We start from the raw sequence: 72,089 nt of genomic DNA on the forward strand, positions 1-72,089 counted from the left end.
GGTTCTCTCTCAGAAAATGTGTATTGGAAGTGTAGGTATGTTCTGATGGCTCTCTCCATGAATGAAGAGCGGGTGGAGGGGTATATATAGCCTCCACACAAAATCTAACCGTTACACACAATTTACCAATCTCGGTGAGACCGAATTGAAAAACTCGGTCGGACCGATTTAGCAAACCTAGTGACCATTAGGGTTTTCGGTGGGACCGATGTGCTAGGGTTAGGGTAAATCCAAAACTCGGTTTGACCGATTACTCAAACTCGGTGGGACCGATTTGGGTAATAAGTGAAACAGAGAGTTTGCCAAGCAAACTCGGTGGTGCCGATTGCATATCTCGGTGGGACCGAAAATATTGCAATAGGAAACAGAGAGTTTGCAAGCCCATCTTGGTGAGACCGAGATCCCATCGGTGAGACCGAACTGATTAGGGTTTTGGCAGTGGCTATGACATCTGAACTCGGTGGCTCCGGATAGAAGGAATCAGTGGGGCCGAGTTTGACTTTTGGTTTAGGTCATATGTGGATGTGGGAAGGTAGTTGAGGGTTTTGGAGCATATCACTAAGCACTTTGAGCAAGCAAGCCATTAAGCAACACCTCATCCCTCCTTGATAGTATTGGCTTTTCCTATAGACTCAATGTGATCTTGGATCACTAAAATATAAAATGTAGAGTCTTGAGCTTTGAGCTTGAGCCAATCTTTTGTCCTTAGCATCTTGAAGGGGTTCCACATCCTTTAGTCCATGCCACTTAATTTGTTGAACTTGTCTGAAACATACTAGGTAAAAGTATTAGTCCAACAAGAGATATGGTGTCATTAATTATCAAAATCACCCAGGGAGCACTTGTGCTTTCAACCCCGCTAAAAAATGATATTTTAAACGTGGCTACTCGATCTGTGGCAATTGGCGAGCCACCGTGCTCCAAGTCGTTCACCTGTGGTCCCGACCATCAACTCCTACGGATCAAATTATCATGCGAGCTAACTATTCCTACAAAGGTGCTCCACCACGTACCCGGTACCCGCGAATGCAGCAATAGTGCACCTAGGGTTTTAGGGTTTATTTGTTAACGTCGCCTTTACGTAACACTCATGTGTGCGAGACAACGAGAGACCGACTGCGTGCATGCGCCTCTTCTCTTCGTATATGTACTCCACCGTTTGTCTGGTGTCCAAAAAATTATGATAACTACTAGCAATGTGCCAATGCGTTACCACACGATCAAAGTAGATTAATACATATTCACCGATTTGATAGAAAAAAAGTCTAGTTTTGAAATACGTATATCACTAAAAATACGTTATGTTTCACTCAAAATATATTCCTTTGGCGGTTTTGATGAGATGAGGGAGGAATGTTGTTGGTTTCAAGATTCAAGAAGTGGTATATGTCTAATTTCTACTCTTACTAGCAAGATGCCCGTGCGTTGCACGGAACATCAAGATCTTGTGGGAGAAAAGGATGAACGAGGGAAGGCCTTATCTGCAAATGTGGTGAACAGTGCGAGTAAATTGCCATATTTTCCTTCCTACCCGTCAGATATAAATCGGACGACCTACATTGCAGGATGGCAGGCCCACCATCATCACCAACTCTATTTTTTATCCCTACTATTATAAAAAGCATTGTCGGTGATGATCGTGTGCCTGCCATCCTGCAATATAGGCCGTTCGATCTATATTTGACGGATAGGAAGGAAACTATGGCAATTTTGCAAAAAGATACCCACACCCCTCTCCACATTTGCAAATAAGGCCTTCCCTCATTCATCCTTTTCCCCGACAAGATAAACTACTCATACAAATGCATCTTGATATTCCGTGCAACGCATGGGCATCTTGCTAGTTGTTGCAAAAAGCCCATGTGTGTGTGAGAGAGAGGGAGAGAGAGAGAGAGAGGGAGAGTGGAGGAGGACGGAGTGCATGTGTGACAAGGACACAAGGAGTGTGTGTGCGATAGGTATCAGCTTAAAATGAGGCGATAGTGTGTGTGTGCACGATCGAGAGGGCGTGTCTCAAGAAGGGAAGAAAAATCTACATAGATACAAGGAGCGGGAGAGAGACATGTATGCGATGGTGGAAGCACGAGTGTGCGGGTGTATAAACCTATCTAGAGGCTAGCTAGTCGATAAATGTTTGTGAGAGAAATATGAGTCAGGGTGCGAAAGCAAGAGTTTTGTGTGTGAGAGAGAGAGACGGTAGTCGGGAAGGGGAGTGGAAGCAGGAGTTGTGTGTGTGTCTGTGTGAGAGAGAGAGGAGACGGTAGTCGGGGTTGTCTGATCGGTAAACAAATGAATAATGTCAGCCTGGGATGGAGACGAAAAGGAGACCGCAACAAATGTTGTGTCTACAGGAGAGAGAGAGTAATTTTAGTGGTATGAGTCATATGTAGAGACATATAGGGTGTGTGAGAGAATCCCATAGAGAGAAAGACAAAGTGAAAGACGAGTGGAGACTGTGTGTGTGGCGGTGAAAAAGAAAGATTAGGTACCGAGTGATACCAGAGAACAGTAGAGACGTGAGAGATAATGAAAACCGTGTAATGTATAATGATAGGGAGAGTGTGACACTTCTCAAGGGAGATGTTGAGAGACCATGTTTGCGAGGATAGGAGAAACATGAAGTGAGCGTGCGGGTGAGCTGGAGAAAAGAGAGTGATATCTACCTGAAGGAGCATGCATGCGAGAGAGATGGGCGTGAAAGGAGTGAACAAAAAAGGGATTCAAATATTTGAATTCGAGATGATGATACATGTAATCCATACTCGAACCAAAATTGATCTATCAAACATGCATACTCATATGAATTCACGCACATCTATGTTATTTAACATGTAGATATTACTGATCCATACATTTTAGTAGAACATAATTTGGTTACAAAAATTCGAATACAACCTTAAGATTTCGAGATCGTTGTATTTGTAAATCATATTATACATATAAAGGTGCAGAATTCTTTGTTGTGCTTTTGAAAGTATATATAAAAAAATGATGTATATAGAATGTAATTCCAATTGAAAATGGATCCCGCCCGAAAAAAATAGAATACAAACGGGATTCGAATTGAGTTGGCATGGTAAACGTGCACTCTGCAAAATTTGAACGAAGCGGGGAAAGTCGCAGTAACCGCCCGAAACCAAAATCTGCGAGATGGAAATCACTACTGGCTATCCCTGCCACGCAAAGCCTATATGCTGGATTTCTATAGGTTTCGATAGGGGTAGGTTTGTAATTTCACCCAAACATGACGTAACCGCCTCTCACCCGGATTCATACACGGTGGACGCCAAAACACAGTGTGTCCTCGGCCGAAATCGACTCCCTCCCCGATTCATATTCATACACGGTGGGCGCCAAAAACAAACTCTCGTCGGCAAATATTCGGTGTATGCGAGATTACCGTCCTATCCCCAACCGACTAATGTTGCTGTGATGTAGTAGAAATTTGAAACATGGGCTAAGTTTGTAAATTTCCTCGCATTTGAGACAAGCGTGCCCTGAATACATGGTTCCCCCTTCCTCTCTACCTCCCTTTTCCCCATTCGTACTCCGTGGGTGCCAAAACACCCTCTCCACCCCACCCTCCTCCGTCCGCCCCCGTCCGCCACCCCATCCACCGCCGTCCTCCTCCACCATGCCGGAGCTGATACCCCGACGCCACCGTCCATTACAAGAGATCGACCTCTCTCATCCCACTACAAAAAATACACTTCCGTGATGATACGTGTTTGTCATAGTAGGTCGCGTTTTTTGTCATGCATGTACATCCATGACAAATTTATGAAAGAATCAAGATACTCATACCTTTGCTGTCGTAGAAGTGTTCCATGACATTACCAAAATTATCATCACGGATATGTCCACTTCCATGACGATAAATCGCGCGTCACAGAAGTGCTTTCGTCAAGGGTGACCGACACGTGGCATCCACCGTAACGGAACACCGTTAAGCTATCGGGTCGGGTTTTGGATCCGATAACCCATTAATAGCCCCGACCAATGGGAAATTTCCACATGTAAAATTCTTATTGGCCGGACGAAACACGTGTCAGCTTGTCAGTGGGTCAGATAGGCGCCTATGACATGTCGACACGTGCCACGGCCCAGCACTGACCCATTTAGCTTACAAAGCCGGCCCGTTTGACTTGGTCAAAAGTTAACGGGCTGGCCCATGAAAAGCCTGTTAATGGTCTCTTCGCAAATAGCCCATTTTACGGCCCATTAACTCATGGCCCGTTAGGCCCTAAAGGAAATCAGCCCAACAATGTCATGTGGGCCGTCGAATATAACACCAGCCCATTTCACTTTTGGCCCATGTATGGCCCACGACGTCTTTCGGCCCATATGAGGCCTTCGTATCTTTCGGCCCTTTACAGGCCCACGGTGACTCTAGCCCATAATGAATAGTGATTTTTTATACTCGTTAATGCCCGTGTTAGCTTTCGGCCTATTGACGGCCCATAGTTCTTGGGCTCCTTTTCGGCCCTTGATTACTTCTGGCCCGTTACTGACCTGTTCCCCTAATGGGCCAAATTTGGCCCATGGCAAGAGTCAGCCCGTTACTGCCATGTTCCCCTAATGGGCCAAATTCGGCCCATGGCAAGAGTCGACCCGTTACTGGCCTGTTACCCTAATGGGCCAAATTTAGCCCATGGCAAGAGTCGGCCCGTTTTTGGCCTGTTAACCCGTTGTGCAGTTTCCAACCCATCCTATATTCTGGCCCATTAACGACCCGTTATGCCTGTGACCGAATTAAGCCTTTGTTGTCCTACGGCCTGTTAATGGCCTATTATTGTGCTGGGCCGATACCAATTATGCCCTATTACGGCCCCTGTAGACCCATTTATCTGACGGCCCGAGGCCCACCGATTACAGGCCCATTTATCGACGGCCCGTAGGAGACCCATGGATCCTACGGCCCGTATATGGCCCATGGTAGTTGCGGCCACTAGCAAACCAAGGAAAAAGAAGACTAGGAAATAAATAAGGCCGAAACTAACGCTAGGCTATTAAGGCGATTACACAGATTACATCCACTCGGCATCAAAGATCGTCACCAGTGCAAATATAGGGAACACCCTACACTATACAAAAATGGCTTGTTGTTTTCTTCAGCCGATGGCTGCACGTTAAGAATAAATTTTGTATCGCACCAAAACAAATTACAACTATATAACAAAATGAAGGCTGGCATAAAACTTAACAGTCTAGCAGATAAATGCACCACCAGAAGTTCAGAAGCTCAGTTCATTTGACCTGACTGTTACGTTTTCCTGTTGTATTGTTCGATGGAGCACCATAACCCTCGCCTTCATTTCCCCTAGGCTCCTGAACAACATAGCAAATGTCTGATAGTCTGGTTTAAAAACCATGCATATCTTGACGACATTGAGCAATGTTTCTCCTTGTTTCACAAAGGGTCTCTTTTAGGGAATGGACTTGTGTCTGGAGCGCAGATACAACATTGCTTTGAGCTTGCATATCTTGATCATGAGGCAGTTTGGACGATATTGCCTTAACAACCAACCCAGTATTGCACAGGAACATGCTTTTGGCACTGTTAGTGGACATGTACTGACCCACTGCAGCAAGAGCTAACATTGCGGTTATAGTTGCCTCGCCACCTTCAGAAGGTGGCGGTTCCACCATTTTTTCCATAGCTCGCTGAAAAGTTGAGGTTTTACATTAGTAGTACCAGAACAGAAGATATTAAGGAGGTAGCAAAACCAAACAAAATAGCTTTGGTCTATATACAGAACTTATTCTGGTGAACCCATGTAAAATATTAGTTGTATTTTATTGCAAAGTACATAATAAAACCAGGTTCCAAACATATGACCATGTACCATCGCTAATGTATTGTCTATTTCTTCACATTGTATTGAGGGCTAAGGATAAAGAGACGAAGTTTATAATACGGTAAGCATAGTATGACATCATTCATATCACAAAACAATTGAGAACAGACAAACAGGCAATTGTAACGTTGTGTGGGCAAGTCCATCACGGAACTAGATTACGGGTCAAGATCAAAGGAACATCACTCCTCTCTTTTAAACATTGTAAGGTGCAATGATACGCTAAGACAATTGTGTATAAAATTGTAAAGAGTAATAGACATTGGCTGCAAACCATCCAGTTCAAGGCACAAGTCAGAGTAAGTAGTAGTTAAAAGGCATGAGGATTAAGGACTTACAATAGCGGCTTTGACTGGTGTAGTCGTGCCCTTCTTCTTGCTGGTGTGACAGTCCTTGAAGATTTCCACCGCATTTGGTTCAGGTACTTTTTGGTCCTTGCGGGCTTTCCTATGCATTTCGAACAAGTCAATATAGATCTGATAATATGGTACAGTGAAAAGAGTGAAACAGCAGCTAATTACAAGAGCCTCGCAGTGTGCAATATAGCTATGAGATCCTGTCGTCTGTTGGAATTTCACTTTCATACGGTTGGCCTTGTTCTTTGAACAGTTCACCTACAAGAAGATAGATTTGTGTGGCACATGCATAAATAGGACTTCAACATGTGATCGGATCACATATATATAATGTACCTGATACTTCGGATCAGACCAGTGTTTAACAAGGCCCCTCCAGTCTTCATTCGATATATTTTCCACTGGAGATGTTTGGGAAAGTTCATTGTTAGCCTTGCCTTCAAAGTGAGTTTTCCTCAAGTTATACCGATACTGTCGCAGAGCAGACTTGAAAACATGGGTGCAAGCTTGTCTGGTTGCATCATCTTGGCTATCCAACTTGAACCTCATCTGTTGAAAATTATGGGAGTCTCATTATCAGCAACCTAGAAAGTATGGGACAGAGCAAGACGATATTACTAATTTCCATACATAACCATACTTACAGATAAATGGTCGAGGAAGGTGTTGAACTGGGTTTCGTCTTTGTCATTCCTGTACAGAATCCATGTTGGGAGGATACGTACATGACACCTAACGGCAACCGCTGCCTCTGATACTAACTTGGATGACTCTGTAGCATCACGTGACCTTTTTAAACCTACCTCAAAACGGATCTCCATTCTTCCTCCTCTAGATTTAGTTAACCAATCAAGCATTATCCCTGATGTTTGTTTCCTCTTGCGCCTAGGTGCTAGTCCAACAACAAACATAGGAAGTGTGAGTGTACATCAAACTGTGAGACTACATATAAAGAAGCATGCAACTGTAACTTGACTCCAGCAACTACCTTCTTTCTGTTGAAGCTCACAAGGTTCATCTGATATTGCCAACTCGTCTTGTGTCAAGAGTGCTTGGGAAGTAGTGTCAGGTGGCAAGGGAGCTTGGGAACGTGCTGCTAGCTCAGTTGACGCACAAGTAAGTCATGTAGCTGGTAGTACTGTGGTAGGTGTTACAAGAACTAGGGCTGTCTCTGCTTGTTTGGTGGAAGCTATTTGTTTCTGTTTGGCTTTTTTTGCAACTCGTGTAGCATGGGATGCCGTGTATGTACAATTTTCCGCTGGACTTTGACCTTCTATTGCACCATCAGTACCAGCAGAATCTGCAGGATTCATCCGCTTCTCATTCCCTGCCATTCTGCGTTTCTTCCTCTTTCTCTGTGCCATGTTAAGTCAAGCCGACAAGAAAAACGAATAACAAATTAGTTCTTCAGAACAAATTGATGCGTGATGCAGACGAACTGAACTTTGATGTTAGACAACCACATGATAGGAGGATGTAATATGTATGAAAAACATGACGGAAGAGATAACCAGAACTATGATGTGTAAACTAAGAAGAAGACATTTCACCAAATTAGAAGCAATGCAATGGAAGGTAGACACCATATGAAAGATGCTACAAATATCGCTCTGCCAAGTTAACAGTGTCTCCTCATAAATGGCGTCTAAACAAATGTGAAGCAATACAAGAAATAAATCATATGCAAGACGCAAACAACATCACACTACCATGTTAGAGGTCTCTCGTCATTAGTGCCATTGCATATTCATAGCTTATGATGTGTAAACTAAGGAGAAGGCATTTCAACAAATTAGAAGCAATGAAAGCTAGACACCATATGAAAGATGCAACGAATATCACTCTACCAAGTTAAAATTGTCTCGTCATAAGTACCATTTCAACAAATTAGTAGTACAAGCTAGAAAAGAATGTGAGATGTAACCTATATCACACTCCGAAGTCAAACATGTCTTATGATAAGTGATTGTTGCAGGTTACACAACAGTAGTAATTTGATGTAAGAACATGGTGTGATAGACATATATTGTATGTTCTAGAAACAGGAACACGTGTCTTATTCAAGTATAATGTGTAAAGTAAGCAGATGGAATTCAACAAAATTAGAAGCAATACAAGCTAGACATCACACATAACATGCAACCACATATAACAGTGCCAAGTTAGAGGGAGCACCGGTGATGCTGCACTAGGGGAGACGTGCTCATCATAAACACAGCTTTGTTGAGTGTCTATGCATGTGTTGTCTTGGAAATCATCTTGGGGGTGTGGAGGAGTAGAAACTGTAGAGGCCCTCCGTTCGGAAGGAGCACCTTTATCCGCTGCCTTGCTAACTTCCTTCCGCTTTATTGATTTTGAATTGTCAAGTAAAACCGACAAGAAAAAGCAATAAAATTCTCTCTTCAGAACTCATTCATGCATGATACTGACAATCACTACTTTGATGTAAGGCAAACACATGATACCGGGATGGAATATGTACGAAAACAGGACGGCATGGCATGTTCACAACTGTTTGTGTAAACTAAGCAGAAACCATTCCAGCAAATAAGAAGCAATGCAATCTAGACACCACATGAAAGATGCAACCAATATGACTCTGCCAAGTTAAAAGCGTCCCATCATAAATGGAATTTTAACAAATTAGAAGCAGCGCATGCTATAAATCATATGAAATATGCAACTAATATCGCACTGCATATACTAAAGGTGTCTCATCATGTTGATTGATGCGGGATACGAAAAAACAATAGTTTTATGTAAGGACATGCTTAATAGACAGATGTACTATGTACTAAATACAGGAAGACATGTCACATTAACAGGTATAATGTATAAGCTAAGCAGACTAGCACATGCAGTTTAACCAGATTGAAAGAATTACAATCTAGACACCATATGCAACATGCAACCACATATCACGCTGCCAAGTTAGAGAAAGAACCTGCGATGCTAGTGTAGGGGAAATGCTGTAATCAACTACACAGCTATGTTCACTATCTTCATCTAGCATTTCTGTTTCTTGAGAATCATGTCGGGAGGCTGATGCTGCATTCTTTAAATGAGGAGTAGTCCCCTTGCCTGCCTGCCTCGTCATAAGTGATTGATGAGGGATACACAAGAACATTAGTTTGATGTAAGAACATGGTTAATACACAGATGTACTAGTATGTACCAAAAACAGAAAGGCATGTCATATTCAAAGGTATAATGTGTAAGCTAAGCAGATGCAATTTAACCAAATTGGAAGCAATACAAGCTAGACATCCGGCTGGAGTGGTGAGCATGATCATCTCGGACCTGAGAGCCTGGTGGGAGGCGGGCTGCTTCGCCACCACCGCAGCTTTTTAGTTGGCTTCCAGGTGATACATATCTTTGTTGGGCTTGTCACTGGCTCGGCCAGTGCCCTGACTAGCTATTTGTCTTCTGGTGCTCACGGGATGGTGGTTCATGTAAAAAAATATCTATCCTTATCTTACCGACTTTGGCCTTTCGAATACAAGCTAGACACCATATGGAACATGCAACCACATATGACACTGCGAAGTTAAAGCAAGCACCTGGGATGGTGGTTCATTGCGAGCGAGGTCATCAACTCCAGAGCTACATTTACCGTCTCCATCTGCTGACACTGGACCTATTATAAGGCTGAAACGTGTCTGGCCTATCCGCGTACGACGCTGGAGCGACTTCTCTCTTTTCTTTTTGGCTTCTCTCATGGCAGCAGAGTCTGAAATACCCTTGCATAAAAACACAATAGTGAGAGTAAGGGTGAAGTGTGTGCAGAACTAGTGCACTGTAAAAGTAGCAGATAGCAGGTGGCTGAAAAATAAATGACAGGAGACATATGATAGCTCTACAACATTGCATGGCAAACAAAATTAGAATGTACTCCGTATGATTTTGTAATATATGAGCATAGGAAATGCAGGTACTCCTCCAGCACACCACCACATGTGGTCATATCTAAGATAACAGTCGACTGAAAATAAATAGGTCAGTCGATTTTTTTAATGAACCGTCCGATCTATAAGGAACGGGCAGATGGCCTTCGTCTACCTCCCGCCAGTCACTGTTGACGATCTTTCTCAAACCGCCAGCGACCACCGGCCCAGACCCCTGCCTCCGCCGCCCCGCCCTCCCATCAACCTCACACCACCGCCGTGCTTGGCAGCGCCCCCAGACCATCCCTTTAATCCCGGCCAACCTCCAGATCGGGCGCCAGTAGCTCTAGGCCGCACATGCCCCTAAGATAAACACCAAGGCGTTGCTTTCCCGGTGTAATAGGCGTACTAGCGCCTGTTACGCCGGGGAATGCTTCCATTAATTGGGAATCAACTAGCCAGAAATTGAAATTCAGAGGGGCGACGGACCTCTAGCTAATGTGAAATAGTATATGAGGAGAAACCTTGTGCATCGCGAGTTACTAGGAACATCTAGTATCAAGAAGAAGCGGTCAACTAGTGTCTTCTGTGGGATGAATACCGTGCAAGCAGAGACGTAAGATTTGCACGAATAAGGGAAGAGGAGTACCTTTTTCGGTTGCCGGTGTGGTCACCTCCACATGTCGCGGCGATCTTCTTCTTTTTACCGGGGAAACCGATATTCTGGAGGGTGCAGGCTTGGACGAACCCATGGCTAAATTGTTGACTATGTTGCTGTGGCCATATGTCGGCGGAGGGGAAGCAGATCCGAGGCTGCGAAGGACGGCGTAGCAGGAACAGCTCTGGTGCGGTGGAGGGTGGTGAAGTTGGAGCGGCAGCGGTGAGGCGCAGGACAGCGTGGTTGAACTGGCTCGGGTACGGACGGCTCGGCCTCGGCTTCAACTACTAGCCATGGAGGGTGTTGCGGTTGAGGTTGCAATGGACGACGACGTCAGGGTATCGGCTCTGGTTTGATGGAGGAGGGCGGCGGTTGATGGGTGGCGGACGGAAGACGCCGGGGTTTCGCGCCTGGTGGAGAGGTAGTTTTGGCGCCCACGGAGTACAAATGGGGAATCGGACGGGTGGGGGGTACCATGTTTCAGTCTGGGACACGCTTGTTTTTGGCTTTTTTGAACAGAAGACGGGACGCGCTTGTTTGAAATTTGGGGAAAGTACAAACTTTGCCCCCCTCTTAAATTCCGGACCTACTGCGGGTCTGGGGTAGGATGGTAATCCCAGGTGTCCCAGATAGTGGGCGGGAGCGATTTCGGCCATGCGCATGTGTGCTTAGGCGGCCATTGTGTGTATGAATGTTTTTCAGATGCGGTTGCGTAGCGTCTAGATGAAGCTACAAACCTACCCCGGTTTAGACCTTTGGACGTCGGGCCAGTAGGTTTCACGGGTCGGAGTTATTAGAAAAGTAATTTCCTTGTACTACCAAACATTGGTCTCACGCGATTTCGGGCGAGTAGAGGCTCTTTTAGCGCTTCGTTCGAAATTTTGAAAAACAAGCATTCACGTTTAGAGTACTCTTGAACTATGAGGATTGACCTAAATAGACAACGTTATATTTGACCTTGTATGTTTGAAAACCTCATTAAATTATCCGCTTCTTTTTGAAACTTTAACACTTGAAAATCCTATAACTATGATTATTTTGGAATGGAGGAGCTAAATTTGAATCTATTTTGTACACGACTACATATGCTATTATGTACAAAATCAGAGCAAAGATTGGTGCCCCCATAATTTAGATATGGTTTACAAATGCCATGATATCAAATTCAAATAATTGAATGGACTTCATGTTGAATTCGATTTTTTTAAACCACCTTAAGTTGAATTCAAATGTATGCTAGTTCATAGGTAGCTATTTATAATGTCCATTGTGTAACTTTCGTATGTATAATGTGCTTTACACACACAACATGAACTATACTCACGTTTATATTCGATTGCTAAAGCGATGCATTGTCTGGAGTTCAGAATACTAACTATGTGGATCAATTGTGTCGAATAATAACATAGACATGCTCAAATTCGATAGAATCTAGATGTCTGATGGATCAATGACCGCTCCTTACACGAATTGCAAATATCATGATCCCATCCTAATATTTGGATACAATTTATATCTTTAATCAATGTGTAGAGCAGTCTTTTACGTGTAGTTTCACTCTCCATCGGTGATCTCTCACACATGCTCACACACTCTCTCCCGAGGTGTCTTTCTCGCACACACGCTCTAGATATAACCCTCCCTCCCTCTCGTAACCATTTACAACTGTTTCCACTAACCTTTATCACAAGCACTCTTCCTCTCGCAAACATACACACGCACAATCCTCATCGACCCTTTCTATATACATGGACCTGCCTACGTGTCTCGTGTACGCACATTATCTTTACGCCTATCTCTCACGCATTGTCTCACACCTCTCTTCCTAATCGACGAGTATGATTCTAGAAGAGCATTATGTAGGATGCCCCTTAAAGTTAGGTTGGATGGATAGTAATATCAGAGATAAAGGGGTTACCTTAGTACGACAACCTAGGGTTACAAATCCTAGCCGACTTTGTCAGTGGACACAGAGTCCTTCACAATTCTGCTATCTTTGTCTTGTACGACTAGTCATCCATGGGTCTTCCTAAATGCGTCACGGGCCGACCAATGTGGTGCAGGACGGAACCGAATGAAGGGCCTCACCTCGACCCACTGGACCTCACGCGGTGACACACCCTCTGACCCCACGTCTCATTATCTTCGCACACCCACACATACCAACACAAACACCACACACACAGAAAATTTCTCCTAGTGCCTCTATTCCCTCCCCCCTTGCATATACACACTCAAGGGAATGGAATCTCTTGTCGTGACGTCATATTCGTCTCTCTCTCTCTAGACCACTCTCATTTCTTGTGCTATTTCTCCCACGCCCCCCTGTCGGCCCCTCTATCCATGCCTCTCTCGAATACGTAATACACACACATACCTCTCTGGGCCCCGCCAAATGCATCAACTACACATTCACACATGTTACATCACATACCCCATTGATCTAAAAAGCCCTCTCTTCACGTTTATTTCTCATACAACATTCCTTTTGAATAAAGTGTGGCCAAAAAATTATTTTAGAGTTTCTACATATATACAACATTACACAGTTATATGGAGGTGTACGAACGCTAATTTGCATTGCATGGTGCCGACAATAATATTTATTCCGCACTGTGAATTTGTATATTTTTATACTATATACAAAGTTAGTCATAATAAAGAGAAGCGAAGAGCATCTCTCTCTCCATCGCATACCCCCCTGTATGCCCCTTTCACGTATGCACATAAAACTATCTCCAGGTCCTCTAAAAGTAAGCCCCCAGAAAATTCACGCATGTTTCATCTTTCTCTCGCGATATATGCAATGACGATCATTGTATTTGAAGCGAAAGCACGATATGTACATTGGACTTCAGAATCCACTCATTACGGTCACCATTTACGTTTAGTGGTTATTATACAGTCATGAGCTCAGCGTACAACTCTGTATTTGCTCATGACATGACTAGTTGACCAGTTAAATGCTCCACGTGGCACCTCTAGTGTTGCATCACATTATCTCACTACCATCGTGCCCACCTGTCGACTTGTATCTACTCTACATCTACACTCTTATAAAATACATAAAATACACTCTTATAAAAAAACAGAGTTGGTGATGATGGTGTGCCTGCCATCCTGCAATATAGGCCGTCCGATTTATATCTGACGGATAGGAAAGAAACTATGGCAATTTTGCAAAAAGGTACCCACACACCTCTCCACATTTGCAAATAAGGCCTTCCCTCGTTCATCCTTTTCACTCACAAGATAAACAAGTCATACAAATGCATCTTGATGTTAAGTGCAACGCACGGGCATCTTGCTAGTAAGAATGAAAACAAACAACAACAAAAATATTTGGACGGTGGTTCGAAGTCATGACGGCGGGCACAGCGGACAAGGTGGCCTTGTATTGGTATGCTTAGCCGTCTGTTTAACACACAGGAGCTGGTGTGGTGATTTTACACACACGCACGCATGCACACGAACTACATCCACGCAACACTCACACAAACACATGCACCCACGCACGCACGCAACACTCACACGTACACACGCAGCCACGCACGCACGCAACACTCACACGCACGCAACACTCACACGCACACACACACATGCATGCACACACCAGTACACCACACGACCAACACACACTCTCACGCTCAAGTGCTCAACCTACACGTGCATGCGCACACATCAGGCCCTGACAGACACATACACAACCAGGTGATTCCCGCGCACGGGTTGGAGCCTTGTCGCGCATGCATAAATTTGTGTTTATCTGACCTTTTGCCTATGCGAACTGACAGGTGGGACCCACAAGGAACGTGGTCAATTTAACTAGCCAACATGGCGCCACGCAGACTATTTGGCCGGTCAACAGAGTGCAATTCGATGCTGAACTGTGAGCAAGTAACCGTATAATCACCGCAAAACATACATAGTGACCGTAATCAGCTTATTTCGAAGTTCGGTGAACGTATTACGCTTTTCTCTCTGTAGGCCCTCCAAAACTACATCTCTACACGTTCTCGCATGTTACATCTAACAACTATGCAATACAGCACTACTACTACACTCTAACACAATAAATCATATGTGTTTTTAGTTTTACTAGATATCATATTGTTACTTATAATTATTAAGTTTGCATACATTAAAATTGCCGTTTAAATGTATGGCCAATATTATCTACCGCGCGGGAAAAATCCCGACCCTTTCCTGTTTAATCGGGTTTGTATCGATGGATCGTGTGAAACAACAAAACTATAGTACTATACAGTACAAGTGACAGTTCACTACGCCGTCGTGTCGTCTACTCCTCCGTCATAAGAGTGGAGCACTCGCTTTCATAAATCTTCTAGTCCCTTTCACCGACATGTGGGACATCAAGCTACCGGGTCCATGTGCCATACCGGAATATAGTGCAGAGCAGCCGGGGTGAAGCACCCCAGTCATGGCGCCGGCGTAGTAATGAGCAATGAGGCGTCAAATCACAAAGTTGCACCTTTCCCACAGTTAAGTTGGAGGGACGAAGCAACCATCATTTCACTCGTTGCTAAATCCGCTTCTCCCTCATCTTCTTCAACTTAACCACGTGTTTCTTCTGCCGCTGTTCTGCCTCATGTGGGACGCGGATCGGCTTGGTAAAGCACTGACACGTGGGACCGCAGTTAGCAAACCACCAGGACAACGTCCTCCGAAAATAAGAAGCCTAATCCTAGACTGACAAAGGGCTACATAGCTGCTCAAATAAGAAACCTCCCCCGCCATCTGCGTGGCAAAATCACCTCCTTTTTACTAATCTTGATTCTATAATTTTTTAGATCAATATAATTGAGATTTTTATATATAGCACACAGGAGCAAAACCAAGTGGTACGGTTAAGGGCATCCACAGTGTGTAGCCAAATGTGAAAATAGCTTTTGGCATCGTGGGAACCATTGTGGACAGTGTTGCCAAAGACAAAAGGATGGAAGCGAAGCTCCCTAATTGATTGATTGAAGGAATAGAAAAATGCAACGTATCTCCTCTTTCTCCCATGCTTGGACGCATGTAGTATAGTATAGAGCATAGAGTCTACTCCCCTGTCCCTTCTATCACAAATCACAAAGCAGTGAGGCGTCAAATCACAAAAGCACAGATGAAGCAACCATCATTTCACTCTTCGCTGACTCCGCTTCTGCATCGTCTTCTTCGAGAAACCATCTCACCGCACTAGTACTCCTAGTAGTACTCCCTCTAGTCCTTTTTTGTCTGCGCCTAAGAAAATTTCATTTTCCCTGCAATGCTCTACGCATTGGCATTTTTTCGCTGCTCTTTCCAACCGGGCCCTCCATCCCTTTCCACCGCATGCGTGCCTGCAGTAATCCCATCTCTCTTTCCCATGTGCTCCGCATATTCCCAAGGCAGAGAGAGCTGCTTGCATGCAGAAATAGGAGAGAGAGCGAGAGGCGCATGCGTGCAGAGAGATGGACAGGGGAGAGAGAGACGACATGCATGCATGCGGAAGTGAGAAGGTTGGTTTGCATGGCGCTGCATTAATCAAGCGATGAGGAGTGAGATGGTTAGCTCTTTGGTCTTTGGAGAAAAAATACGCATTAATTGACACATGAAATGAGGATTTGTATCGATTGAATCCCGCGAAGGAAAACCCCGCCTTTCTTTTTAACACTAGTACTCCTAGTACGTGCGTACTTGTCCTGTTTGGGTCTAGGCCTTGCATTGCCAAACTTCGCAACACATTTTTGCCAAGCTTGCCTAAAGTTTTCAAAATGAGAAGGAGGTACACTTGCGCACGGCTGTCGCGGTCGCACCACACCCTCACACGGTCGCTCCTGCACGCCGCGGTCGCACCGCACCCTCACACAGTCGCTCCTGCACGCCGCAAACCCAACCAAGGGAACGCACCCTCACTGACACGTGTTGTCGCATGTGAACAAACCAAACTCAGCCATCCTATCCCTGACACATAATTTTCGTTCATAGAGTATGTTTATTCAAGCGCATGTTGGGGAGTATCCATACGACCCGTGCGGTGGTCTGTTGGGGAAGAAGAAGAGGTGAGGAAGAAGGAAAGAAGGGTTAGGAGGCGTAGGATATTCATCCAACCACCTGAAATGGTATACTGACCCAAGTCAAGCGACTTGCATAACAAATATATGTTTTTACACAGCAAAAGATCCATAAAAACAACAACATAAAGAAAAACTATCACTGCTCGCGGAAAGAGACGGCCTCGTCGTCTTTGGCTGCCGGCGCGAACCAGCCATCGCTGCCGACATGTGTCTCCGCACCGTGGTTGTCCTCGGCCTCCAGCTACTCGTTCAAGCGCAGCGTGCAGGCGCTCTGCACGGACGAGAGCACAGCCCGGTTCAAGTCGAGGACGTCCGGTTCCGCCTGCAGGAGGGCCTCGATGGCAGCGGCATCCGCGCGTTCCGCGTCAAGTCGAGCCTCCGCCGCCCGGTTCAAGTCCAGGACGTCCGGTTCCGCCTGTAGGAGGGCGTCGATGAGAGCGGCATCCGCGCGCTCTGTGTCGAGTCGAGCCTCTGCCGCCCGTTTCAAGTCCAGGACGTCCGGTTCCGCCTGCAGGAGGGCCTCGATGGCAGCGGAATCCGCGCGCTCTGCCTCAAGTTGAGCCTTCGCCGCCCGGTTCACATCCACGACATCCGGTTCCACCTGCAGGAGAGCCTCGATGGCAGCGGCATGCGCGTGCTCCGCGTCGAGTTGAGCCTCTGCCCCCCGGTCCTCCTTTAGTATCGCCATGTTGAACCGCTGGTCCGCCTGCACCATGGGGGACTCGTACGCCGGCATGAAGTCGACGTCCATCGTCGCATACCCATCGGGGGCCTTCTGCGCCGCGACCTCCTCCATGAACATTGGATCGGCTTCCTCCTCCTCGTAGCTTGGCTCCAGAGAACTCGGGGATTGGCCTGCTGCAAAGCGAGCATGGGAACGGAGGTCTGTGGCGCCGACCGCCGCCGCGATTTCTGCGCGGCGCTCCGGCATCAGCATCTTGTAGTAAGTGATCTTGCGGCGCACCATGGCTTTCCGGCGAACTAGGGGACGCTTGATGTGGGCTAGGGGATCGAAAGGTGGAGGAATGGGCTGGAGATTTGGTGTGGTTTTAGGGCAGAGACTGGCGTAGGCCGAGCAGCGAAGGTTCTGGTGTGAATAGTGGTTCCGGTGACGACCGGTCAATCGGTTTTGACTGTACATCGCTCTTGTCGCGTTTGCGTTGCAGCCCGGCACGCTGGACCCTCCATGTCTCTCACCGAATAGAACGTGCTTCGTCTTGCGTTTTTGCTCGCTTGTGGGACCGCAGTTGAGAGCAAACCGACGTCCCTCCCCCTCCCCCGCCCACGTCATTTATTATATCACCACTCCCTCCGTTTTATGCGGAGTAAATAAAAACAGAGGGAGTATACTATGGATGAGGATCCCCTGACGTGGCCGAACCCATTGAGTAACTGACATGCGGGGCCTAGCAAGCATGGGGTCCGCCAGTAAGTGACCGAAAGGGAGGGTAAGGCAGGGATACCTACGTCAGAGGATCCACTTCCACTATACTAATTTGACCAAATGCTAGAGTAATAATATATGACATGCAACTTACACAAATGTTAGAGTAATAATATATGACATGCAACTTACACAAAGCATACAGGGTCTAATGCGTTTTTCGAGGCTAACTTTGACCAAATGTTAGAGTAATAATATATGGCATGCAAATTACACAAAGCATGCGGTCAAATTCGTATGTGAAAGGAGTTTCCAATGATATAATTTTCACATTATACATCTCATGTACTATTAATCTTGTCAATAGTCAAATTGGAAACCATCTCGAGTACGAATCTAGGAGTACGTACGAATCTAACAATATTGATTGGGCGTTGTTGAATGTTGATACCATCTAGAGATACTTTGACTACACATAAAACTTATATGTAAACTAGAAAGGATAGGAGGGAGTATATTGTACGTTCAAAAACGAAACGAACATTGAATACCCTTTATATATGATTTGCAGATGCTATGATCACCGGTTCAAAATTTTGAATCCGCCTTAGGTATCATGTGCCCCCACTCGTTCCCTCTCGATTTCATCTCGGGGTCCGGAGATCTATTGAAAGAGGACTAGGGTGGGTACATGTGAATGATACTCGGCGGAATGTTCAATGAGGCATGCCAGAGGATGGACTCGACTGGAGGGCGACATGATCGGTGGAGAAGAGGGTTGGAGAGGAATGAGAAATAAGCGATCGCCACATGATTATACTTGAACAACTCAAATAAACAATCAGTTGTCTCGCTTGGCCTACATAGTGAAAGGCCTAATGCGCAACGCGGAGCACTGACGCTCGGATATGGCCGGGAAAATAGGGAAACCGACATGTGGGGCACACCCGTCGGGACGATGTAGCGCCGACTAGTCCAATGGAGGAGCTGGCCCATGACCTCCTCGCCACCGACAACCATTCATGTGGGTCGTTGGGGCCAACAATGGGGCGCATCTCCAGCACCGCCTCTGGACACGGCGACCGCGGTGAGCGACACGCTCATATCGTAGCTAGACACGGTCGGTTTCAGTGTGTCGAGGGTGGCGTTAGTGCTGTGGCACGACCAACGGTATGTTTGGTTTGTGCCCAAGGTTGCCCCATCAAAGCATTGGGTAGCCAAAATTTTGGTCGAGGTATTGGTTGCCCATGATTTGGCCGACATTGGCAAGAAAAATGAACTAGAGTTGGCTAGAGTTCATTGGCATGCCAAAGAAATGGAAACCATCCAAACAAAGACCAATCTTTGGGTCATGACCAAAATTTTGGTTGAGGTATTGGTTGCCCATGATTTGGCCGACATTGGCAAGAAAAATGAACTAGAGTTGGCTAGAGTTCATTGGCATGCCAAAAAATGGCAACCATCCAAACAAAGACCAATCTTTGGGTCATGACCAAAATTTTGGTAAGGTGCACTTTGGCCACAATCCAAACACACCCCAACACCCGGCTCGTCGAGGATGCACGGGGCGCCATGACGCGTCCACGGAGTGGTGTAGCGCGGCCAACTGCATCCTCTGGACCTGAGACCATGCCGGGTCGTCTTGCTTTTTCAATGACATGTGGGGATCGCATGTGAGCAAAGGGCATCTCCAACGTTGCCACGACCGCAACTGACTACCCTGGCACACCAAAACTCTCGTCCCTCGCGCCGTCGCGCGGTGCGTTCCCAGCCGGTGCCAGCTGCCCGCATTCATGCCGTCCATTCGTATGTCGTTGTTAAGAGGCTCGGTGCCCGAGGAACCAACTCCGGCGACTTAATGATGCACCCGTACGCTTGGCCTCACCGGAATGCGCTACTTAAAGTGGAAACGCCCAGCTAACCTCCACACCATAGCGCATCGTCCTCCTACCTGGCACCACATCCGCCATGACCACAAGTGCGAACGCTCTGCGGGAGAGCTTGTCTTTGGGGATGAAGCTCAAGGTCGCCGCCCTCGCTCAAGTCGCCTCTTGCGATGCAATAGCGGCATAGCCGGACGCGGACGCAACCGCACAAGCGGTGGCCACGCTGGCGGCCAACGACGGGAGCACCATCAGCCACGCGTCCTACCTGTCGCCGTCCAACGTCCGGCACCGCCGAGGTTAGGGACTCTGAAGGAAATATGCCCTAGAGGCAATAATAAAGTTATTATTTATTTCCTTATATCATGATAAATGTTTATTATTCATGCTAGAATTGTATTAACCGGAAACATAATACATGTGTGAAGACATAGACAAACAGAGTGTCACTAGTATGCCTCTACTTGACTAGCTCGTTGATCAAAGATGGTTATGTTTCCTAGCCATTGACATGGGTTGTCATTTGATTAACGGGATCACATCATTAGGAGAATGATGTGATTGACTTGACCCATTCTGTTAGCTTAGCACTTGATTGTTTAGTTTGTTGCTATTCCTTTCTTCATGACTTATATATGTTCCTATGACTATGAGATTATGCAACTCCCGTTTACCGGAGGAACACTTTCTGTGCTACCAAACATCACAACGTAACTGGGTGATTATAAAGGTGCTCTACAGGTGTCTCCAATGGTACGTGTTGGGTTGGCATATTTCGAGATTAGGATTTGTCACTCCGATTGTCGGAGAGGTATCTCTGGGCCCTCTCGGTAATGCACATCACTTAAGCCTTGCAAGCATTGCAACTAATGAGTTAGTTGCGGTATGATGTATTACGGAACGAGTAAAGAGACTTGCCAGTAACGAGATTGAACAAGGTATTGAGATACCGACGATCGAATCTCGGGTAAGTAACATACTGATGACAAAGGGAACAACGTATGTTGTTATGCGGTTTGACCGATAAAGATCTTCGTAGAATATGTGGGAGCCAATATGAGCATCTAGGTTCCTCTATTGGTTATTGACCGGAGACGTGTCTCGGTCATGTCTACATAGTTCTCGAACCCGTAGGGTCCGCACGCTTAACGTTTCAATGATGGTTATATTATGAGTTTATGAGTTTTGATGTACCAAAGGTTGTTCGGAGTCACGGATGTGATCACGAACATGACGAGGAGTCTCGAAATGGTCGAGACATGAAAATTGATATATTGGAAGACTATATTCGGACACCGGGATGGTTCCGGGGGTTATCGGATATATACCGGAGTACCGGGGGGTTACCGGAACCCCCCGGGGGTTATTGGGCCTCATAGGCCCAAAGTGGTGCAAGAGGAGAGGCAGAAAGATGTGGCGCGCGGCCCCCCTTGCCCCAATCCGAATTGGGAAAGGGAAGGGGGCGCGGCCCCCCTTCTCCTTCTTTCTCTCCACCTCCTCCTTCCCCCTTCTCCTAGTTGGAATAGGAAAGGGGGGCAAAACCTACTTGGAGTAGGATTGCCCCCCTTGAGCGCGCCTCCTCCTCTTGGTCGGCCCCCTCCTCCTCCCCCCTTTATATACAGAGGAGGGGGCACCCCATAGACACAACAATTGATCTCTTGATCTCTTAGCCGTGTGCGGTGCCCCCCTCCACCATAATCCACCTCGATCATATGTAGCGGTGCTTAGGCGAAGCCCTGTGTCGGTAGAACATCATCATCGTCACCACGCCGTCGTGCTGACGGAACCCTCCCGTGAAACTCTGCTGGATCAGAGTTTGTGGGACGTCATCGAGCTGAACGTGTGTTGAACTCGGAGGTGCCGTGCGTTTGGTACTTGGATCGGTCGGATCGTGAAGACGTACGACTACATCAACCGCGTTGTGCTAATGCTTCCGCTTTCGGTCTATGAGGGTACGTAGACAACACTCTCCCCTCTCGTTGCTATGCATCACCATGATCTTGCGTTTGCGTAGGAATTTTTTTGAAATTACTACGTTCCCCAACAATGGCATCCGAGCCAGGTTTTATGCGTTGATGTTATATGCACGAGTAGAACACAAGTGAGTTGTGGGCGATATAAGTCACTCTGCTTACCAGCATGTCATACTTTGGTTCGGCGGTATTGTTGGATGAAGCGGCCCGGATCGACATTACGCGAGACTGGTTCTACCGACGTGCTTTGCACACAGGTGGCTGGCGGGTGTCAGTTTCTCCAACTTTAGTTGAACCAAGTGTGGCTACGCCCGGTCCTTACGAAGGTTAAAATAGCACCAACTTGACAAACTATCGTTGTGGTTTTGATGCGTAGGTAAGAATGGTTCTTGCTCAGCCCGTAGCAGCCATGTAAAACTTGCAACAACAAAGTAGAGGACGTCTAACTTGTTTTTGCAGGGCATGTTGTGATGTGATATGGTCAAGACATTATGCTAAATTTTATTGTATGAGATGATCATGTTTTGTAACCGAGTTATCGGAAACTGGCAGGAGCCATATGGTTGTCGCTTTATTGTATGCAATGCAATCGCCCTGTAATGCTTTACTTTATCACTAAGAAGTAGCGATAGTCGTAAAAGCATAAGATTGGCGAGATGACAACGATGCTACGATGGAGATCAAGGTGTCACGCCGGTGACGATGGTGATCATGACGGTACTTCGGAGATGGAGATCACAAGCACAAGATGATGATGGCCATATCATATCACTTATATTGATTGCATGTGATTTTTATCTTTTGTGCATCTTATCTTGCTTTGATTGACGGTAGCATTATAAGATGATCTCTCACTAAATTTCAAGATAAAAGTGTTCTCCCTGAGTATGCACCGTTGCCAAAGTTCGTCGTGCCCAGACACCACGTGATGATCGGGTGTGATAAGCTCTACGTCCATCTACAACGGGTGCAAGCCAGTTTTGCACACGCGGAATACTCAACTTAATCTTGACGAGCCTAGCATATGCAGATATGGCCTCAGAACACTGAGACCGAAAGGTCGAGCGTGAATCATATAGTAGATATGATCAACATAGTGATGTTCACCATTGAAAACTACTCCATTTCACGTGATGATCGGTTATGGTTTAGTTGATTTGGATCACGTGATCACTTGGAAGATTAGAGGGATGTCTTTCTAAGTGGGAGTTCTTAAGTAATATGATTAATTGAACTTAAATTTATCATGAACTTAGTACCTGATAGTATCTTGCTTGTCTATGTTGATTGTAGATAGATGGCCCATGCTGTTGTTCCATTGAATTTTAATGCGTTCCTTGAGAAAGAAAAGTTGAAAGATGATGGTAGCAATTACACGGACTGGGTCCGTAACTTGAGGATTATCCTCATTGCTGCATAGAAGAATTACGTCCCGGAAGCACCGCTAAGTGCCAAGCTTGCTGTAGGAGCAACACCAGATGTTATGAACGTCTGGCGGAGCAAAGCTGATGACTACTCTATAGTTTAGTGTGCCATGCTTTACGGCTTAGAACCGGGTTTTCAACAATGTTTTGAACGTCATGGAGCATCTGAGATGTTCCAGGAGTTAAAGTTAATGTTTCAAGCAAATGCCCGGATTGAGAGATATGAAGTCTCCAATAAGTGCTATAGCTGCAAGATGGAGGAGAATAGTTCTGTCAGTGAACATATACTCAAAATGTCTGGGTGTCATAATCACTTGACTCAGCTGGGAGTTAATCGTCCTGTTGATAGTGTCATTGACAGAGTTCTTCAATCACTACCACCAAGCTACAAAAGCTTCGTGATGAACTATAATATGCAAGGGATGAATAAGACTATTCCCGAGCTCTTCGCGATGCTAAAGGCTGCGGAGGTAGAAATCAAGAAGGAGCATCAAGTGTTGATGGTCAATAAGACCACTAATTTCAAGAAAAAGGGCAAAGGGAAGAAGAAGGGGAACTTCAAGAAGAACGGTAAGCAAGTTGCTGCTCAGGAGAAGAAACCCAAGTCTGGACCTAAGCCTAAAACTAAGTGCTTCTACTGCAAGCAGACTGGTCACTGGAAGCGGAACTGCCCCAAGTATTTGGCGGATAAGAAGGATGGCAAGGTGAACAAAGGTATATGTGATATACATGTTATTGATGTGTACCTTACTAGAGCTCGCAGTAGCACCTGGGTATTTGATACTGATTCTGTTGCTAATATTTGCAACTCCAAACAGGGACTACGGATTAAGCGAACACTGGCAAAGGACGAGGTGACGATGCGCGTGGGAAATGGTTCCAAAGTCGATGTGATCGCGATCGGCACGCTACCTCTACATCTACCTTTGGGATTAGTATTAGATCTAAATAATTGTTATTTGGTGCCAGCGTTGAGCATGCACATTATATCTGGATCTTGTTTGATGCGAGACGGTTTTTCATTTAAATCGGAGAATAATGGTTGTTCTATTTATATGAGTAATATCTTTTATGGTCATGCACCCTTGAAGAGTGGTCTATTTTTGATGAATCTCAATAGTAGTGATACACATATTCATAATGTTGAAGCCAAAAGATGCAGAGTTGATAAAATAGTGCAACTTATTTGTGGCACTGCCGTTTAGGTCATATCGGTGTAAAGCGCATGAAGAAACTCCATACTGATGGACTCTTGGAACTACTTGATTATGAATCACTTGTTACTTGCGAACCGTGCCTCATGAGCAAGATGACTAAAATGCTGTTCTCCAGTACTATGGAGAGAGCAACAAATTTGTTGGAAATCATACATACAGATGTATGTGGTCCGATGAATGTTGAGGCTCGTGGCGGATATCGTTATTTTCTCACCTTCACAGATGATTTAAGCAGATATGGGTATATCTACTTGATGAAACATAAGTCTGAAACATTTGAAAAGTTCAAAGAATTTCAGAGTGAAGTTGAAAATCATCGTAACAAGAAAATAAAGTTTCTACGATCTGATCATGGAGGAGAATATTTGAGTTACGAGTTTGGTCTACATTTGAAACAAAGCGGAATAGTTTCGCAACTCACGCCACCCGGAACACCACAGCATAATGGTGTGTCCGAACGTCGTAATCGTACTTTACTAGGTATGGTGCAATCTATGATGTCTCTTACTGATTTACCGCTATCATTTTGGGGTTATGCTTTAGAGACGGCCGCATTCACGTTAAATAGGGCACCATCGAAATCCATTGAGACGGTGCCTTATGAACTGTGATTTGGCAAGAAACCAAAGTTGTCATTTCTTAAAGTTTGGGGCTGCGATGCTTATGTGAAAAAACTTCAACCTGATAAGCTCGAACCCAAATCAGAGAAATGTGTCTTCATAGGATACCCAAAGGAAACTGTTGGGCACACCTTCTATCACAGATCCGAAGGCAAGACATTCGTTGCTAAGAATGGATCCTTTCTAGAGAAGGAGTTTCTCTCGAAAGAAGTGAGTGAGAGTAAAGTAGAACTTGATGAGGTAACTGTACCTGCAAACCCCATGATGAACCTACGAACTATGAAGAAGCGATGGTGAGCCCTGATTCTGCAAAATGGCTTGAGGCCATGAAATCTGAGATGGGATCCATGTATGAGAACAAAGTGTGGACTTTGGTTGACTTGCCCGATGATCGGCAAGCAATTGAGAATAAATGGATCTTCAAGAAGAAGACTGACGCTGACGGTAATATTACTGTCTATAAAGCTCGACTTGTTGCGAATGGTTTTCGACAAGTTCAAGGGATTGACTACGATGAGACCTTCTCACCCGTAGCGATGCTTAAGTCTGTCCGAATCATGTTAGCAATTGCCGCATTTTATGATTATGAAATTTGGCAGATGGATGTCAAAACTGCATTCCTGAATGGACTTCTGGAAGAAGAGTTGTATATGATGCGACCGGAAGGTTTTGTCGATCCAAAGGGAGCTAACAAAGTGTGCAAGCTCCAGTGATCTATTTATGGACTGGTGCAAGCCTCTCGGAGTTGGAATAAACGCTTTGATAGTGTGATCAAAGCATTTGGTTTTGTACAGACTTTTGGAGAAGCCTGTATTTACAAGAAAGTGAGTGGGAGCTCTGTAGCATTTCTAATATTATATGTGGATGACATATTATTGATTGGAAATGATATAGAATTTCTGGATAGCATAAAGGGATACATGAATAAGAGTTTTTCAATGAAAGACCTCGGTGAAGCTGCTTATATATTGGGCATTAAGATCTATAGAGATAGATCAAGACGCTTAATTGGACTTTCACAAAGCACACCTTGACAAAGTTTTGAAGAAGTTCAAAATGGATCAAGCAAAGAAAGGGTTCTTGCCTGTGTTACAAGGTATGAAGTTGAGTAAGACTCAATGCCCGACCACTGCAGAAGATAGAGAGAAAATGAAAGATGTTCTCTATGCTTCAGCCATTGGCTCTATCATGTATGCAATGCTATGTACCAGACCTGATGTGCGCCTTGCAATAAGTCTAGTAGGGAGGTACCAAAGTAATCCAGGAGTGGATCACTGGACAGCGATCAAGAACATCCTGAAATACCTGAAAAGGACTAAGGATATGTTTCTCATTTATGGAGGTGACAAAGAGCTCGTCGTAAATGGTTACGTTAACGCAAGCTTTGACACTGATCCAGACGATTCTAAATCGCAAACCGGATACGTGTTTATATTGAACGGTGGAGCTGTCAGTTGGTGCAGTTCTAAACAAAGCGTCGTGGCGGGATCTACATGTGAAGCGAAGTACATAGCTGCTTAGGAAGCAGCAAATGAAGGAGTTCATATCCGATCTAGGTGTCATACCTAGTGCATCGGGTCCAATGAAAATCGTTTGTGACGATACTGGTGCAATTGCCTTGGCGAAGGAATCCAGATTTCACAAGAGAACCAAGCACATCAAGAGATGCTTCAATTGCATCCGGGATCTAGTCCAGGTGGGAGACATAGAAATTTGCAAGATACATACGGATCTGAATATTGCAGACCCGTTGACTAAGCCTCTTCCACGAGCAAAACATGATCAGCACCAAGGCTCCATGGGTGTAATCTAGATTATTGACTGTGTAATCTAGATTATTGACTCTTGTGGAAGTGGGAGACTGAAGGAAATATGCCCTAGAGGCAATAATAAATTTATTATTTATTTCCTTATATCATGATAAATGTTTATTATTCATGCTAGAATTGTATTAACCGGCAACATAATACATGTGTGAATACATAGACAAACAGAGTGTCACTAGTATGCCTCTACTTGACTAGCTCGTTGATCAAAGATGGTTATGTTTCCTAGCCATTGACATGGGTTGTCATTTGATTAACGGGGTCACATCATTAGGAGAATGATGTGGTTGACTTGACACATTCTGTTAGCTTAGCACTTGATCGTTTAGTTTGTTGCTATTGCTTTCTTCATGACTTATACATGTTCCTATGACTATGAGATTATGCAACTCCCGTTTACCGGAGGAACACTTTGTGTGCTACCAAACTTCACAACGTAACTGGGTGATTATAAAGGTGCTCTACAGGTTTCTCCAAAGGTACTTGTTGGGTTGGCGTATTTCGAGATTAGGATTTGTCACTCCGATTGCCGGAGAGGTATCTCTGGGCCCTCTCGGTAATGCACATCACTTAAGCCTTGCAAGCATTGCAACTAATGAGTTAGTTTCGGGATGATGTATTATGGAACGAGTAAAGAGACTTGCCGGTAACGATATTGAACTAGGTATTGAGATACCGATGATCGAATCTCGGGCAAGTAACATGCCGATGACAAAGGGAACAACGTATGTTGTTATGCGGTCTGACCGATAAAGATCTTCGTAGAATATGTGGGAGCCAATATGAGCATCCAGGTTCCGCTATTGGTTATTGACCGGAGACGTGTCTCGGTCATGTCTAAATAGTTCTCGAACCCGTAGGGTCCGCACGCTTAACGTTTCGATGATGGTTATATTATGAGTTTATGAGTTTTGATGTATCGAAGGTTGTTTGGAGTCCCAGATGTGATCACGGACATGACGAGGAGTCTCGAAATAGTCGAGACATGAAGATTGATATATTGGACGACTATATTCGGACACCGGAATGGTTCTGGGGGTTATCGGATATATACCAGAGTACCGGGTGGTTACCAGAAGCCCCCCGAAGGTTATTGGGCCTCATGGGCCCAAAGTGGTGGAATAGGAGTGGCAGCAGGAGGTGGCGTGCAGCCCCCCTTGCCCCAATCCGAATTGGGAAAGGGAAGGGGGTGCGGCCCCCCTTCTCCTTCCTTCTCTCCACCTCATCCTTCCCCCTTCTCCTAGTTGGAACTAGTAAGCATGCACATGCAACGCACGTCCTGGCAATTCAATCCATTTTTCAAATTCCACCTCTATTTAATGTGTTCCCTTTTCTATAGTTTTTGTTCTTCTACACCTTTTTTTAATTCAAGCAACTAAAGAACATAAACATGGAAATACGATGTGCTATTCCCGAAAGAAAATAAATGGAAATATGATACATATATACATAATGAATATGGAGTATCTAGGATGATAATTACAACATTTGGCTAAGTATCCCCGAGACAATAACTTCATTATTTGAAGTGCATTGTTTGACCAGACTCACAAAAATGAAGAGCTTATTTGAACAGTGCGCAAAAAGGGCTCTTCAGATGTATTGTATCAAACAAGGAGTCCGCAACTCAAAAAGGAACAAAAATTCTGAGTGGTTTGGAAGCATTCTCAATAGTTCTCCTTTTTTTTCCGCCTCGGAAGCATTCTTCATCCAGGCTCCCAAACGCTTCATCTCTCGATACAGAGCTTTGTCTATATATAAAGATTAAAGAGTCAAGGTACAAAACATGCATGACAGATATGTCCAGTCAATAATAAAATTAGTTTCTAGCGTTCTTGGAGGATTTAAAGATAGGACACTACCGTCTTAAGCTAACCTTATGGAGACTTTTGTATATTTAATGCATACTTCCTTTCATTCTTAGACTGATCAAGTGAAAGTTGTGAGATAAAATATTTCTCCTGTGTAAACTCTTTAGCAACTATAACCTTCAAGGTGGACAATCAACATCTTTGCTTCTCAAAAGAGGCACATAGTTGATTTGCTGCTGTACAAGGATGGTAATAATCTGAAACAATTATGCAGCACAAGATAAGTGCTAAGTCGACCATTGGTAGCGAATCTACCAGAATCGGGAGGATCAAATTATGTGATTTTACATGTGCATCATAGCCATCAAAGGAAAATAAAAGTCACCCAATGGAACCAAAATTTCACAAAGCTTAGTCAAGTTTTCCTATATTGCATATCCTCCCCCTGAAACAAAGAAAATAGTATTATAAGCTATGTAAAATACAACAAGGATAGCGGATGAATGAAACAAAAAAAATTGCATCCCACCAAACAACACTATGTTATGTAGTATTTACTATAAAAGGCCCTCTGCTCTAAATCCTGTGAGATATGGAGTGTGGTGGAAACATGCTGAACCAACATGAATAGGGTCCAAAATTAGATGCATACATCTTGAAGCACACACTGGAATTTTCAAATTGCCATCCAACCTCCGGAAACTCTTTGTGTCAAGAGAATTATACAACAAGACATGAAAAGGAATTGTAGGTTCAGACTAAATAATTACTAACCTTGGATTGTAGGTTCAGACCAAATAACCAAATAACTGACACACAAATATCAGTGGAATTAACTACAGTATACTCAACTACTATATAAAGAGATTTCAGATGCAGAACAACTACATAGTGCCCAGATTTGGTATCTTATCAATTGGTCCAAGTTTTTCATGTGGCAGCGCGTCTCATTTTTACTCCCGTTGCAACAGCAAAACAGAAGAATTTAATTTAATGCCCAGTCACAAAGTGTAAGCCTGAGCTAAAAGAATACCAAAAATAAGAGGAAGGACAATTACTGCAATTTTTATACTTCAAAGTACCACAAATACACCTCAAACTCGGGTTGGTAGAACAATAATATGAAACTACTGCTATCCTAGATTTGATGCTTGTACAAGTTCAGTTAAAAGTGGTTTAACAAGTGTACAGCCTACCAAACTGAACTTATTTTTACTGCCTAGTAGATTAACCAAAACATGGGGAATTTCACACCAACCGACGTACTAATATACAACAAAAATAGTAGAAGAAAACAATGCAAGGACAGAACTTGGCTTCCCCCAGTTAACTCGTTGCAGTTTCAGTGGGTGGTGTCTTCCATTGTAACTCTGAACCTCTATTACTCTTTGGGGCAACTCCAAATATTTCACAACTGTTAAGTCAATAGTATGTATATCTTTTCAGCTAGCTTGTTATTTCTGGATGTTACAATACATTTATGTTGCATCCTATCCGCGTGAATGCTATGGTGCATAGTGAAGGCAGGCATAGATGTACAACAATGCCATGCCTAACAATATCCACCCCAGTTTCTGATTTCATTTTTGTGCTCTAACTTATCCTTGGGGATAAAGGAAAATTTTGTGACTGGGAAAATGCGCTACTAAGAACTATCTGATCAAACTACTTGCCAAGAATTTAATCCTCAGCAAGATGAGAATTAGAGCAAAGAGTAACAATTTATAAATGTAGTATTCCAAAGAATGTATAATAAAAAGAGAAGCGCGCTATATTTAGTTAGCTCAGAATGTTCTCATCAAGTTGTGATTCTGAACTTCTGATAGTGAACTCAGCAGACAAGTAAAAAGAGTAAGCAAGTAAGTACCAGATACGAAGCGAATGAATGACAATCTACCCATCTTGGACTTTGCTTGTCAGGACAATGATCATGAAGAGGTAGAAAATCTCATTGCAGAGCATGATGAAAAACTCGAGGGACAGCTTGAAAACGCCCATACCTAGGGAATAAAAACTTACTAAATATTAAAAGTAAGGCTTCCCAACTCTAAGTATAATCCATTTCAGTAAATCTTGACCTTGCGGGATGGTATATCTAACCTGGAAGATACTCCACAAGCTGAAACGTTCTTCTTCTCGCTGTCACTTGACAATGTCAGTTAGACATTCACTTGTCTAAAGATCACATGCTAATCATGTAGCAATCCTGAATGTGCAACATGCAACACACCATGTTGTTCTCTAACTCCATGAAAAACAGGAAAGGATCTTGTACCCCGATATTATCCTCATATGATTATACTGACCAGTAGTCACTTATTTCTGCCAAACTTGCAATATTGCATGTTATGGTAGCAAAACCAGTAATAATATTCCCACATATAACACGAATACATGAAAGAGCTTTATTTTCTCATACATTATTCTGCTTGACCAAATACAAAAAAAACAGGAATTGTGTATCCACTCAAAGTTTACCTAGAGCACATAGAGAATGTCATTTTACTCTTAATGACACTTTAAATGATTGATGATAAATGGTACTACAAACATGTTTACAACAGAATAGAGCTTATCATGATGTCATGTGAAGTGTTTTTCTTCACTTCCTCCGTTCTCTTGTCAGTACAAGTTTCAAGATCCGTCATGAAAGAGATACAAGGCAGACCTGTTTCCACTGCTTCTAGAGGTATCTCTTCTTGTGTCATACATTTTTCTTCTCCCTATTTTCTCTTATTAATTGGGTGGACCATTAGGAGAAGCGGTGAGAAATTTGATCGGAATGAATAGAAGATCAAGGAAAGCTACAACAATGAATAAATCAATTTGAAAGATTGGAAGGAGCAGAAGGAGGGATTTCACATCCTCACCAAAATTACTGTCGAATTCATGAACAACATCATGTGCTTCCCGGTAGTTATAATCCTATGCTTCATGTGAGAAAGAATACCATTAACCTGAAGGAGAAGTCCAGCCCCTGAATGACCACCCAAAAAAGACCTTCAGAAATATGGATCAGACCAGGAGCACATTGGTTCCTCTATTGGACAGTAATGTCATCAGCACATTCAGATCCGCACCAAGTCATTTCCATTCTTCTCAAAATATCACTATAACAAACTAATGAATTAAGCGTAAGAACTTTTTTTCCAACTAAATAGCACAAACTAATGAAAATATGAACACAATTCTGTTATTTATCCATCATTTCTCAACTTTGAAAAACAAAATCAAATCAGACAACAGTATTGCAACAATTGGAGACAACACAACATGCGAAATAAGGGTAGAGAGATGCGTGAGTAGTCTGGCCCACACCAAATGGCAGCCTTTCTCACTTCTTTGGTGTCGCTAAGCGCACACTATCATACTGATAATTACTGAAGCAGCATGTAAACGTAGATTACAAGTAAATTCCTATTTAACAGAGTATAGTGTGCACCACATTACTTCATAGCCATTGTGAAATGAGCAAGCGAAAAGAGCATTTGACTACGTCACCCCCGCTATGGACAGCTAGGTCCTGCATATTGGCCTTTCTTATTTTGTTTCCGAAACCAGAATATGCGAGTAAACTTTATAACCTCTTCCGTTCATGAAGTTCTGCTCTTAAATAAAAATCGTCCAGGGGTGTATATGTGAAAGCAAATAAGATTGCTAATACATACTATCGCAAGAAGAAAGAAGATAAGTGTGCATATACAGGACAAAAGAAGAAAATGTTTAACGTCGGGGCTATCATATTAACATACCAGCTCCATCAACTGTTATTTCTAATTGGGTAAATTTGGTACCGAACTTTTATAAACCAGCCGTTCGTACCTCAAAATTAAGCATCCCTCTATTTATCACTCTCCCGTGATTCAAATTCTGTAAAGACCATCATCTCTTCCTCTAACAAGATTTCTCAAAAGATGTGACTATAACTGAAGAAATGAGAAGATTTGTTAAGTAGTGCAGATTGTACTACCAAGCAAGCAAAAAAAGAGTTTGATGTTCAGATCGTTTCAGTACATTCAGGCAACCCCTCTTAAGCTTGCCTAAAAACCTTTTTAAGCTTGGTACAAACAAATGCATTGATTTTGAAAGAGCAAACCTTTCTACATCAAAGATGATTTTTTTCAGGTGCGACAGGGAACACTTGCTAGTGTCCAACACAACCTATGTCAGGTCTGCACAACACACCTATCCAGGGAACACAGAAGTAACCTATAAATGAATGCACGACCATACTGGGAACAGCTCCACCCGTGTTGTTGCCGTGGCCGCACACAACTCCATTGACTCGACGCCCTCTCAACCCACGGGGATCCCTGCAAGTAGAACCATAAGACGAGTACTGTTCTCTGAAATATGTGCATCCGACGGAAATTAGTAGGGTCAAACAACTGCTTGTAAAATCCCTAGGACCCGAAAACAAAAACCACATCGCCCGGCCAGCGGCGGTGTATCCCTCGTCGTTGAGCGCTAACCGACAATCAGGTATGCGGGAGGGGAGGCAGCGAGTCCAGCGCCCCGGCGTCTTCCCACGTCGCGAAAGATCAATTGGCTTGATCTAGGGCTGCATCCGCTCTGCTCTCACCGGCAACAACGAGTTATATTAAGGCCGCTTCGCTCGAGAGAAGGAAAAAATGACACTGACCATGCTGGTAGCCGTTCCACCTGGAGGAGGGCGAGGCGCGACGACGACGGTAGCAGGAAGGAGGGATGGCGGTGGCGCGTGGGGGCAGGGAGTGAGAGCGCAGCGGTGGGGAGGCGTCGAGGGCTCGAGGCAGGTCGGGGAGGAGCAGTTGACGTCCGAGTGGATCGTGGGATTGGCTTCAATGTTGTCGATGGTGGAGGGGAGTGGAGGCGTGATTGGGGATGGTGGAGGGGAGTGGAGGCGGCTCGGCTGGGCGCGGCGGCCCGTGTGGACGGGGCAGACCGGGTGGCGCGCCGGCGGCCCGGGGCGGCTCGGCTGGGCGCGGCGTCCCATGGACGGGGCGGGGAGGGGACGGACCCGGCGGCGCATGGACGTGGCGGCCCGAGCGCCTAGAGCGTGGGCGCGGCGGTCCGACGGCCGTGCAGACGGTGGCTGGTGGGGGAGGATGTGGGGGACGAGGTGGGGGCGATGGCAAAAACTGCCCGAGGGCGTGGTCGCGGGAGGGTTCAGAATTGTTTTCTTATTTTACGGAACGTGTTTCTGTGGATGGTAACCCAATGACATTGTGGGTAATTAAAACATAAAATGTGTTTGGTATTTTCAAAGGATGTAGACCATTGGATCACAGGTTTGGATGGATAAGATGATTTGGTTCTCCGCCCTCTCGTGCTTTTATAGTGGTAGTAGATAGGAAAGGGGGGCAAAACCTACTTGGAGTAGGATTGCCCCCCTTGGGCGCGCCTCCTCCTCTTGGCCAGCCCCCTCCTTCCCTCCTTTATATACAGAGGAGGGGGGCACCCCATAGACACAACAATTGATCTCTTGATCTCTTAGCCGTGTGCGGTGTCCCCCTCCACCATAATCCACCTTGATCATATCGTAGCGGTGCTTGGGCGAAGCCCTGCGTCGGTAGAACATCATCATCGTCACCAAGCCGTCGTGCTGACGGAACTCTCCCGTGAAGCTCTGCTGGATTGGAGTTTGCGGGACGTCATCAAGCTAAACGTGTGCTGAACTCGGAGGTGCTGTGCGTTCGGTGCTTGGATCGGTCGGATCGTGAAGACGTACGACTACATCAACCGTGTTGTGCTAATGCTCCGGCTTTCGGTCTACGAGGCTACGTAGACAACACTCTCCCCTCTCGTTGCTATGCATCACCATGATCTTGCGTGTGCATAGGATTTTTTTTTAAATTACTACGTTCCCCAACAGACTCCTCCGAGGATGAGTAGGGCATGGGAGGCGGCAGGGCATGGTGTGCCAACTGGTCGGTCTGTATCCCGTGTTCTACTCTTCCTCGCCGGAGACCGCACCTTCATTTCACGGGTCTTGAACCCCGCCCCCGTACATAGAGATCGTAGATGTAGGATGTCGGTCGCCGCCATAGAATAGGTTTAGGGTCGGGTTTCTTTTATTTTTCTGTCCTATAGAAGTTCGAAATGTAATGAAAATCTGCCGTGTTTGCATTAATCTCGGACGGTGTATATGAACTTTCACAATAATATACATATTGTAGGAGTACTAGCAAGATGCTCGTGCGTTGCACGGAAGATCAAGATTTTGTGGGAGAAAAGGATGAACGAGGGAAAGCCTTATCTGCAAATGTGGAGAGGAGTGCGGGTAAATTGTCATAGTTTCCTTCCTATCCGTTAGATATAGATCGGACGGCCTATATTACAGGATGACAGGCACACCATCATCACCAACTCTGCTTTTTATTGAACCGAGAAAAATCTAACATGCGAAGTAAAATAAACACATAGGTTCTATACATACCAAGGAAAGAAATAGCGAGCTATAGCGGCGCGCGCTATAGCGTTTCTGGAAACTAAACGCTACGCTATGTAGATTTCACTCGCTACGGTGCTATTCGCGCTAAATACGACAATTGCGCGCTATAGCGCGTATCGATGCTATTTTTTGACGGCGTTTTTTTTCAGACGAATTTTTCATCAACCCACTATACTTTTGGCCTTTCTGGCCTAGTAACCAAGCATATCTTCTCCTCCAACCGAGCGAACCCTAACCAACCTACCAAGCGAGTCCTTCCCAAATTGAACGAGGTGACGGTGGCAGCGGCGGCCGCCGGTGCTTTGCCCGTCTCCTCCAGCCACGGCCGTCTGCCTCTTGCCGCCTCCTCAGGTCGCCGCATCGCCTCCTCGGGTCGTCGTCGCCTCCTCGGGTCTTCGTCGCCTCCTCTAATCCTCTTGCTTGGGTTGCTGTCGCCTCCTCTTGCTCCAACTCGATGTCGGCGTCAGCTTCAGCGGCGGCGAACCAGCAACCAGGTAAGAGTTGCTTCAATTCATAAATCTTAAATTCTTAATTAGTCAATCTTGATTCTTGATGAACACCGATCCAAAAATAGTCAATCCTAAATTCGTAATTAGTCAATCTTAAATTTTCCATGACTTGTGTAGTTGTGTCTACTATCTAGTACTCTACTTTCTAATTAAATCATCTCCATGTTAACTTTGTTAGTAGTAAGCTAGTAAGTACTTGCTGATTGCTCTCAGTCTTAGTGCTTGTAGTTAGTACAACCAAAGTTAGTACTTTCCAAATTTGGTACTAGTAAATGTAAATAAATACTTTGTTGCAATCATATGTTCCTTATTTGTAAGCCGGTTAAAATTTCTGAAATACTTTGTTGTATTCATGAATGTAGGCGGTGGTGTGTCAAGCACATCATCAACAGCTACACAGGGAGAAGGAGCATAGGTTGTTCCTAGATCAAAAGATCCAGCATGGAAATGTTGCACATGTCCCGACATCAGCAAGAAGAACTGTCTAAGATGCATATTTTGCGGTCATTTGTCCAGCAATGGCACTAGTCAAATCAAATTGCACCTTGCATCCATTCCTAAGTCTGGTGTGGATCACTGTGAGAAAGTGCCAGCTGATGTCAAAGAGGAGATGTACTTGACAAAGAAGGGTGAGAAAAAGGCAGCCACGCTTATGGAGCAGAAGAGACGCAGAAATGGAGTTGACTTGAGCCACTCGGAGGGGGAAGAACAAGCTAGAAGTGATGAAGATGGCCTAAACCATTTCTGCACTTGTGCTTCAGCCATCGAGATCAACAAGAAATAAATCTAAATCTTCAAGTGGCCCTATGGACAAATACTGTGAATTAACTCCCGAAGAGCTTGTTGCTGCAAGGAAGAGGAAACGTGGTGCTGACACGATCCAGGGGAAGCTGACAACTGAGAAGAGAGAACAAAAAAGGGCTCGTGCTTGTGAGTACATCTGCCAGTGGTTCTATGAAGCTTGCATTCCATTTAACGCAGTCACACTTCCCAGCTTTGACCTCATGCTTCAGTCAATTGGACAGTATGGTGAGGACTTGGACGGTCCTACTCCTTATGAAATGGGTGGCCCAATATTGATGAAGAGGAAGAAAAGAGTTCAGGAGTCCTTCAATGCACACAGGGAGACTTGGGAGCTTACTGGATGTACAATCATAACAGATGCATGGATTGACATAAGAGGAAGAGGGGTAATGAATCTTGTAGTTCATAGTGCTCATGGGGTGGTGTTTCTTAATTCTGTGGACTGTTCAACCGTGAAGAAAGATGGGAAGTACATCTTTGAGCTTGTTGATAGATGCATAGAAGAGGTTGGTGAGAAGCATGTAGTTCAAGTTGCGACTGATAATGCAAGTGTTAATCAAGCGGCATCAACCTTGTTGAAAGCAAAGCGCCCCAGCATATTTTGGAATGGTTGTGCTGCCCATTCTATTGATCTGATGTTAGAGGATATTGGAAAGCTTAAAACAGTGGACTCTACTATTACACAAGCTAGAGCTGTCACTGTTTTCCTTTATGCACACACTAGAGTTTTGTCTCTAATGAGGGAATTCCTTGGGAAAGATCTGGTGAGGTCTGGCATTACAAGGTTTGCTGCAACTTACTTGAACTTGAAAAGCATGCTGGACAACAAGAAAGAACTACAGAAGCTATTCAGATCGGATCAGATGGATGAAATGGGTTACTTCAAAAAGGTGAAAGGACGTGATTCAAACCGAAGTGTGCGCTCTGAAATTTTTTGGACAAGAGTAGAACGTGCTGTCAACTTCTTTGAGCCTTTGGCTAATTTGTTGCGGCGAATGGACAACAATGTACCAGCTATGGGTTTCATGGATGAAAAGAAGGAGATTGCAGCTAGATTTGACAATGAGGAGGCTAGTATCCAGGAAGTGCTACACATTATTGATAAGAGATGGGACAACAAATTGAAGGGGCCCCTACATAGGGCTGGATACTTCTTAAACCCATACTACTACTATGAAAACAAGCTGGAGATTGAGTTGGATGGAACATTTAAAGATGGCCTTGTTGCTTGCATGGATAAGATGGTTAGAGATGGTAAGAAGGAAGATATAATGACAACTGAGTGCCAAGCATATCAAAATGAAGAGGGGTCGTTTGGAAGGGACAATGCTAAAAGGCAGCGGAGAAACAAGAACTTTGATCCAGGTAAAGAACTAAATATTTACATTGTTGAAATAAGATGTGTAGGATGCAATGTGAATTAGATGTTGCAGCTTTGTTAACTGTTATTTGTTACTTGTTGATGCAGCTGAATGGTGGTCCAATCATGGATCAAGTGGACTAAATGTCAGGGTACTGTCTATGCAGATTTTGAGCTTGACATGCAGCTCATCAGCTTGTGAGAGAAACTTCAGTGTTTTTCAGCAGGTAAGAATGTAGTACAAAGTACATACTGTCAACATATCCTTTATATGCACATATGTTTCTTTTTCTTACTGATGTTTATTTACTTGCAATGTACAATCAGGTTCAAGGCAGCAAAAGGCGCAACATGCTACTTCATGACAAAATGAGAGATCTTGTCTTCATCAAGGCCAACTCCCAACTTGAACAAAAGAGAATGAACAAAGACAGGGATCCACTTGTGGACAGAACACATGCAGATGTTGTGGAAGATGAAGATAACGAGTGGGTCACAGGAATTGTGCCGGTTCCAGTTGTGGATACTGCAGATGAACCTGAAGAAGAACCAATACCACAACCAAGAGCAAGAGTTGCTGCATCAAAAAGAAATAAAGCTTGTCAGCCTGGGAAGAAGTTGCTCCCAGTTTTTCGTGATGATGAGCTACAATCTGTGGGTTCTTCTTCTGATTCGGATGATGATGCCATGGCAGCAAGTTCATCTGATTCTGATTGAGCTTCTGCATCGTTGTTGGCTGGCTCCTAAAGTCCTAAGTCCTTATTTCTGCTATTCTGGACCTTGCTTGTAGGCTATTTAATTTATCCGTCTACTTTGTTTGTCTGAAATCTGAATGTATGAACTTTGAACAGTGCTATATGCCTATATGTGGACCATGCTTTATTATCTGAACAATGTTTTAGCCTTGGTTTTAGCTGCTGAAATATGTCATTTGTATTGATATATCTGTCATTTGTATGCTATATGTTGAAATCTGAATAACGTTTTGTGAAACGCTATTTTGCAAAATAGCACGCTCTTAGCACGCTATTTCGTTTATAGCGTTTTTTAAGGTTGCGCTATTTTTTCCATTGATACATACACAAATTATCTTAGGCACTCAATAGTACGTCCACTACACATTCACGCATTTCACATCTTTCTGCATCTACGGGAACCTACGAAAGGGTTAACGTAAATTGCCTCTCTCTCTCCTCCCCTGATTTTCATGGTGGTGGGCCCCTCCCTCCCCCCAATCTACAATCAACATCTCACATGTCTCACATTACGTTAATTACGTAACTGGGATTACATAGGTGTAGCATTACTCATCTTAAAAAACCCAACTAAGCCAACCTCCCAGCATATCGCGCGGGAAAAGACCCAGTCGCGCCGTTTTAGTCGGGATTACTGGATTGCTAGTAGTAGTATCGATGGATCGCGCGAAGCAACAAAAAAATTTGAGGGGGCAAAGCACCTAGTTTAAAAGGAAAAAGGCGGTACACTCACAACACTCCTGTCGCGGTCGCATTGCACCCCACACATGTTCGGTCCTGCACACGGCTCACGCAAACGGAACGCGCTTCGGCTTGCCTCTTCACTGACACGTGGGACTGCACTTGGAGAAACCGACCATGCGCCAAACTCCCCCGCCCACCGCACGAAAATCCTCCCCCCCCCACACCCAAAAATTCCCCCAAATCCGATTCAACCGCCCTTCGGCCAACTAGCCAATAATATTCCCCAAACCCCCTCCCCCCTGTCCCCCTCCACTTCATTCGCTCCGCCAAAGCCGACCTCCCCGCCACGCCGATACGTTGGCGCCGCGGTTCGGCGATCCTCTCGCTCCCATAGTACGCTCTCGTAGACTGTCGTCCTCTAGCCGCGCTGCCACCTCTGGCTACGTTCTTGTGAAGGCGCACGGCGGTCAGCGCCGCCACCGCTGGCGACGTTCGTGTGGAGACGCACGGCGGTCAGCTTCTCCCACGGTACGCGCATTCTACACTGAGGCCCCGTTCATGTCGGTGTAGCGCTGAATGTTAGTTGATGGACATTGTTAATCTCACTGTTTGCCGAAGTAGTTTACTATCAATATGCTCTGCTTAAGAAGCTCTGTTGCCCTGTTCTGCACTCAATCTACTTAGCTGAGATGGCATGCCAAGGCCGATTAGTTGCTAAAATATCCTGCCATACATTTATTGTGACGTAGATTGCCATGGTCTAGTAGCCAATCTGTTAGGTGAAATAGCTCTTCACCGTTTTATACTCGATCTTTGTTGCTGCGATGGCTTTCGATAGTTCGATGGTTGTGTGCTTGGCCTCATTGACTGCTAAAACAGCCTGCCATAATTTGGCACTCAAATCTGTTTGCTGAATTAGCTTTACAAATATTTCGTTACTTAGATCTGCTCGTCCAAATATCTTGCCATAGCTTTAGACATCAACCTAGGTATTTTTTTCTGGACTTCATAAAAAAGCATATATGTTTTTCCTGTAATATCTAGTGGAATAACTAATTTGTATGTCTAACAGATGGACATGAATTGGATAACTTCAGCTCGAAGATTCTCTGCTGCATATGTCGAGGGGGTTGAAAACTTCATGAACTTTATCAGAGCTGAGTACGGTGGTCCGAAATCAGATGTGCTCTGCCCGTGTAGCAGTTGTATGAATTCAGTTACAAGACCCCAGTCAACCGTGCAAAATCACCTACACTTTATGGGATGTCGGTCACATATACTAGGTGGGTTCATCATGGTGAAGCTATGAACGTCAATGTTATTGACTACGTGGAAGCAGCAGATCACCATCTTGATCTGCCTGATGCTCAGGTGGAAGAGGAGGAGGAGGAGGTGGTGGTGGAGCCAGTGAGTTTGACCAACATTGAAACAATGCTACGAAATGCTCGTGCATTCCGTGAACTTTCACCTGCAGAAGAAAAATGGTGGGCCCGCATGTTGGAACAATGCAACGTTGTTGTCACCCCAGGAAATAAGTTGTCAGTATTCTAAGCTATGGTCACCTTTCTTCCGGTGAAGACATCTGAGCGGATGACCAACAAATCATTTGATGTGATTTTGGCTGCTTTCCGCAAATCTTTCCCAGATGCGTCTGAGCTGCCACACACCTACAGTAAAATGAAGAATTTCCTTCGTGCAGTTGGAATTGGATATGATATGATCCATGTTTGTAAGAATAATTGTGTTCTGTTCCGGAAGGATTATGCCAACTTAAGTGAATGACCGAAATGCAAATCATCAAGATGGAAAGATGGCGATGTTGTGAAGAGGATTCCTCATAATGTTCTGAGACATTTTCCAATTAAACCAAGATTGCAGAGGTTGTTTCATGATGCTGAAACAAGAGAGGATGTACTTTGGCATTCTAGGAACCAGGAGTACAGAGAACAGAATGTAATGAGCCATCAATCTCATGGTAGTCAGTGGAAAAGCTTCAATGATAAACACAAAGAGTTTGCTGCTGACCGGAGAAACATTAGACTTGACTTAGCTTCAGATGGATTTAACCCATTTGGCCACCAGAGCGCCACATATAGCATGTGGCCAGTGCTTGTTATCCCTTACAACATGCCTCCAAATGTCTGCACCAAAGAATCAAACTACATGATGGCCTTGCTCATCCCAGGTCCAAAAAGTCCTGGAAAGGATTTTGATTTGTTCATGGAGCCTCTTGTGGAGGAACTTCAACAGCTATGGAAGGGTGTTCCCACTCGAGACCTATATAGCAGCCCACCAGCTGATTTCTTTCTGTGTGCTGTTATAATTTGGTGCATCCATGATTATCCGGCTTTGGGCACTATGTCAGGGCGAACGACACATGGTTACAATGCATGTGTTCGCTGTGACAGGAATCCGCTGTCATACGCAATACTTAGCAAGATCTGTTACATTGGACACCGCCGTTTCCTTGCCATGGACAAGCCGCATCCTAGAAAATACCGAAGACATGTGTTCAATGCAAAGCATGAAAACCGTGATGCACCAAAGAGGCTCACCCCCGATGAGTTGCAAGTGGAATTAGAGAAGGTCGGGCATATTACACCAAGAAACCATCCTCGTAATGGTAGCGGGAAAAGGAAGTGTGGCAGGGTAGAAGAGAGATTATTGTTTACCCGTAGGTCCACTTTGTGGGACTTGGAGTATTGGAAAGATTTGGATTTGCGGCATAATCTTGATGTGATGCACATCGAGAAAAATATATGTGACATCATTATCGGCACACTTCTTAATATTGAAGGCAAGACGAAAGATACCTTAAAATCTAGGATTGATTTGACACACCTGGGTATCAGAAAGGATGTGCAGGTGCAAGATGAAGGTAAACCACGGGAAATGGCACCAGCTGTGTACGTCTTGGACAAGGTAAAAAGAAAAGAATTCTGCGAGGTGTTGTCACGTGTGAGATTCCCACATGGATTTGCTTCCAACCCTGAAAGGAGAGTCAGTGCAGATGGAAACAAGGTACAAGGGTTGAAAACTCATGACTGACACGTCCTACTTTCAAAGGGTTTTACCTGTTATCCTTACAGGATTGGGCCGCCCTGACTTATACAGAGCAGTTGCAGAGTTGGGACAATTCTTCAGGGAACTCTACAGTTGGAATATCATGATAGATGTTTGGAGCGTCTTAGAGACAAGATACCAACTATCCTATGCGACCTTGAGAAGATATATCCTCCAGCCTTCTTTGATGTAATGGTGCATTTGGTTGTTCATCTACCTGATGAGGCACTACTTAGAGGTCCAGTACAATATGGCTGGATGTACCCTATTGAAAGGCGGCTAGGCACTTTCAAGGGCTATGTTAGGAACAGAGCTAGACCCGAGGGTTCCATTGCACAGGCCTACATTGCTACAGAAGCGTTGACATTCTGCTCAAAATACATTGAAACAGCTGATCAGCTTAGCAAAGAGGTGGGTGAAGACAATCTCGGGCTCAATGTTTTCGATTATTCTGTTCGAGTTACAGGGAAGAGTCGACAAGAGGACAAACCTAAAGATTTGGACAAAATGGTTTGGTATGTGTTGAATAACTATCCTGAGATACTACCTTATATCAAGTAAGTGCAGTACTGCAGCTTATACATCGTAATCTACTAAACTTGCAGCACGTTCTTATATATTTAGATGTTTGACGCGATCACTATGTTGTGCAGCATCTACAAAGAGGAGTTACTGCCGCAAAATCCAAGAAACATTGACAAACTGGTTATGGCAGGATTTGTGAAATGGTTCAAGAACCATGTAAGCTTTTGAAGTGCACTGTCAGTTTTTTTAATATATTGAGTACATAAGATGATCAGCTTGTCTATTTTCTAACCATAGGTTAAGAAGATGCGGGAGGATGGGCAGGCAGTTGATGATGCCCTTTACTCACTAGCAATGGGTCCTGATACTCGGGTAAGACATTATGAATCTTGCATTGTTGGAGATGTGCGCTACAACACCCTTGCACGAGACGAAGGCAGGAAGACACAAAATAGTGCCATCATGAGCACGGATACGTATGACAAAGAGCCAACTTAAATGTATGCTAACATAACAGACATTGTTCAGTTGCAGTATATCTCCAGTTTCGAGGATCATTGGTGTGTGGTTCTGTTGTGCTATCGTTGGTATAACCTGTTTTCCAGGATCGCAAAACCTAGAGCTGATGATTATTTCCAATCCATCAATGTCAACGCGGCGTACCAGACCAACGAGCCTTTTATTTTGGCAAATCAAGCAACACAGATATTTTTCTTGGAAGACACATTCGCACGTAGCGATGACTGGAGAGTATTGCAAAGGTTTGAGCAGAGGAATTCGTTTAATGAAGTTGCACAACAAAATGATGCTTACACTGCTCCTGATGTACAAGATAACACATAAGTTCCTAATATCTTTGAGAACCATCATGTCAATGACGCCAGCGAAAAGATTGTATGTCGTGCTATGGACATACAAGAGTTGATCAAGAAGAAGCCAACGTTCGAGGACGTTGAGGACAAAGAAGAAGATGACACTTTGGGGAATTATGATTCAGACTGATACACATGGCGAAGATGTTGACACTACTGCTGCGGATGATGATTACATTGCTTTTGTCGTATTTGCCTGTCAGAAGACGTTTTTTATCTACTATGTGAAATTGTGTTTGCTATGACAACTGAAACCTGATGAACATCTTGTTTAGTATTTTGCTATGAGAACATCACTTGTTATGTATGCTGATTTGTGTTTGGTGATTGTATGACAACTAAAACATGATGACATTGTTGTTTAGTTGTACTCATATTTGGTTGTGAAACTTGAATTTGATGACATAGTTTGCTGTTGGACTGCAATTTGCTCGACGTCTTCGAATGAGAACAAAGCTGACCCGACAGGGCCTCTGCTATTTATTTATTTATATGAGCAAAAGGGGATACCCCCTGATCTCCGTTAATAGAAATCATTAGATGTTCACAACACTACACCCAGCCTGCTACACAGGTTTCATTCATTACTAGTTTCAGCAAAGTGTTCATGTCGTAGCAACTGAATACATCACGAGTGCTACATACACTGCAAATAAAGAGACAATCATCCTACAGAGCACATCGATTTTTCCCATTATCTTCACAAGCTCTTTCATCTCCTCATTGCTGTCAAGGCCATTCAGCAGCTGCTGCTTGGCCATGATTAGAGGAACTGCATCTTTAACCTTCTTCTCTGCATCTTCCTCTTCTGCCGTTCCTTTAATTACTTGTCCAACACCCCAACCTGCCTGTATTAGGATTCCTCGGCTAACCAAATAATCAGCGTAGTTGCATTCCCCCACATCAGCAACTTCCCAGAAATACAAATCACACGAATCTTCCCTTTTTTGCATGAATCAAATTGGAAGATCATCAACCAAACTATTAAAAAAATCAGCAACTAAAAGCAGCAGAACAACACTTAAACATATTATTACCCCATGATTCGGGCATTTGTAGAAGACTCGGCCAGGGTTGCGGATTGTGGTTGAGACGCAACGGATGACTCTGCGTGATTTGCAGCAGTGACACCACACCAATGGCAGCGGGTTGCGACGAGCAATCGGCTACGGTGCGCGTGCCGGCGGGGGTGTGATGAGACCCACAGGCGATGGTACGGGTGACGACTCGGCGCATATCTGGTTGTTGCCTGCTGAAGAGCAGGTGGACGAGCAGCCAGCGGACATGGTTGCTGCGGCCAGAGCTTCTGATGCGAACGTTGGATATGTCAGTTTCATTACTTGCAGAGTAGCATAGCACCATATATAGTCATAGTCTAGGTTTGGATTCGAACCAGCTATAGGAGCACGTCTTTCTTTTTTCTAAAACTTGGCAACGTCTCTTTACTGGTACACTAGCTTGTTCTGTACGCCTTCCCAAGTCTTTGATTTTCTTTCTATATATAAAAAAGTATGCTACTTGGTGTCCGCTTAGTCAACAAACGATTGTGCCAACCTTGACCGTTGGATTGACATTCAACGTCTGCCTCGTTTCTTCAGTCTCTTCTTCCTCGAGCCGCCAAAGCCAAACTAGCGCCGGCGGGACCGCCTGCTCCTGCCTCCCACGCCTGGTTGTGATCTTCCCCGGCTCCTGTTTGTTCCCGTCCGAGGCCTCACCATCGTCCTCCGCCTTGGTTCGCTCGCCGCGGCGCCGCCCTCCGGTGTTGTCAACATGGTCAACAACCGAGAGGAATAAGGAGATGACTGTACATGGTGAGGATGACAGTAGGGACCCAGCAGCGCGCGCAGTAATTTTGTTTTTTCGGGATGGAGAAGGGTATCAACTGGGTTGTGCAGGACCCGTGGCCCGTCTAGCCCAGGCTTTTATTTCATATGTTTAGCACATGACCAGCCCAGTTTGTTTGTTTTCTTTCTGAAAATGGCTAGCCGGCTATTTTGTTTTTTGCAGAATAACCAACGTAGGCCTACTTGCTTTTCTACGCCCTGCTGGGCCGGAAATCTTTCAAGACGAGGAGGGATGCATTTTGCCCAGAAAATGGGCTATAAGTAATAAGAAATGGGCTATAAGTAATAATAAATGGGCTGTAAAATGAAAAAATACAACAAACACGCAATTAGTTCCAAAATACTGTTTTATTTCGGATTTTGATATTTTAAATTTCATTGTTTTTATGCGGGTAAAATTTCATTGAAGGTATATTTAGATTTAAAATTAATTTGAATCTGGCTAGAAATTTCGGGCTGTATGCTGTTTGGGACAGATTTGGAGGCTGACTTGTGGGTCTACTAGGTTGACGTGTACTTTAGCTTTGTCAACTTAGTCCACAAACGATTCTAGCAGCAGTGGCCGTTGGATGTTAATCCAACGGCCGTGCTGCTTCTTCAATATCTGATCTTCTTGCTCCAGCCGCCCAAACCAGCTCTGGTGGGACTGCCTGCTCCCGCCTCACGTGGCCGACTGTGCTTCCGCACAGGCTGCACCGCCCCACCCTACTTCATTGCTGGCCAGGCCATTCATCTACTCACCCACACCTCCTGTTATTTTCCGGCGACGGCAGCCAGACCAGTAAACCCTCGTACTCCCCACCGCATGGGCAACCATTGCCGAGTCTTCCCCGGCTTCGTGTCGTTCCCTACCTAGGCCTCGCCGTCGTCCACCGCCATGGTGCTCTCGGCACGGCCTGGTCCACGTGGTCAACGAACGACATCCATCGGCCGTGGACTGTACGCGCAAAATAATGATTCCTCCACCTGACAGCTGGGACCCACCGGAAGGGCCTCTGTATTTTGCGAAAAAATGTTCCCCCCACTGACATGTTGGACCCACCAGCTATATCTTCACACGCAAGGAAGTGCCTCCTTATTACGCCCAAAAAAATGAATACCCCCTGCTAGCTGGGACCCACCATTGTGGGAGGCTGACTTGTGGGCCTACTAAGTTGACGGGGACGGAGGGCTTTGTCAACTTAGTCAATATGAACGATTCTAGCTCCAGTGACCGTACGATGTCCATCCAACGGCCGTAGTGCTTCTTCAACCTCTGGTCTTCTTGCTCCAGCCGCCCAAAGCAGCGCCGGTCGTGCCGCATGCTCCTGCCTCCCGTGGCCGGCTGTGCTGCCGCGGAGGCCTCACCGCCCCTACTATTCCCACCGCTGGCCAGGCCATGCGGCGACGGCAACCTCACGCCGCAGCCGAACCAGTGAACCCTCGTACTCCTCTCCGCGCGGGCTTCCACTGCCGCGTCTTCCCCTGCTCTGCGTCGTCCCCTTCCTAGGCCTCGCCGTCGTCCACCGCTGTGGTGCTCTCCGCATGGCGTGGTCAACGTGGTCAAGGAACCACTTCCATCGGAAGAGTACTGTACGTGGAGAGGCTGACAGCTGGGTCCACGGCCACAGCCCAGTTTTTTTGTGATTTGCCAAGTAAGTCGCTTTGTCAGGCCTGTTGGGCTGCAAATCTTTCAAGACGACGAGAGCTTTCATTCGGCTGGCTGAGAAAATGGCCCATCAGTAATGAGAAATGGGATGTACATTTTTAAAACACATCAAACCGGCAATTAGTTCAAATATCTTTTTTTTCATTTTGAGATTTTAAATTACATTAATTTTTATGCGTGGAGAATTTGTTGGATTTTATATTGATATACATTTATTTTTAAAATCAGTTTGAATGTGAGTCGAAATTTCGGGATTAAAAACAGTTCGAACCGCACCGAAATATGCAAAATTTCGTATAATTTTTTAACCATGGCCACAATATGGGCTGTAATGCTAACAAAAATAATATGGGCTCCAAAAAATCCTTAAGAATTAGCAAATGGACTGTAAATTATTAGAAATAATGGCAGATGGGTTGTATGTTGTTTTCCACAGATTTGAAGCTTTCCTAAAAAAGGTTGACGCACAAGCAGTGACTGTTGGATGTCCATCGAACGGCCGTCGTGCTTCTTCAATCTCTGCTCTTCCTGCTCCAGCCGCTCAAACAAGCGTCGGCGGGACTGCCTGCTCCCTCCTCCCCGCGGCCGGCTGTGCTGCCGCGCAGGCCTCACCGCCACCGTACTCCCATCGCTGGCCTAGCCATCCCTCTACTCACCCACACCTGCTGTTATTCTCTGGCGACGGCAGATGAACCAGTAAACCCTCGTACAGTCGTACTCCCCTCCACGTGGGAAACAACTACCGAGTCTTCCCTGCCTCCGTGTCGTTCCCTTCCTAGGCCTCGCTGTTGTCCACCGCCCTGGTGCTCTCGGCGCGGCCTGGTCAACGTGGTCAACGATCGACATGCATATGAAGTGGACTGTATGTGGAGAGGCCGACAGCTGGGTCCGTGGCCGGACGCAAGGAAATGCCTCCTTATTACGCGCAAAATAATGATTCCTCCACCTGACATCAAGGACCCACCGAAAGGGCCCACTGAAAGGGCTTTGTCAACTTAGTCAATATGCACGATTCTAGCTCCAGTGACCGTACGATGTCCATCCAACGACCGTAGTGCTTCTTCAACCTCTGGTCTTCTTGCTCCAGCCACCCAAACCAGCGCTGGTCGTGCCTCGTGCTCCTGCCTCCCGTGGCCGGCTGCGATGCGGCGGAGGCCTCACCGCCCCCTACTACTCCCACCGCTGGCCAGGCCATCCCTCTACTCACCCACACCCCCTGATATAGCTGCAGCGACGGCAACCTCTACGCGTGGGCATCCACTGCCGCCTCTTCCCCGGCTCCGCGTCGTCCCCTTCCTAGGCCTAGTCGTCGTCCACTGCCCTGGTGCTCTCGGCGCGGCCTGGTCAACATGGTCAACGACCGACATGCATCTGAAGTGGACTGTATGTGGAGAGGCCGATAGTTGGGTCCACGGCCGCACGCAAGGAAATGCCTCCTTATTACGTGCAAAATAATGATTCCTCCACCTAACATCAGGGACCCACCGAAAGGGCCTCTGTATTTCACGAAAAAAAACGTTACCGCCGCTGACAGCTCGGACCCACCAGCTATATCTTCGCATGCAAGGAAGTGCCTCCTTATTACGCACAAAAAATGAATACTCTCCCTGTTAGCTGGGACCCAGTATAGTGGTAGGCTGACTTGTGGGCCTACTAAGTTGATGGGGACGGAGGGCTTTGTCAACTTAGTCAATATGCACGACTCTAGCTCCAGTGACCGTACGATGTCCATCCAACGGCCGTAGTGCTTCTTCAACCTCTGGTCTTCTTGCTCCAGCCGCCCAAACCAGCGCCGGTCGTGCCTCATGCTCCTGTCTCCCGTGGCCGGCTGCGATGCGGCGGAGGCCTCACCGCCCCCTACTACTCCCACCGCTGGCCAGGCCATCCCTCTACTCACCCACACCCCCTGTTATTCTGCGGCGACGGCAGCCTCACACCGCAGCGAACCAGTGAACTCTCGTACTCCTCTACGTGTGGGCATCCACTGCCGCGTCTTCCCCGGCTCCATGTCGTCCCCTTCCTAGGCCTCGTCGTCGTCCACCGCCATGGTGCTCTCGGCGCGGCGTGGTCAACATGGTCAAGGAACGGCTTCCATCGGACGTGGACTGTATGTGGAGAGGCTGACAGCTGGATCCACAGCTGCAGCAAGGAAGTGCCTCCTTATTACATGCAAAATAATTATTTCTCCACCTGACAGCGGGGACCCACCAGACGGGCCACCGTATTTCGCGAAAAAAACGTTTGCCCCGGACTGCTGGGACCCACCAGCTACATCTTCGCACTCAAGGAAGTGCGTCCGGGCAAAAAAAAAACGATTCGCCCCCTGACTGTTGGGACCCACCAGCTACATCTTCGCAGGCAAGGAAGTGCCTGACAGTCGGGACCCACCTGGCCAAAGCGTACGTAGCGTTGTCATTCTGGTCGCGAACGTGTACGTACCTATATACTGGTGGATGTAGAGGCACGCACGTGTCATAGTAAAGGCGCGCACGTAGCATGTACACGTACGTACATCGGCCAGGGTGCAAGAAAGAAAATACGGCCACGTATGTGTACATACGGGCGGGGTCTCAAACGCCTACTCGCGCATACGTACGGCCAGGGCTCGTGTACATGGCTGGGTCGGAACGGAGAGCGTCGTCATCGTGTTCATGGGGAGGCAACGGAATACGTCGTGTTCATGGGGAGGCAACGGAATGCGTCGTGTTCATCGGGAGGCAACGGAACGCGTCGTGTTCATCGGGAGGCAACGGAACGCGTGGGAGCCAACTGGCTGGGTCGGAACGGAATGCGTGGTCGTGTTCATCGGGAGGGCTTGGACGGAACAGGCGATGGAAACGAGGCCTGGCATACCGCAGAACGGAGGAAACGGCCTTGTGTTCGACCGGCCACGTTCGAAACGGGGTCCTGTTGATCGGGAGGGGTGTGGCGTACTGCAAAACGGACGAAACGGACTTGTGTTGGAGCTCTACGGTCGAAACGGGGGTCCTGTTCATCGGGAGGGGTGTGGCGTACCGCAAAACAGGACTCCACAGGATACTGTTCATCTCCACCGTCGACCTCCTCCAGCCTCCACGGGCTACCGTCGACCTCCTCCAGCCTTCACAGGCTCCTGTTCATCCAGCCTCCACCACACGCTACTCCACCGGCTACTGTTCAACCACCCCTCCACCGTCTACTGTTCATCCAGCCCTCCACACCACGGGGTCCTGTTCAACCACCCCTCCACGGGCACCCCTCCACCGTCTATTGTTCATCCAGCCCTCCATCACACCACGGGATTCTGTTCATCCAGAGGCAACGCCATAACTCACTGCTCACCCAACCCCCCCCCCCCCCGCAACACTCACTATTCATCCCAGAGGCAGCATCGATCGGCTTCAGTTAGCAGCAGTAGCGAAGGAATCGCTCGATCGGGTTCAGTTAACAGCCATCAATCGATCGCTCGGGTTCAGTAATGCATAGCCTGCAGTGCAATCGCTCGGGTTCAGTTAGAGCCCAATGCCTCACTCGGGTTCAGTTAGAGCCAACGCCTCGCACACACGCGCGTACGTGTACGAGAGAAACGCACATCGCTCGGCCCCCGACCTCCCACCGTAACCGGGAACTCCCCGAAATTTTCCTCGCCCTAGCTTCTACCACGGTTTTTTCCGTCACGGACGGCCCAAAGAATGTCATGCAGCTGCATCTCCGGCCCGCCCAGGACGAAAAGCCCATTTTCTGTCATGATTTTTTGTCACAGAAGTAGGAACCCACCACATCTATGATGATACCGGGTTTTGTCACAATGACGTCATAGAAGTGTCATATGTATGACAGAAAAAAAATTTCGTTCGGCCCAAAATGTCACGAATGTGTCTTTTTTTTGTAGTGTCCACGGCTTCGGACCGGGATCCTTGCATCCCGTCCTCTCGCTTCATCCCAGCCGTCGTCCACCTTGCCGGCGCCGCTCCTACGACCGTCTCGTCCACCGCGCCCCGCAGCCACCGTCTACCCTCCTAGATCTGCTTCCATGCCGCCGACAGCCATCGCTACCGCAGCACCGTCAAATTCTCAGCAAATGCATACACGGCGCCGCACTAGAGGCGGTACTCTTTCGTATCTGCTCAACTTATTTATCGCAGCAAGAAAATAGATCGCCACTGCTTTACTCTGATTTCTTGTCTTTGTTGCGAAGTTTCCTTTGTCCGGTTTGCACCTTCAGATCCGCCATGGCACGCTCAACACTATACTCCCAATGCTTATGGTTTTCCCCTTTTATATTCCGCACTAGTTAAATCACAGTAGACTAAATTCCAAAATTGGGTCAGTCGATTTTTCAGAGCTCGCCGGAGTTTGCCGGTGCGATCGAAGGGGCTCGGGTGGTTGTGAGGCCTCGCCGAACGAAGAAAACTCGACGCAGGTGGGGGTTGGGGCGGGGGTGGGGGTGGGGGTGGCGGAGGAACATAGGCGGTGGGGGCTAGTGGTTCGGCCGGCGGCCCGTGCGGTGTTCTGTATGGGAAGAATCAGAGACGAGGAAGAAGAAGGGTTAGGAGATGTAGGATCTTCATCCAACCGCCTGAAATGGTCGAGAGACAGCTGAGAGTTGCATTCTTAATGCGCTCTGGTTCATCATGTGTGGGCACTGCGCAACCAACATTTTATTATCCAAAATCTACTTGCTCTTCTTTACCATGTTCCTCTTTCGTTCTTCTTTAATATGTACTCTCTCCATTCCTAAATACAAGTCTTTGTATAGATTCCACCATGGACTACATATGGAGCAAAATGAGTGAATCTACACTCTAAAATGTATCTGGATACATCTGTATGTGATCCATAGTGGAAATCTCTACCAAGACTTATATTTTGGAACGGAGGGAGTATGATAGTAGTACAGTATGTTCCTTGTACTGAAGATGAGCAGGGACATTTGCAGTGTAGAGGTCTATACAGTCGGTTGTGATGGACACTTTGAGCCTCTTTGATTCGTAGGATCTTGTAAACATAGGAATAGGATTTGTAGTGGCATGCCCACTTGAATCCTATAAGAATAGCAAGGAAATGCGGGGAGTTGTGTCGCCTTTGAGAGTTACACTGATATTAACAGTACCGCACCTTCACTTGAAGAGAGCTGGTATCCGAAGCCTTTCTAGCCGTACCGGCAATACTAGCACATATATTCCAGCAAGTTCCACTTTGCTGATTTTACTCTGATGCTTAAGGTTTTCCCGTTATATCTACACTATGATCTATGTAGCTGCTTTGTGTCGCACTAGCAGCAGTCCACTCTTGAAGCTAAACACTGCAATGACTTACAAAATTGGCACCAAGGCATTGGGTGCCATTCTAGATGCAATGAAACTCATACGCTCCCCACCTGTTGATTCTTGTTCAGAATATGATCCTAATGACTATTCTAACCTCGAGGAGTCAAAGGCAGATGGCCTGTCATGTTCACCAATCAAGGTGCCTGTTCTAATTTGGCAATGTTTTATTGATTGCGGGTATCTTGCATATGTTGTCTTGCATTTCTTCTACTTTGTTGCACCGCCATCTTCTTAGTTTACTCATCATATATGTCGAGATGCCATGCCCATCCATTATCAATACATATTCCATCTGTCATCATACCATGTTTTTCCACTCAAATGTTGTTCTTGTGCATCAGACATCAAAAAGGAAGAGGGTGACTGCCGAACCTGAAGGAGCACCAGCAACGTCCTTGAAAAACGTGGTGGTGCTGGAGAAATCAGACAGCACCCCACTTATATTGGTTGTACAACCAGTGACACAAAACATAGGACCGACTCCAGCAGACTGTACCCATACTTCACTGACCACACCACTAGCCCCACCACACAGGACCTGCACTCTAGGAAAAGGTATACCGATTTCATTTGCCATAGCACCAGCTGTACCACAAAAAAATCACACTCCAACAAAAAGTACAGCAAGTCCACCGGCCGAAGACCTATCCCAACTACAGAGACGGTCAATTCCTGCAGATTGGAACCCCATTCCATTTATTCCCAGTTTAAAAGACAATGCTTTCAATGTTGTTAGGGACTACGTGCATATATTCCCATCATGGGAAGATTATTGTGAAGACAAACACCATTTTCACATCTTCATGTCCAACTTACATGTAAGTGCTATTATTCATGGTTATTATTCTCCTGTTTTCTGCTGATTGAACACATCAATGATTTACATTACATTGTTGTAACTAGGCGAGGGTCAATTTGGATAGTCATGACGAGCAAAGCTTGCTTGTGCTTTTCAAGGAAGCATTGCAGCAGTATTGGTGTTACCTGAGGAAATCACACTTTGATGGCAAGTCTATAAACGAATTTCCGGTGAAGTCTCATGTGCTAAATTTAGAAGACATTGGATGGAAAAACCTTGTTATGCACTGGTCTCGTTCACAGGATGAGGTACTGTCTATGAAATCACATGGCAATTTGAACTTCTACTTTTCTGCATGTGCCTTACGGATCTTTTTTGCAGGAAATCTGCTCGAAGAAGAATTCCGGTTTGACAAGAACGACAGGATATCACAAATATGTTGCCCGCTGCTTTGCTCTTGTTAGTACCTGTTGTCCTGTATCACTGTACTTGCATACATACCTGGTTCATTATGTGACAGCAGTATGCATGATAGCTTGCTTATCAATTGTTCGCTCCAAATTATCTGATCTGTATGAATGGTTACATTAGTGTAGAATATATCCAATGCCAATGTTTTTTAGCTCTGCATTGTTCTTGTAAGTACATGATGTCCTTTATCAGTGTACTTATAATGACAGGTAGTTGTTCATGTACCATCACTCTGCAGCTTATTTTCCTTTGCCCTCCATTTTCTACACATCAGATCTATATTTACTCTTACCATAAGGTTGGTACTGAAGAAGTTTAGCTGTGCATTGCTCTTGGCTGTACCTTTTGCCTGTATCGCTGCACTTACATTTATAGCTACTTGGTTATGTAGCATCACTCTTCATCTTATCTTAAATATTCTCCAGTTTTTCGTATATTATCACATCTATATTTACTCTTAACAAAATGTAGAATAAAGGCAATGCTTTTGAAGAAGATTCTATGGTAAACTTATTGAATCCCCCCCCCCCATCAGCATGGACAAGGCCTTTATAGAGCCTGTCTTCACCAATATGTAAGTTTTTCCATCTCAAGCCTTCAAACTTTGTTGTATATATTTAGTTAGGCATGACTGCAACAGTTGTTTATTTTTGGTGTTTGCATCAAATTGCTTGTTTAAAGTTTATTATGTAGTTCATAAACAAAAGTTTGTCCTTTCTCAATTTAAGTTTTCAGTTGTACAACCAAGTTCCTTCTTCATACCATGTAAATTAAACTACACATAGCAAGTGATCTTCTTTTGCACTGCATGTATGCTTCTGTTCTTCATCTGTAATCCAGTGGTGTGGTGAACCTACCCACTATAGCACAATGTCATATTCTGCAATGTCTTAACTATGAACAATGTCATATCATTCTACTATTATTTAAACCGTCTCTTTATTTGCCAATCTGAAATGGTATAAATTGACAGCACACTAACCATTGATACTTATGAGTTCTTGATCTGTAATCCAGTGGTGTCGTGAAGCTGCCAACTCCTTCACAATGTCATTTCCTGCCATGTCTTGACCTGAACAATACCATATTGTGTTAATGCAATTTTAAACTATGTCACTTTATTCGTCAGTAAGAAATGTGATGAATTGTCAGCATTGATACTTTTATGTGCAAAACCTGTCATCTGTCTGCTTGTTTATCTTTCAGAGTGAGGAAGATATAGGTGTCGAACAAGCGCAGTCATCATCTTGCTCAGCTACTTGCGCTGTAGCTCCCTAGCAGGGCTAACCTTTCCTAAACTCTATTGAAGTGCTGTCGGTTTTGTATATTATTTGGTCGGCGTGTTTATTTGCACTGGTGGCGATCTTTGATGCCTAGTGTATGTAATCTGTTGTCTGCTTGTGCTTTATTATCATAGTGGCGAACTTTGATGCCCAGTGGATGTAATATGCCGTAATTTCTTTATTGTATAGTCTAGGTTTTTTCTTATTCATGATGATGCAGTTATTTTACTGTATATATATCATATCTTCGTAGTAAACCGGCCAAACCGTAAAATTACGGTACATAATCGGGCCGTCATGCAATCACGATGTAGGTTGGTGCTACCTCTTGAGCACTGCGTTGGTTTTCCCCGAAGAGGAAGGGATGATGCAGCAGAGTAGCGTAAGTATTTCCCTCAGTTTTTGAGAACCAAGGTATCAATCCAGTAGGAGGCTACACGCGAGTTCCTCGCACCTGCACAAAACAAATAAATCCTCGCAACCAACGCAAATAGGGGTTGTCAATCCCTATAGGGCCACTTACGAGAGTGAGATCTGATAGATATGATAAGATAATGTTTTTGGTATTTTTATGATAAAGATGCAAAGTAAAATAAAGGCAAAGTAAATAGCAACGGAAATAACTAAGTAGTAGGAGATTAATATGATGAAGATAGACCCGGAGGCCATAGGTTTCACTAGTGGCTTCTCTCGAGAGCATAAGTATTCTACGGTGGGTGAACAAATTACTGTTGAGCAATTGACAGAATTGAGCATAGTTATGAGAATATCTAGGTATGATCATGTATATAGGCATCACGTTCGAGACAAGTAGACCGACTCCTGTCTGCATCTACTACTATTACTCCACTCATCGATCGATATCCAGCATGCATCTAGAGTATTAAGTTAAAACAGAGTAACGCCTTAAGCAAGATGACATGATGTAGAGTGATAGACTCATGCAATATGAAGAAAACCCCATCTTGTTATCCTCGATGGCAACAATACAATACGTGCCTTGCTGCCCCTACTTGAAGGAAATATGCCCTAGAGGCAATAATAAAGTTATTATTTATTTCCTTATATCATAATAAATGTTTCTTATTCATGCTAGAATTGTATTAACCGGAAACATAATACATGTGCGAATACATAGACAAACAGAGTGTCACTAGTATGCCTCTACTTGACTAGCTCGTTGATCAAAGATGGTTAAGTTTCCTAGCCATTGACATGGGTTGTCATTTGATTAACAGGATCACATCATTAGGAGAATGATGTGATTGACATGACCCATTCCGTTAGCTTAGCACACGATCGTTTAGTATGTTGCTATTGCTTTCTTCATGACTTATACATGTTCCTATGACTATGAGATTATGCAACTCCCGTTTACCGGAGGAACACTTTGTGTGCTACCAAACGTCACAATGTAACTGGGTGATTATAAAGGTGCTCTACAGGTGTCTCCGAAGGTACTTGTTGGGTTGGCGTATTTCGAGATTAGGATTTGTCACTCTGATTGTCGGAGAGGTATCTCTGGGCCCTCTCGGTAATGCACATCATTAAGCCTTGCAAGCATTGCAACTAATGAGTTAGTTGTGGGATGATGTATTACGAAACGAGTAAAGAGACTTGCCGGTAACGAGATTGAACTAGGTATTAAGATACCGACGATCGAATCTCGGGCAAGTAACATACCGAAGACAAAGGGAACAACATATGTTGTTATGCGGTCTGATCGATAAAGATCTTCGTAGAATATGTAGGAGCCAATATGAGCATCCAGGTTCCGCTATTGGTTATTGATCGGAGACGTGTCTCGGTCATGTCTACATAGTTCTCGAACCCGTAGGGTCCGCACGCTTAACGCTACGATGACAGTTATATTATGAGTTTATATGTTTTTATGTACCGAAGGTTGTTCGGAGTCCCGGATGTGATCACGGACATGACGAGGAGTCTCGAAATGGCTGAGACATGAAGATTGATATATTGGAAGCCTATGTTTGGATATCAGAAGTGTTCCAGGTGAAATCGGGATTTTACCGGAGTACCGGGAGGTTACCGGAACCCCCCTGGTAACTTAATGGGCCTTAGTGGGCCTAGGTGGAAGAGAGGAGAGGAGGCAAGGGCCGGCCGCGCGCCCCTCCCCCCTAGTCCGAATAGGACAAGGAGAGGGGGGCGGCGCCCCCCCCCTCCTTCTCCTCCACTCCTTCCCCCTCCCAAGTCCTATTCCAACTAGGAAAAGGGGGGAGTCCTACTCCCGGTGGGAGTAGGACTCCTCCTGGCGCGCCCCAAGGCTGGCCACACCTCTCCCCCTTGCTCCTTTATATACAGGGGCAGGGGGGCACCTCTAGAGACACAAGTTGATCAAGTTGATCGTCTCTTAGCCGTGTGCGGTGCCCCTCTCCACAATAGTCCACCTCGATAATACAGTAGCGGTGCTTAGGCGAAGCCCTGCGTCGGTAGAACATCAACATTGTCACCACGCCGTCGTGCTGACGAAACTCTCCCTCAACACTCGGTTGGATCGGAGTTCGAGGGACGTCATCGGGCTGAACGTGTGCTGAACTCGGAGGTGTCGTACGTTCGGTACTTGATCGGTGGGATCATGAAGACGTACGAGTACATCAACCGCGTTGTGCTAACTCTTCCGCTTTCGGTGTACGAGGGTACGTGGACAACACTCTCCCCTCTCGTTGCTATGCATCACCATGATCTTGCGTGTGCGTAGGAAATTTTTTGAAATTACTACGTTCCCCAACAGTGGCATCCGAGCCAGGTTTTATGCGTTGATGGTTTATGCACGAGTAGAACACAAGTGAGTTGTGGGCGATATAAGTCATACTACTTACCAGCATGTCATACTTTGGTTCGGTGTTATTGTTGGATGAAGCGGCCCGGACCGACATTGCGCGTACGCTTACGCAAGACTGGTTCTACCGACGTGCTTTGCACATAGGTGGCTGGCGGGTGTCAGTTTCTCCAACTTTAGTTGAACCGAGTGTGGCTACGCCTGGTCCTTGCAAAGTTTAAAACAGCACCAACTTGACAAACTATCGTTGTGGTTTTGATGCATAGATAAGAACGGTTCTTGCTAAAGCCCGTAGCAGCCACATAAAACTTGCAACAACAAAGTAGAGGACGTTTAACTTGTTTTTGCAGGGCATGTTGTGATGTGATATGGTCAAGACATGATGCTAATTTTTATTGTGTGAGATGATCATGTTTTGTAACCGAAGTTATCGGCAACTGGCAGGAGCCATATGGTTGTCTCTTTATTGTATGGAATCCAATCGCCCTGTAATGCTTTACTTTATCACTAAGCGGTAGCGATAGTCGTGGAAGCATAAGATTGGCGAGACGACAACGATGCTACGATGGAGATCAAGGTGTCGCGCTGGTGACAATGGTGATCATGACGGTGCTTCGGAGATGGAGATCACAAGCACAAGATGATGATGGCCATATCATATCACTTATATTGATTGCATGTGATGTTTATCTTTTATGCATCTTATCTTGCTTTGATTGACGGTAGCATTATAAGATGATCTCCCTGAGTATGCACCGTTGCGAAAGTTCTTCGTGCTGAGACACCACGTGATGATCGGGTGTGATAGGACCTACGTTCAAATACAACGGGTGCAAAATAGTAGCACACGCGGAATACTCAGGTTAAACTTGACAATCCTAGCATATAACAGATATGGCCTCGGAACATGGAGACCGAAAGGTCGAGCGTGAGTCATATAGTAGATATGATCAACATAGTGATGTTCACTGTTGAAACTACTCCATCTCACGTGATGATCGGACATGGTTTAGTTGATTTGGATCACGTGATCACTTAGAGGATTAGAGGGATGTCTATCTAAGTGGCAGTTCTTAAGTAATATGATTAACTGAACTTAAATTTATCATGAACTTAGTACCTGATAGTACTTGCTTGTCTATGTTGATTGTAGATAGATGGCCCGTGCTGTTGTTTCGTTGAATTTTAATGCGTTCCTTGAGAAAGCGAAGTTGAAAGATGATGGTAGCAATTACATGGACTGGGTCCGTAACTTGAGGATTATCCTCATTACTGCACAAAAGAGTTACGTCCTGGAAGCACCACTAGGTGTACCTCCTGCGCCAGCAACTGCAGACATTGTGAATGCCTGGCAGTTGCGTGTTGATGACTACTCGATAGTTCAGTGTGCCATGCTTTACGGCTTATAACCGGGACTTCAACGACATTTTGAACGTCATGGAGCATATGAGATGTTCCAGGAGTTGAAGTTAATATTTCAAGCAAATTCCCGGATTGAGAGATATGAAGTCTCCAATAAGTTCTACTGCTGCAAAATGGAGGAGAATAGTTCTGTCAGTGAACATATACTCAGAATGTCTGGGTACCATAATCACTTGACTCAGCTGGGATTTGATCTTCTGGTTGATAGTGTCATTGACAGAGTTCTTCAATCACTGCCACCAAGCTACAAGAGCTTCATGATGAACTATAATATGCAAGGGATGAATAAAACAATTCCCGAGCTCTTCGCAATGCTAAAGGCTGCGGAGGTAGAAATCAAGAAGGAGCATCAAGTGTTGATGGTCAACAAGACCACTAGTTTCAAGAAAAAGGGCAAAGGGAAGAAGAAGGGGAACTTCAAGAAGAACAGCAAGCAAGTTGCTGCTCAAGAGAAGAAACCCAAGTCTAGACCTAAGCCTGAAACCGAGTGCTTCTACTGCAAGCAGACTGGTCACTAGAAGCGGAACTGCCCCAAGTATTTGGCGGATAAGAAGGATGGCTAGGTGAACAAAGGTATATGTGATATACATGTTATTAATGTGTACCTTACTAATGCTCGCAGTAGCACCTGGGTATTTGATACTGGTTCTGTTGCTAATATTTGCAACTCGAAACAGGGGCTACGAATTAAGTGAAGATTGGCTAAGGACGAGGTGACGATGCGCGTGGGAAATGGTTCCAAAGTCGATGTGATCGCGGTCGGCACGCTACCTCTACATCTACCTTCGGGATTAGCATTAGACCTAAATAATTGTTATTTGGTGCCAGCGTTGAGCATGAACATTATATCTGGATCTTGTTTGATGCGAGACGGTTATTCATTTAAATCAGAGAATAATGGTTGTTCTATTTTTATGAGTAATATCTTTTATGGTCATGCACCCGTGAAGAGTGGTCTATTCTTATTGAATCTCGATAGTAGTGACACACATATTCATAATGTTGAAGCCAAAAGATGCAGAGTTGATAATGATAGTGCAACTTATTTGTGGCACTGCCGTTTAGGTCATATCGATGTAAAGCGCATGAAGAAACTCCATACTGATGAACTTTTGGAACCACTTGATTATGAATCACTTGGTACTTGCGAACCGTGCCTCATGGGAAAGATGACTAAAACGACGTTCTCCGGAACTATGGAGAGAGCAATAGATTTGTCGGAAATCATACATACAGATGTATGTGGTCCGATGAATGTTGAGGCTCATGGCTGATATCGTTATTTTCTCACCTTCACAGATGATTTAAGCAGATATGGGTATATCTACTTAATGAAGCATAAGTCTGAAACATTTGAAAAGTTCAAAGAATTTCAGAGTGAAGTTGAAAATCATCGTAACAAGAAAATAAAGTTTCTACGATCTGATCGTGGAGAAGAATATTTGAGTTACGAGTTTGGTGTACATTTGAAACAATGCGGAATAGTTTCGCAACTCACGCCACCCGGAACACCATAGCGTAATGGTGTGTCCGATCGTCATAATCGTACTTTACTAGATATGGTGCGATCTATGATGTCTCTTACAGATTTACTGCTATCATTTTGGGATTATGCTTTAGAGACGGCCGCATTCACGTTAAATAGGGCACCATCAAAATCCATTGAGACGACGCCTTATGAACTGTGATTTGGCAAGAAACCAAAGTTGTCGTTTCTAAAAGTTTGGGGATGCGATGCTTATATGAAAAAACTTCAACCTGATAAGCTCGAATCCAAATCGGAGAAATGTGTCTTCATAGGATACCCAAAGGAAACTGTTGGGTACACCTTCTATCACAGATCCGAAGGCAAGACTTTTGTTGCTAAATTCAGAAGCTTTCTAGAGAAGGAGTTTCTCTCGAAAGAAGTGAGTGGGAGGAAAGTAGAAGTTGATGAGGTAACTGTACCTGCTCCCTTATTGGAAAGTAATACATCACAGAAATCGGTTTCTGTGACACCTCCACCAACTAGTGAGGAAGTTAATGATAATGATCATGAAACGTCAGATCAAGTTGCTACTGATCTTCGTAGATCAACCAGAGTAAGATCCGCACCAGAGTGGTACAGTAATCCTATTCTGGAAGTCATGCTACTAGATCATGATGAACCTACAAACTATGAGGAAGCGATGGTGAGCCCAGATTCCGCAAAATGGCTTGAAGCCATGAAATCTGAGATGGGATCCATGTATGAGAACAAAGTATGGACTTTGGTTGACTTGCCCGCTGATCGGCAAGCAATTGAGAATAAATGGATCTTCAAGAATAAGACTGACGCTGACAGTAATGTTACTGTCTACAAAGCTCGACTTGTTCCGAAAGGTTTTCGACAAGTTCAAGGGATTGACTACGATGAGACCTTCTCACCCGTAGCGATGCTTAAGTCTGTCCGAATCATGTTAGCAATTGCCGCATTTTATGATTATGAAATATGGCAGATGGATGTCAAAAATGCATTCTTGAATGGATTTCTGGAAGAAGAGTTGTATATGATGCAACCGGATGGTTTTGCCGATCCAAAGGGAGCTAACAAAGTGTGCAAGCTCCAGCGATCCATTTATGGACTGGTGCATGCCTCTCGGAGTTGGAATAAACGCTTTGATAGTGTGATCAAAGCATTTGGTTTTATACAGACTTTTGGAGAAGCCTGTATTTACAAGAAAGTGAGTGGGAGCTCTGTAGCATTTCTGATATTATATGTGGATGACATATTACTGATGGGAAATGATATAGAATTTCTGGATAGCATAAAGGGATACTTGAATAAGAGTTTTTCAATGAAAGACCTCGGTGAAGTTGCTTACATATTGGGCATTAAGATCTATAGAGATAGATCAAGACGCTTAATTGGACTTTCACAAAGCACATACCTTGACAAAGTTTTGAAGAAGTTCAAAATGGATCAAGCAAAGAAGCGGTTCTTGCCTGTATTACAATATGTGAAGTTGAGTAAGACTCAATGCCTGACCACTGCAGAAGATAGAGAGAAAAGGAAAGATGGTCCCTATGCTTCAGCCATAGGCTCTATCATGTATGCAATGTTGTGTACCAGACCTGATGTGTGCCTTGCTATAAGTCTAGCAGGGAGGTACCAAAGTAATCCAGGAGTGGATCACTGGACAGCGGTCAAGAACATCTTGAAGTACCTGAAAAGGACTAAGGATATGTTTCTCGTTTATGGAGGTGACAAAGAGCTCATCGTAAATGGTTACATTGATGCAAGCTTTGACACTGATCCGGACAATTCTAAATCGCAAACTGGATACATGTTTTCATTGAACGGTGGAGCTGTCAGTTGGTGCAGTTCTAAACAAAGCATCGTGGCGGGATCTACATGTGAAGCGGAGTACATAGCTGCTTCGGAAACAACAAATGAAGGAGTCTGGATGAAGGAGTTCATGTCCGATCTAGGTGTCATACCTAGTGCATCGGGTCCAATGAAAATCTTTTGTGACAATACTAGAGCAATTGCCTTAGCGAAGGAATCCAGATTTCACAAGAGAAACAAGAACATCAAGAGATGCTTCAATTCCATCTGGGATCTAGTCCAGGTGGGAGACATAGAAATTTGCAAGATACATACGGATCTGAATGTTGCAGACCCGTTGACTAAGCCTCTTCCACGAGCAAAACATGATCAGCACGAAGGCTCCATGGGTGTTAGAATCATTACTGTGTAATCTAGATTATTGACTCTAGTGCAAGTCGGAGACTGAAGGAAATATGCCCTAGAGGCAATAATAAAGTTATTATTTATTTCATTATATCATGATAAATGTTTATTATTCATGCTAGAATTGTATTAACCGGAAACATAATACATGTGTGAATATATAGACAAACAGAGTGTCACTAGTATGCCTCTACTTAACTAGCTCGTTGATCAAAGATGGTTAAGTTTCCTAGCCATTGACATGGGTTGTCATTTGATTAACAGGATCACATCATTAGGAGAATGATGTGATTGACATGACCCATTCCGTTAGCTTAGCACACGATCGTTTAGTATGTTGCTATTGCTTTCTTCATGACTTATACATGTTCCTATGACTATGAGATTATGCAACTCCCGTTTACCGGAGGAACACTTTGTGTGCTACCAAACGTCACAACGTAACTGGGTGATTATAAAGGTGCTCTACAGGTGTCTCCAAAGGTACTTGTTGGGTTGGCGTATTTCTAGATTAGGATCTGTCACTCTGATTGTCGGAGAGGTATCTCTGGGCCCTCTCGGTAATGCACATCACTTAAGCCTTGCAAGCATTGGAACTAATGAGTTAGTTGCGGGATGATGTATTACGGAACGAGTAAAGAGACTTGCCGGTAACAAGATTGAACTAGGTATTAAGATACCAACGATCGAATCTTGGGCAAGTAACATACCGATGACAAAGGGAACGACGTATGTTGTTATGCGGTCTGGCCGATAAAGATCTTCGTAGAATATGTAGGAGCCAATATGAGCATCCAGGTTCCGCTATTGGTTATTAACCGGAGACGTGTCTCGGTCATGTCTACATAGTTCTCGAACACGTAGGGTCCGCACGCTTAACGCTACGATGACAGTTATATTATGAGTTTATACATTTTGATGTACCGAAGGTTGTTTGGAGTCCCGGATGTGATCACGGACATGACGAGGAGTCTTGAAATGGTCGAGACATGAAGATTGATATATTGGAAGCCTATGTTTGGATATCGGAAGTGTTCCGGGTGAAATCGGGATTTTACCGGAGTACCGGGAGGTTACCGGAATCCCCCCCCCGGTAACTTAATGGGCCTTAGTGGGCCTAGGTGGAAGAGATGAGAGGAGGCAAGGGCCGGCCGCGCGCCCCTCCCCCCAAGTCCAAATAGGACAAGGAGAGGGGGGCGCCCCCCCCCTTCCTTCTCCTCCACTCCTTCCCCCTCCCAAGTCCTATTCCAACTAGGAAAGGGGGGGAGTCCTACTCCCGGTGGGAGTAGGACTCCTGCTGGCGCGCCCCAAGGCTGGCCACACCTCTCCCCCCTTGCTCCTTTATATACAGGGGCGGGGGCACCTCTAGAGACACAAGTTGATCAAGTTGATCGTCTCTTAGCCATGTGCGGTGCCCCTCTCCACCATGGTCCACCTCGATAATACTTTAGCGGTGCTTAGGCGAAGCCCTGCGTCGGTAGAACATCAATATCATCACCACGCCGTTGTGCTGACGAAACTCTCCCTCAACACTCGGCTGGATCGGAGTTCGAGGGACGTCATCGGGCTGAACGTGTGATGAACTCGGAGGTGCCGTACGTTCGGTACTTGATCGGTCGGATCGTGAAGACGTACGACTACATCAACCGCGTTGTGCTAACGCTTCCGATTTCGGTCTACGAGGGTACGTGGACAACACTCTCCCCTCTCGTTGCTATGCATCACCATGATCTTGCGTGTCCGTAGGAATTTTTTTGAAATTACTACGTTCCCCAACACTACTGTCACTGGGAAAGGACACCGCAAGATTGAACCCAAAGCTAAGCACTTCTCCCATTGCAAGAAAGATCAATCTAGTGGGCCAAACCAAACTGATAATTCGAAGAGACTTGCAAAGATAACCAATCATAAATAAAAGAATTCACAGAAGATTCAAATATTATTCATAGATAGACTTGGTCATAAACCCACAATTCATCGGTCTCAACAAACACACCGCAAAAAGAAGATTACATCGAATAGATCTCCACAAGAGAGGGGGAGAACTTTGTATTGAGATCCAAAAAGAGAGAAGAAGCCATCTATCTACTAACTATGGACCCGTAGGTCTGAGGTAAACTACTCACACTTCATCGGAGAGGCTATGGTGTCGATGTAGAAGCCCTCCGTGACCGATGCCCCCTCCGGCGGAGCTCCGGGAAAGGCCCCAAGATGGGATCTCGTGGATACAGAAAGTTGAGGCGGTGGAATTAGGTTTTTGGCTCCATATCTGATCGTTTGGGGGTACGTAGGTATATATAGGAGGAAGGAGTGCGTCGGTGGAGCAACAGGGAGGCACGAGGGTGGAGGGCGAGCCTGGTGGGGGTGGGCGCGCCCCTCTACCTCGTGGCCTCCTCGTTTCTTTCTTGACGTAGGGTCCAAGTCTCCCGGATCATAATCTTCCTGAAAATCACGTTCCCGAAGGTTTCATTCCGTTTGGACTCCGTTTGATATTCATTTTCTTTGAAACCCTAAAACAGGCAAAAACAACATTTTTTGGTTGGGCCTCCGGTTAATAGGTTAGTCCCAAAAATAATATAGAAGTGGATAATAAATCCCAATAATGTCCAAAATAGTAGATAATCTAGCATGGAGCAATCAAAAATTATAGATACGTTGGAGACGTATCAAGCATCCCCAAGCTTAATTCCTGCTCGTCCTCGAGTAGGTAAATGATGAAAACAGAATTTTTGATGCGGAGTGCTACTTGGCATAATTTTAATGTAATTCTTCTTAATTGTGGTATGAATATTTAGATCCGAAAGATTCAAGACAAAAGTTCTTATTGACATAAAAATAATAATACATCAAGCATACTAACAAAGCAATTATGTCTTCTCAAAATAACATGGCTAAAGGAAATTATCCCTACAAAATCATATAGTCTGGCTATGCTCTATCTTCACCACACAAAATATTTAAATCATGCACAACCCCGATGACAAGCCAAGCAATTGTTTCATACTTTTGACATTCTCAAAACTTTTTCAATCTTCACGCAATACATGAGCTTGAGCCATGGATATAGCACTACAGGTGGAATAGAGTGGTGGTTGTGGAGAAGACAAAAAGGGAGAAGATAGTCTCACATCAACTAGGCGTATCAACAGGCTATGGAGATGCCCATCAATAGATATCAATGTGAGTGAGTAGGGATTGCCATGCAACAGATGCACTAGAGCTATAAGTATATGAAAGCTCAAAAATAAACTAAGTGGGTGTGCATCCAACTTGCTTGCTCATGAAGACCTACGGAAATTTGAGGAAGCCCATCATTGGAATATACAAGCCAAGTTCTATAATGAAAAATTCCCACTAGTATATGAAAGTGATAACATGAGAGACTCTCTACTATGAAGATCATGGTGCTACTTTGAAGCACAAGTGTGGTAAAAGGATAGTAACATTGTCCCTTATCTCTTTTTCTCTCATTTTTTCCTTTTTTCTATTTGGGCCTTTTTATGGCCTCTTTTCTTTCTCTTTTTTTCGTCCGGAGTCTCATCCCGACTTGTGGGGGAATCATAGTCTCCATCATCCTTTCCTCACTGGGACAATGCTCTAATAATGATGATCATCACACTTCTATTTTTCTTACAACTCAACAATTACAACTCGATACTTAGAACAAAATATGACTCTATATGAATGCCTCCGGCGGTGTACCGGGATATGCAATGACTCAAGAGTGACACATATGAAATAATTATGAATGGTGGCTTTGCCACAAATACGATGTCAACTACATGATCATGCTAAGCAATATGACAATGATGAAGCGGAACGGTGGAAAGTTGCATGGCAATATATCTCGGAATGGCTATGGAAATGCCATAATAGGTAGGTATGGTGGCTGTTTTGAGGAAGGTATATGGTGGGTATATGACACCGGCGAAAGGTGCGTGGTATTAGAGAGGCTAGCAAAGGTGGAAGGGTGAGAGTGCGTATAATCCATGGACTCAACATTAGTCATAAAGAACTCATATAGTTATTGCAAAAATCTACAAGTTATCAAAGCAAAGTATTATGTGTATGCTCCTAGGGGGATAGATTGGTAGGAAAATACCATCGCTCGTCCCTGACCGCCACTCATAAGGAAGACAATCAATAAATAAATCATGCTCCGACTTCATCACATAACGGTTCACCATACATGCATGCTACGGGAATCATAAGCTTCAACACAAGTATTTCTCAAATTCACAACTACTCAACTAGCATGACTCTAATATCACCATCTCCATATCTCAAAACAATTATCAACTATCAAACTTCTCATAGTATTCAACACACTCATAAGAAAGTTTTATTATAAATCTTGCATACCAAGCATATTAGGATTTTAAGAAAATTACCATGATATCAAGACTCTCAAAATAATCTAAGTGAAGCATGAGAGATCAATAGTTTCTATAAAACAAATCCACCACCGTGCTCAAAAAGATATAAGTGAAGTACTAGAGCAAAATTATATAAATCAAAAGATATAAGCGAAGCACATAGAGTATTCTAACAAATTCCAAATTATGTATGTTTCTCTCAAAAGGTGTGTACAGCAAGGATGATTGTGGTAAACTAACAAGCAAAGACTCATATCATACAAGACGCTCCAAGCAAAACACATATCATGTGGCGAATAAAAATATAGCTCCAAGTAAAGTTACCGATAGAAGTAGACGAAAGAGGGGATGCCTTCCGGGGCATCCCCAAGCTTTGGCTTTTAGGTGTCCTTAGGTTATCTTGGGGGTTCCATGGGCATCCCCAAGCTTAGGCTCTTGCCACTCCTTGTTCCATAATCCATCAAATCTTTACCCAAAACTTGAAAACTTCACAACACAAAACTTAAAGTAGAAAATCTCGTGAGCTCCGTTAGCGAAAGAGAATAAAACATCACTTCAAGGTACTGTAATAAACTCATTATTTATTTATATGGGTGTTATACCTACTGTATTCCAACTTCTCTATGGTTTATAAACTATTTTACTAGCCATAGATTCATCAAAATAAGCAAACAACACACGAAAAACAGAATCTGTCAAAAACAGAACAGTCTGTAGTAATCTGTAGCTAGCGCAAGATCTGGAACCCCAAAAATTCTAAAATAACTTTCTGGACGTGAGGAATTTATATATTAAACATCTTCCAAAATAATTAACTAAATATCACTTTCCAAATAAAAATTACAGCAGTTCTCGTGAGCGCTAAGGTTTCTGTTTTTACAGCAAGTTCAACCAAGACTTTCCCCAAGTCTTCCCAACGGTTCTACTTGGCACAACCACTAATTAAACACAAAAAACACAACCAAAACAGAGACTAGATAAATTATTTATTACTAAACAGGAGCAAAAAGCAAGGAATAAAAATAAAATTGGGTTGCCTCCCAACAAGCGCTATCGTTTAACGCCCCTAGCTAGGCATAACAAGCAAGAATAGATCTAGGTATTGCCATCTTTGGTAGGAAATCCATAAGTGGCTCTCATAATAGATTCATAAGGTAATTTAATTTTCTTTCTATTAAAGTGTTCCATGCCTTTCCTTAACGGAAATTGGAATCTAATATTTCCTTCCTTCATATCAATAATTGCACCAATCGTTCTAAGCAAAAGTCTACCAAGAATAATAGGACATGAAGGATTGCAATCTATGCCAAGAACAATAAAATCTACGGGCACATAATTCCTATTTGCAACAATAATAACATCATTAATTCTTCCCATAGGTTTCTTAATAGTGGAATCCGCAAGGTGCAAGTTTAGAGAGCAATCATCAAAATCACGAAAATCTAACAAATCACACAAAGTCTTTGGAATCGTGGAAACACTAGCACCCAAATCACATAAAGCATAGAATTCATGATCTTTAATTTTAATTTTAATAGTTGGTTCCCACTCATCATAAAGTTTTCTAGGGATAGAAACTTCCAATTCAAGTTTTTCTTCATAAGATTGCATCAAGGCATCAACGATATGTTTAGTAAACGCTTTATTTTGACTATAAGCGTGAGGAGAATTTAGCACGGATTGCAACAAGGAAATACAATCAATCAAAGAGAAATTTTCATAGTTAAATTCCTTGAAATCCATAATAGTGGTTTTAGCAACATCTAGGGTTTTAATTCCTTCAATCCCACTTTTATCAAATTTAGCATCAAGATCAACAAATTCCGAATTCTTGGAAGGCCTTCTAGGTAAAGGTGGATCATATTCAGTCCCATCATTATCAAGATTCATATTGCAAAACAAAGATTTAATAGGGGACACATCAATAACTTTTAGATCTTCATCTTTATTTTCATAGCAACTAGAAGAACACGCTCTTATAAAGGCATCTTTCTTAGCACGCATCCTAGCGGTTCTTTCTTTGCACTCATCAATGGAAATTCTCATGGCTTTGAGAGACTCATTGATATCATTCTTGGGTGGAATAGATCTAAGTTTCAAAGAATCAACATCAAGAGAAATTCTATCAACGTTCCTAGCCAAATCATCAATCTTGAGCAATTTTTCTTCAATCATAGCATTAAAATTCTTTTGCAAAGTAATAAATTCTATAATATTAGATTCAAAATCAGAGGGCATCTTATTATAATTTCCATAAGAATTGTTGTAGGAATTACCATAATTATTAGAGGGATTACTAGGATAAGGCATAGGATTAAAATTTCCTCTATACGGGTTGTTACCAAAATTGTTCCTACCAACAAAATTCACATCCATAGATTCATTATTATTCTCAATCAAAGTAGACAAGGGCATATCATTAGGATCAGAAGAAACACTCTTATTAGCAAATAATTTCATAAGTGCATTCATCTTTCCACTCAAAACATTAATTTCTTCTATCGCATGCACCTTTTTATTAGTAGATCTTTCAGTATGCCATTGAGAATAATTAACCATAATATTATCTAGGAGTTTAGTAGCTTATCCTAAAGTGATTTCCATAAAAGTGCCTCCCGCGGCCGAATCTAAAAGATTTCTAGAAGCAAAATTCAATCCGGCATAAAAATTCTGAACAATCATCCATAAATTTAAACCATGAGTAGGGCAATTACGTATCATTAATTTCATTCTTTCCCAAGCTTGTGCAACATGTTCATGATCAAGTTGCTTAAAGGTCATAATATCGTTTCTAAGAGAGATGATCTTAGCGGGAGGAAAATACTTAGAGATAAAAGCATCTTTGCACTTGTTCCATGAATCAATACTATTTTTAGGCAAAGACGAAAACCAAGCTTTAGCACGATCTCTAAGCAAAAAAAGGAAATAACTTCAATTTAACAATATCATTATCCACATCTTTCTTCTTTTGCATGTCACACAAATCAACAAAGCTATTTAGATGGGTAGCGGCATTTTCACTAGGAAGGCCGGAAAACGGATCTTTCATCACAAGATTCAGCAAAGCAGTATTAATTTCACAAGATTCAGCATCGGTAAGAGGAGCAATCGGAGTGCTAAAAAAACCATTGTTGTTGGTATTGGTAAAGTCACACAATTTAGTATTATCTTGAGCCATCGTGACAAGCAAGCAAACTAACACACAAGCAAACAAAAAGCAAGCGGGTAAAAAGAGGCAAATAGAGAAAGAGAGGGAGGATAGAGAGAGAGGGCGAATAAAACGGCAAGGGTGAAGTGGGGGAGAGGAAAACGAGAGGCAAATGGCAAATAATGTAATACGGGAGATACGGGTATGTGATGGGTACTTGGTATGTTGACTTTTGCGTAGACCTCCCCGGCAATGGCGCCAGAAATCCTTCTTGCTACCTCTTGAGCACTGCGTTGGTTTTCCCCGAAGAGGAAGGGATGATGCAGCAAAGTAGAGTAAGTATTTCCCTCAGTTTTTGAGAACCAAGGTATCAATCCAGTAGGAGGCTACGCGTGAGTTCCTCGCACCTGCAGAAAACAAATAAATCCTCGCAACCAACGCAAATAGGGGTTGTCAATCCCTTTAGGGCCACTTACGAGAGTGAGATCTGATAGATATGATAAGATAATTTTTTTGGTATTTTTATGATAAAGATGCAAAGTAAATAGCAACGGAAATAACTAAGTAGTAGGAGATTAATATGATGAAGATAGACCCGGGGGCCATAGGTTCACTAGTGGCTTCTCTCAAGAGCATAAGTATTCTACGGTGGGTGAACAAATTATTGTTGAGCAATTGACAGAATTGAGCATACTTATGAGAATATCTAGGTATGATCATGTATATAGGCATCATGTCCGAGACAAGTAGACCGACTCCTGTCTGCATCTACTACTATTACTCCACTCATCAACCGCTATCCAGCATGCATCTAGAGTATTAAGTTAAAAATAGAGTAACGCCTTAAGCAAGATGACATGATGTAGAGGGATAGACTCATGCAATATGAAGAAAACCCCATCTTGTTATCCTCGATGGCAACAATACAATACGTGCCTTGCTGCCCCTACTGTCACTGGGAAAGGACACCGCAAGATTGAACCCAAAGCTAAGCACTTCTCCCATTGCAATAAAGATCAATCTAGTAGGCCAAACCAAACTGGTAATTCGAAGAGACTTGCAAATATAACCAATCATACATAAAAGAATTCAGAGAAGATTCAAATATTATTCATAGATAGACTTGATCATAAACCCACAATTCATCGGTCTCAACAAACACACCATAAAAAGAAGATTACATCGAATAGATCTCCACAAGAGAGGGGGAGAACTTTGTATCGAGATCCAAAAAGAGAGAAGAAGCCATCTAGCTACTAACTATGGACCCGTAGGTCTGAGGTAAACTACTCACACTTCATCGGAGAGGCTATGGT

At 44.5% G+C, this 72,089-nt stretch overlaps 1 protein-coding gene across 1 annotated transcript; it reads left to right on the forward strand.

The window, feature by feature from the left end:
- The first annotated feature begins 36,887 nt into the window (after positions 1 to 36,887).
- LOC147981195 (uncharacterized) lies at positions 36,888 to 38,868 on the forward strand. Its single transcript, XM_087517048.1, has 3 exons — positions 36,888 to 38,067; positions 38,171 to 38,289; positions 38,390 to 38,868. The coding sequence occupies exons 1-3, from the start codon at positions 36,903 to 36,905 to the stop codon at positions 38,777 to 38,779; spliced, it is 1,674 nt and encodes a 557-aa protein (XP_087373174.1). The 5' UTR covers positions 36,888 to 36,902; the 3' UTR covers positions 38,780 to 38,868.
- The last annotated feature ends 33,221 nt before the right edge of the window (positions 38,869 to 72,089 follow it).

The sequence above is a fragment of the Triticum urartu genome, chromosome 3A, assembly GCF_056163025.1.
Source record: "Triticum urartu cultivar PI428250 chromosome 3A, HENAU_Tu73, whole genome shotgun sequence".
Classification (NCBI taxonomy): domain Eukaryota; kingdom Viridiplantae; phylum Streptophyta; class Magnoliopsida; order Poales; family Poaceae; genus Triticum; species Triticum urartu.

Excerpts from the sequence above, each read along its gene's own strand:
- LOC147981195 (XM_087517048.1), top strand. The coding sequence starts at position 36,903 with ATGCTTCAGTCAATTGGACAGTATGGTGAGGACTTGGACGGTCCTACT. Across the intron at positions 38,068-38,170 it reads AAACAAGAACTTTGATCCAG|CTGAATGGTGGTCCAATCAT; the intron begins GTAAAGAACTAA and ends TTGTTGATGCAG. Across the intron at positions 38,290-38,389 it reads ACTTCAGTGTTTTTCAGCAG|GTTCAAGGCAGCAAAAGGCG; the intron begins GTAAGAATGTAG and ends ATGTACAATCAG.